At 36.4% G+C, this 72089-nt stretch overlaps 1 pseudogene; it reads right to left on the bottom strand.

The window, feature by feature from the left end:
• Positions 1–17074: 17074 nt before the first annotated feature.
• On the bottom strand, positions 17075–70791 carry LOC114048297 (annotated as a pseudogene).
• Positions 70792–72089: the final 1298 nt, after the last annotated feature.

Genomic DNA, 72089 nt, shown 5'->3' with positions numbered 1-72089 from the left:
AGCAGAAGTGGCTGTTTTGCCACTTTCTTTCAAATAACTACTAATTGGAAAGCCCTTACCAGTAGTCAGAAGTTGCAAAGTATCATACAAAGGTCATAGAATCACAAAATTTTGGAGCAAAATGACAGCTACTTCTATACTTTAATGTATAGATGAGGAAACGGAGACACAAAGAAGTAAGATGACTTGCTCTAGATCACACAGTAGCAGAGCTGTAAAGAACCAAATTCTTATACAACCTCAATGTAGATTTTCGTGGTGGTTTGTTTGACCTCACAACATTGTCCCTCTAAGACAGAAGTTCTTAATCTGGGGTCCATTGACCCATATACATCATGGTCAAACCACAGAATCTTAGGAGCCACAGTTTTTCTACAGTAAAGTTTTAGATCTTAGCCTGAAAAATTAAGAGTTCTTGAACATGAGGCTTCAGCTCATGAGCTTTAAATACACAAAACACATATTTAATATTGATAACTATTTCAATGTAATTGTTTTTAGTCCTTTATATTTTATTTTATGCATTTAAAAAAAACATTATTCTAAGAAGGCTTCATTGACTGCCCAAGATTTTCACGCACAAATTAGGAACTCTGCCTTTAAGACAAACTGACTCAGTTTTTAGAAGATTTCCATTAAGGGAACTCTAGAAGGAATAGCACTATAGACAACTTTCCCCATCCTACCCCTTACTTGTATTTTTGTAATTATTGTAATTTTTTTTCTTTTTAAAGTTTAATTTAAAATTTTCAATGAACAAAATTCTATTCTCTTTCCTCCCCCCCCCCCCACTGTTCCCATTGGGAAAAAAAGAAAAAACAAAATCTTTGGACCAAATATATGTAGTCAAGCAAAAACATTTGTTTTTTCTGCATTGGCCATGACCCAAAAAATCTATGTCTCAATCTGAACCTCTCTGTCAGGAGGTGGGTGGCATTGTAAATATGTTTGAACTATCAGCAAGTGAACTACTAGTAGTTATAGCCTCACCTTCAAGGACATTGAATTTTTCAGGTTAAGATCTAAAACTCCATCACAGAAAATTTGTGGCTTATAAGTTTAGTTGGTTGGCCACTTTTTTTAGGATGTCTACAGGAGAACTCTATACAATTCTGATATTACTTACTATTACTTACTATATGACTAGAGTCACATAGCATTAAACACATCTTGGTTTGATTTACTAAAAGTCAGTATAGGCCTATTAAATGATTAGATTTTATATATACACACACAAACATTTATAGAAATATGTGTGTGTATATATTGTATATACACATTATATATGTACACACATATACATATACACCTAATACATATATACATACATATACAAAAATATTAATCATATGTACATATACATATATACATACACACATATACCAACGCATTCCTGCTCATGCCTAGAAATCTATTAAGTGGTCTGTTAGAGTTCATCATTCATATATCTTCTTTGTTCTGCTAGGTTTATTGACATGACATAAGCTACAGAGTGGTTATGCAATTCAGTCCCTAATTCAGAGTAGCCCTCTCCAATGCAACTTCTAGATTTGTCAAATTTCAAATCCATAAAAGAGGCAGGGATAGGAATTGAACCATCCTGAACTGATGAACTCACATAGATTGCATAATCCTAAGGTACATTTCAGTGAGGCAAAAAACACAGGTTAAATGTACTCTTATCCTACAAATTAAGAGTCCTCTGTTATTGTGGGTCCTGGGGTTATTACTTCAAAATGAAAATTAATTCTACATTTTATCTGAGTTTTGTGCTTTTTTTTTCTTTTTACACAATAGCTGAGTTTTGTTCAAATCAAATCACTTTCCCTAATATTGCATTTTAAAGGGGTTTGGGGACACATGAGCAATCAATCAACAAACATTTATTATGCACTAACCATGTGCATAATAAATGTCCAGGTGCTGGACATAGAAGAGCAAAAAACTGAATAATTTTAACCCACGAAAGTGCTTACATTAGGAGAGAATACAAGGGCATATATAAAATAAATGAATAAATACAGATATCTATAAAGTAGTTAAATATAAGGTGGATTGGGAGGGGGACACAAGTCATTGGGGAGATGGGGAAAGTCCTCATGAAAAAAATTGGTGCTTAAGCTGATTCTTAAAAGAAGAGATGGATTCTACAAAAGGAAGGTGAGTAGAGTTTGAATTCTATACATGTGGGCTAGTCAGTGTTAAGGAATGGAGATAGTAGATGGAGTTGAGGAACAGAGAGAAGGTCATTCTGGCTAAGAGTGTGTGATAATGAATCTTTTTGTTAAGCCAATAATCTACTAAAGTAGTAAATCTGGTTTTCATAGACTAAGTTTGTGTAAAATGGAATATACATAGACAAAGTTTGTGTGTATGTGTGTGTCGGGGGGGGAGGTTGTTTTTGGTTTTGATTTCATGTTTCTCTCTCACAAAGGAGAGCTTGATTTGGTTATTATTAACAGCAATCTAAACCAAATAAAATACTTGGTGAATCTCTTACATTGATAAATTCACAACCATGTACTTGTGTTTGCTAATGTAAATCAATAAAAAGACATGACTCTCAATTGGAAACACATTTAATGGTAAACTATGTGTATGGAACCTGGGTTTGATAGGTCTGTATTATTTTTTCACTTCCTCTCCAACTCTATATTCTTTATAAGAATTCTCACACAATAAGGTGTTCCAGCCTGCCAATTTTATTAAAGCCTGCTGTGTGGGAATTTCCTCTCTCTACTTTACCAGCTACCAAGACAACTCCGTTCAATGTGATTTTTTCACACATTTTCTTTTCCTGTGTTCTGCATCTCACTGAAATTTCATTTCTCTGACTCATTGCAAAGTGTTTCTCATCTGAAATCATAGTCAATCTCAAATGGAATGGAAAAGAAGAAATCACAGAAGGAAAAAGATAAACCAAAATCCCTCTTCCTCTAAAATCACACCAACATTAAGCAAAGTTGCATGAGAACTATCTAGCCATCCAAGACCAAGGGAGTACCAACATCTACAGAATAGAAGACTAGTCTTGGAACCTAGTATTATCAAATACCATAAACCCTTCCTCCTTAATGGAACAAAACAGTTAGATAACAAAATCCAAACTATGGCAGTAGTTTCTTAGAACAACAGCAAAAATTGAAATCTAGGGTGTTACATCCTGTATTTTTCTAACTGCATTTGGATTGGATCTATGATTTTATCAATGTAGGGAAATCTGAGTAAAGAAATTTTTCCTACTAAGCCAGGTCAGTATCTTTCCTGCAATTTACATAGTCTAGGAGAGTTGTCTTGTGGCACAAATTAATTAAGGATCTGCCTAGGGTCAAGCAGCTAGTACCTACCAGAGGCAGGACTTAAATTCAGGTTTTTCTGACTCTGAGGACAGCTCAGATCCATTACATTATGCCTTTCATAGCATACATAAAGAACTTAAAACTGAATAAAACATTATTTCCTATTTTAGAAGGTGGAAGACAAAAAAGGTTTAGTAAACCTTTAATGAGTTCTTAAGTGAGAGGACCTGATAAATTTTATACCCTGTGTGACTTCAAGCAAATTATTTGCTGTAAAGTTCCTTCTAGTTCTAAATCCCAGGACCTAGGAGCAGAGAGACAAACAAACAAACAAACAAACAAACAAAAAAAGCAAAGACAAGGACAAACAATGTGATAAAAAATCAATCAATTCAGGTGAGCAAGGCAGGCTGAGTTATCAGTTATCCTGGAGCCTAAGGCTCTGTTTTTTTATGTCAAGGGAACTCACTCCTCTCTCCACTCATGTGGGAAAGTCTTCTTTAATAACTCCTTGGGCTTCCTTAGTCTGTGCCCTACAGAAGATAATACTTTATATTTCAATTATCACTGCTGACTTTTAGAAACATCAGTTAAGGTTCTTTTAACTTTGTTATTTTATTCTTCTTGTTTATCCTTCATTTTTGAAAAGCACTAATGACATTATTGGGTGATGTCTTGACTCACCTGTGAATTGAATTCAAATGAGGCAGAGTTGGGCAAAGCTGTCAGTGTCACTGTCTCTTCCAAAGTCATCAAAGTCCAGTGGCAAGACAAAAATCAAGATCACTGGTGATGGCCTGGGATACAGTAGATGACCTTGGCAACTTCTATGTCTGACCTAGATCTAAGTGCTCCATAGCACCTGCTTCAACTGCTTTCATAGCCATTGGAACAAATTGTTCTCATCCACCCATTCCACTGGGAAAGAGGGGAGGGAGTCTTCATGTGCTTGGGATAGGCATCTTCCTAATTCACTGACAGGTAGAAGGCCTGTTGGTTACCCTCAACCTGGTTTAGCCTGTCTGTTGAGACAGTTTTACTGGGATGCAGCCACAATACATGCTATAGCTTCTTAGAGCCACAGGTGAGAGTTGAATGCCAGGTGGACACCAAACATGGATGAAAAGCCCTGAAAAGGGCTTAGCAAGCCCTCACACCAGAGGTGCTAGTCTTCTCTGAATACCCCGTACACTCTTAACTTTGTTATCTAGACAAACCCTGAAGGGATGGGGATAGCAATTTTTCAACCCCCAAGCCCTCTGTCTTCCAGGGGAAGGGAAAACTGTCTGCCCTACTTCACTTCTGAGGCACTCCCAGCTCATATTTATCAGGGGTATCTTTTCAGAGTTGGCTCACTAATATCAATGTAAGGAACTGGAAACGAAGAGAATGTCCAACTTTTGGGGAATAGCTGAAAAATTATAGCATATGAATGTCATGAAATACTGTTGTGCTATAAGAAATTAAAAGTTTCAGAGAAACCTGGAAGACTTGTATTAACTGATGCAGGGTGAAGTGAGCTGAACCAGGAGAAAAATTTACAGCATAATACCAATAATTGTGAAAAGAAACAATTTTGAAAGACAAGAACTTGGATCAATACGATGATCACCTATGACTCCAGAGGACTCATGATGGAGAATGACTGCCCATCTCTTGACAGAGATGTGATGTACTAATATGGAGAACGAGAAATACATTTTTGGATATGGCCAATGTGTGAGTTTGTTTTGTTTCACCATGCTTACAAGATATAAAGGTTTTAGAGTAGCTAGATGGTGAAGTGGATAGAGCACTGGCCCTGGAGGTAGGAGGACCTGAATTCAAATCCAGTCTCAGACACATGATACTCACTAGCTGTGTGACTCTGAGCAAGTCACTTAACCCTGATTGCCTCACAAAAAACAAAAAAAGTAAAGGTTTTGTATTTCTTAAAATTCCCCATGCCCTGAAATGGGAGGAGGTAGGAGGGACCCAAAAAATGCTTGATAATTAAAAGTGTATATATATATATATATATACACACACATATACATTATATATATATAATATATATACACACACATACATACACATACACACACTTACTTCATATATATACTTTATATATAAATTATATATATAAAGTATATATACATACATATATATACACATATACATAGTACACATACACACACAATCTAATAAATTCTAGCCTCTATTTAAATGTGTAGATCTGAACCAACCCCCAGACAGTTTTTACTGACAAACTCATAAAATCTCAATAATTTAGATTTCTGTCCCTTCTAAGTTACATATAGTAATCAATTAAGGTCAGAATTACTGGTTAGTACAAAAATCTAAACTAAAAGTAACAGATATGGAATACACAAGTCTGTACACACCTGGCTAATTTTACCAGTAGTCAAAAGGGGATATATAACTTTCCCTGAGAGGTGGAAGAGATTACTGGTTCCCAAGAGAACGACTTCTCCAGCGAGGGCCAGATAATCAGGTGACATTAACCTGGGTAAATGTCTCTTTCGTTGTCCAGGTGGGAGAAGAGCTTTGCTCTCCTCATTCGCACACATTAGTAGCAAAAGATCAACCTTATCTTTATGGCCTACAATCTGGTCACCTCTTTTTTCTCCCAGTCATGGCTCTGCTTCATGCTAGCCTGACCCTCCTGAAACTCCTCATGAAGGTCATTCCTGCTCCCTGCTTCTCTTTCTTATCATCCCTCTTCTAAGGTCAGGGTCAAAGGTGGAACTTGAGAGTGTGGGTAACTGCCCATCCTTCAGCTCAGTTCCCATCCCCTGAGGATCTCCATTTTTTTTTTTTTGTCAATCTGACCAAAGCCAGAGTTAAACAGGAACTTAAAAAAAGTCATTTATTGTCAATAGTATTTCTTCCACTTTATGAGATAGAGAAGTTCTTAGACTAATTTTTTGTGCTCAACATTTGCAAAAGACTTATGTTAATAATTTGTTCCTAACAACACCCCTTTCAGGCAAATTTTGGTATCATCTGCATTTTATAGATGAGGAAAATGTGGATCAAAAACATTGTGATTTGCCCAGAATAACATAGCTAACAAGTATCTGAGGCAGGATTCAAACTCAGGTCTTCCTGAATCCAAGTGCAGGACTATCCACTATACCACCTTGCTGCCTCTCTTGGTACACCCTCATTCTAATATTACCAGTAACCCCCAACATAGATTCATGTAAGTAAATTACTGCAGGCCCTAAGAGTGAAAACTGAAAATGAAAACTAGAAGCAGAGAAACTTGTTCTTGCATTGTTATTGAAATTTGCATGATTGTTCTTTGTTTAAGGTGCCTACTTTGTTTTGGGAGCTGTACATAATACATGGCTAGACAAAATTCCTGCCATTAAAGAACTTGGCACTTTAATAGGAAGAGAAAACATTCATTAGATATTTACAAGACATGATCCAAATAAAAATAATGTATTTGTGTGGTTACATACGGCCAAGTGACAGGTAAAATAAAAACATGTTGCTTCCTTGTTCCTTGTCTTCTCTAGGGGAGGGATGTGTAGGCTGTGAGGAAAATGATTAAAGGAATGGAAAATCTGAAGCGATCCTATGGCCGTGGTGAGAATAAACCATGTCCTTTCTTTTCAGTCGAACTAAGCATGATAACTTGCCAGTCTGTCTAGTATATATAGCTCTGCAATGCACATGAAAAAGTATCAGGGAAATAGGATGGGAATTGACTGGCTAAGACCTCATGAAGGGAACAACCAAAGGTATTGGAGTTCATTTTAATGGATTAAATTAAACTGCAAAAAAAAACTGCCAAGAAAATTATCAATTGCTTCACATCAGAAGACAGGGCACCTAGGTGGCACAGTGAATAAAATGCTGGGCCTGAAATCAGGAAGACTTGAGTTCAAATTTGACCTCAGACACTTACTGGCTGTGTGACGCTGGTCAAGTCATTTAACCTTGTGTGCCTCAGTTTCCTCATCTGTAAAATGAGCTAGAAAAGAAAATGGCAAACCACCTCAGTATCTTTGCCAAGAAAATCCCAAATGGGGCACAAAGAGTTGGATACAACTGAAACGTCTAAAGAACAATAATCCACATCAGAGAAAATGGCTAAGTCACAAAACATATCCAAAGCTTGTACTGTGAGATCTTAAGAAGACTGTTAGAATAAAATAAATGTCTCTGATTGAGTGAAAAGAAGTTACAAGCTGATTTTGGAATGAGAGATCACAAGAGACCTGATCTCCTAATAGATTTCCCTCTTTGCCTATAACCTGTGGCCATAGCAACAAGAAGAGTAGGATTGGAGCACAGGAAAGGTTTTGAAATGTAGATAGTGCTTTCATTTTCTTTGCTTTTGCTTTTTCCAAGTCTGCCTCAACCATTTAGAACCACTACCCTTCTATCTTCCTTCCCCCAACTCTTGCCTTTGTGTGCCCTGCCTCCATTTGCTTTGTGAGTAGAGAGAATAATAATGATATTTTTTGAATGATGATGAGGGTACTGACCATCTGATAGCTGAAGGTTTGAACTATAAACAATGGGACTGATTCTTTTAGCAAACATCAGAACTTTTGCATCCAACTGAATATATGCCTCTTTAAAGTTGTCATCTTGGAAAGTTATGCACAAATTCTAGTACACTCAAAACGTATTTGGAACTCTTTCTCCTTTGGGAATTGGCTTCAAAGGTGGTGCTTGAGCTGAGTTTTGAAGAAATATAGGTATTCAATGAAGCACAGGAGGAGGGAGTACATTACAGGCATATCAGATATCCAGTACAAAGGTACAGAGACAGGAGATGTATAAGGACCAGAGGAAAAAAAGGTCAAATTACAGGGGGTGGGAGAGGGAGTCACATACAAAGAAGTTGGAAAAGCAGGTTGGGTAGGGCTTTAAAAGCTCAACAGAGTTGGGAAGGTGGCATTATGTTAGATCCTAAAGGAGATTACATCCCACACAAAAATTCCACTCAATCTATGAAGTTGCACCAAATGAGTAATGATAAAGTAACCTCAAGAGAAATAGGCATAAGGTCTTCTATCCAGTACATGATGGCACAAAAGATTGCCGGAATCTTGCTGAAACTCTGAATGTAGATAAGACAGGGTAGGCAGAAGGCAAAGGGCATGGGACCCTGAGTGGGACCCCAGGCCAAATCAATGTGAAGAAAACTCATTACTCAAGTTGTTCACCTAATAGGAGAAAGGGAGAGGAAGGGAATAAGCACTTATTAAATATGTACTATGTGCCAGGCACTTTGCTAATATTTTACAAATATTTTTACAAATATTATCTCATTTGATACATCAAGGAATAGTACCAGACCACTCTCCAGGTTGCAACAGCACCCAGGAAGTGCACTCCAAGCCACCACAGGAGAAAGTGCCGAAGCAGCATTTGGGAAGCAAAACACCTAAGTTCTCACAGGAAGATTGCTATCAGCATAAACAACAACCTCTGGGTGGAGATTGTCAGGTTCATAACAAGGGACAGAGCCAATTCTGGGTTTGGAATAGTATAAGAAGAAAGGAAGAGGGGAACAAAGCCAAAATGTAAGTTGAGCTATCAGGAGACTGAGCCAAAGCACAAGAATTCCTATAGAAGGTGGAATCCAGTCTTAGCTACTACATGCATGACCAAGCGAGGCCTTCCCAGAGTCTAAAAGTAGGGACGGAAGAGTCAAAAGTTTGACCTAATACAAAGCACCAATCCAGAAACTAAGGCTGAAGAGAAGATTAACTAGAATATAATGCTGAAAACAATGAACTGAGGGGAGTCCAAGATGTATAAAGCCAGTAAAAGAGAGTACTACAAGTTCAAGTCATTTCTGAGAGAAAAGAACATATTGGCCAAAACGACTGCAAGAGTCCCAGGAAGAAATGATTTAAGGATATAAAATGTAACACAAATGACAGCTAGTAAGGATGGAGGACAAGGAAACTTAATATCTTAGAACAGAAGGGGTGATAAGCCTTGCCAAGAATTTAACTCCCTGAAAGAACGGATCAAACAGAAAGCAATGACCCCACAAGACCAAACAAATAAACAAAAACATTACAACAAAATCAAAATAGAAGCACATGTTTGGCATATATGATTAAAAACAATTGATCTGGAAAATAAGTCAATGAGAAATAATCTAAGAATTATTAGGCAATCAGAAAGTTATGACTAATAAAAGCTTGGATAACCATTTTTAAAGAAATCATAACTAGAGGGCAAAGGAAAAAATACAAAAAAAAAAAAGAATTCACCAGTCACCTCCTGGAAGAATGAAATGAAATGAAGATGATAGCCAAAATTCAGAGCTTCAAGGTAAAAGAAAAAATACTCTAAGCAGTCAAACAAAAATGTTCGAGTACCAAGGAGTACACAGTCATAACCACTCAAGACTTGACAGCTACAACAATGAGAAGACTTGGAAATAAGATTTTTCATATGGCAAAAGATCTCATAAAGTTTACTAAAGGCTTACAACCAAGAAAAACCTATTTAGAAAAATTGAGTTTAATCAATCCATTAGGAGAAAACTGCCATCCTTTCAGGGACTCAGGTTCATAACTGACCTATCATCCTGAACTTCTCCCTCCCTCTCTCCCTCCAACATATCCAGTCTGTTGCAAGTCCTATTATTTCTACCTTCATAAGATCTCATATATGCCTTCTTCCCTCCTCTGACCCTGCAGGCCCCTTCACCTCATACCTGGACTATTGTTCTGGTTGTTATCCTTGCCACAAGTCACTCCTTATTCGAGTCCATCCTCCACTAGCTGTCAAAGTGATCTTCTGGGACAGCTAGGTGGCACAGTGGATAGAGCACCAGCCCTGGAGTCAGGAGAACCTGAATTTGAATCTGGCCTCAGACACATAATATTTCCTAGCTGTGTGACTTTGCGCGAGTCACTAATTGCTTCCCCCTTCCCCCCTCCCAAAAGTGATCTTCCTAAAGCACAGGTCTGATTATATCATTCCCTTACTTGATAAACTCTAGTGCCTCCCTTTCACCTTCAGGATAAATATGAAATTCTCTTTTTGGCATTCAAAACCATTCATAACCTGCCTTCCCACTTTATAGCCTTTTTACACCTTATTCCCTCTACCCCACATACTCTGAAATCCACTGACACTGACCTCCTTGCTATTCCTGGAAAAGAATACTTCATTCCAGGACTCTGGGCATTTTTTTTGCCTTCCCCCCCATCTCTACCTCCTCTATTCCCTTATTTCCTTCAAGTTCCAGATAAAATGATACCTTCTACAGGCAGACTTTCCTTATTCCCTTTAATGCTAGGGCCTTCCCTCTCTTGATTGCTTTCAATTTATCAAGTATGTATCTTGTTTGTACAAAGTTATTAAATTTCATCAAACAAAATTAGAATAATAAGACAATATAGAAAAACCTAGAAATGTAGCTAAAGTAGTCCATGTGGAAAAAATTATATCTCTAAATGTCTTCACCAGTTGAAGACAAAAAAAAATAGAGAAGCAAATTTGGCATGAAATTGAAAAAAAAACTAGAAAAGTAACAAATCACAAAGTCCCCAACTAAATACCAAAGAAGAAATTATAAAAATTGAAGGAGAGATTAACAAAATCAATATAAAAATATTTACTTGATAAAACTAGGAGCTGTTTTTTTATTAACAAATTAAATATAACAAGTGTTATAAAAAGGAGAGGAAAAGAAAATTGTAACACAAATTTTCAAAAAAAATAATTTAAAATAATTTTGTTGTTCAATCATTTCAGTCATGTCCAACTCTTTGTGACTCCTTGCATGGTTTTCTTGGTAAAGATAGTATTGTGGCTTACCATTTCTTTCTCCAGCTCATTTTGCAGATGAGGAAATGAAGGCAAACAGGGTTCAGTGATTTCTGAGGCTAGATTTGAACTCAGGAAGATGAATCTTCCTAACCTCATGCCCAATACTCTATCTACTGTGCCACCTTTTCACAACAGAAGATGAAATAAAGGAAATTATCTAAAATTCACTTGGTTATATCTCAGCAAAACTGTTAACTTAAATGAATGCAAATATATTTACAAAAAATAATATATATATATATTTAACAGAATAAGAAATAGAGGAATAAGAAGTAGTCTGATATCAGAAAGAGAAGTGAACAAACTGAAAACTTCCTCTTAAAGTGAGGAAAAAAAAGAAAACAAGACCAGATAGATTTATAAGAAAGTACTGTCACACATACAAAGAATAGTTTATTCCAGTATGACATAATTGAAAAATTAGGAAAAGAAGGGATTCTTTCAAACTCTTTCTATGATACAAATAATTTCTTGCCAACTAAAACACATTGAAACAAAACTATTGACCAATTTTACAAATGAACATTGATATAAAAATATTGGCTAACATATTAGCAAGGAAGCTACAATGCCATATTAAAAATCATACTCTATGATCAGATTAAATTTATGCCAACAATGCAGGTTTGGTTCAATATGAGAATAAGTAAACATTACTACATTAATAAAATAACAAAAACCACATGATTATATTAATAAATGATTTCAAAACCTTTGGGAAAATACAGTACTGTTTTTTTCTGTTAAAAAATTAGAAAATATTGGAATAAATGGACTTTTCCCTAAAATGGTAAAAATACTATCTAGCTAGATCCAAGAGTCAATATCATAATGAAATAGAGAAAGGCTAGAGGCTTTCCAAATAAGGTCAGAGATAATTAAAGTATGTCTATTATCACCACAACTATTGAACATGATGCTAAAAGTGCTATCTAAAACAATGAGACCTCCCAAAAAAGAAAGAAATTGAGGGAATAAATATAAGCAAAAAGCAAACCAAACTTTTCCTTTTTGTAGTTGATAAGATGGACCAAGTAGAAGATTCAAAGAAACCAAAGAAAAATTGAAACTAACCTCCACAAAGTTGCTGGATATAAAATAAATCCATAGAAATAAATTAAGTTTTCTGTATATTATCAAAAACCTAAAAGGAAGAGATAGAAAGAAAAATTCCATTAAAATAACTACACAGTGTATAAAATATTAATGACTCTATTTACTACGAAACACATAGGAATTATAGGAATACATGTATGAAACATTCTTTACAGAAATAAAGATAGAACTAATGAATTGGAAAAATATTAATTGCTCATGAGCAGGGCATGCTGATATTAGAAAAATGACAATGCTACCTAACAATTTATTTATTCAGTCCCATACCAATCAAACTGTAAAAGCTTTACTTTATTGAGATAGAAAAAATAATAATGAAATTCATATTGAGAAACAAAAGGTCAAGAATCTGAAAGTAAATAGTGAAAAAATAGTACAAAAGCCGGAACCTTACTGGTATCAGATTTCAAAATATATTAAAAATCAGTAATCATCAAAATAGTTTGGTATTGGTTAAAAAATAGAGAAGTCAATCACTGGAACAAGTTAGATATATATAGCACACAGAAATAAATCAACATAAATAGTATATTTTTGAATAAACCCAAAGTCCCCAACTACTAGACTAACAACTCAGTATTCGACAAAAACTGCTGTAAAAACTAGAAAGCTGTCTGTGTGAAATTATCTGTAGAGCAACATCTCACATCATTTAATAAGGGAAGCCAAAACAGATATATGACTTAGATATAAAAGATCAAAAACAAATTAGCAGAACAAGGAAAAATATTTGCAACTATAGATGTGGGCAAGTTCATAACTATTTAAGAGATAAAATCACAGAAGAGAAAATGGACATGAAATTTAAAACTTTTTTCACATACAAAATCAATATAATTAAAATGAGAAGGGAAATAGTTCTCTAATTCTCCCAATTATGGTAAAACTCTTTGCAGCAAGTTTTTTTTCTGAAAAAAGTCCATATCCAAGATTTAAAAGTGTTTCAAATTTGTAGGAATAAGAGCCATTACCCAGCAAATACATGAACAACTCTCGAGTGAAGAAATACAAGCTGTCAACAACTATGAAAAACCTACTCCAGCCATTCTGGAAAACAATTTGGAACCATGTCCAAAACTACCACTAGGTCTATATCCCAGAGAGATCAAAGAAAAAGGAAAAGGACCATGTATACAAAAGTATTTATAATAGTTCTTTTAGTGGTGACAAAGAATTGGAAACTGAAGGGGGGAATGGCTGAACAAGTTGTGATATATGAATGTAATGGAATACTATTGTGATGTAAAAAATAATGAAGGAGATGATTTCAGAAAAACCTAGGAAGATTTATATGAACTCATGCAAGGTAGGACAACATATTCAGTAACAGCAATATTGTAATGATAATCGACTATGAAAGATTAGCAACTCTGGTTAATAAAATGATCCATGAATTTTCCAAAAGACTCATGATCAAAAATTCTATCCACCTCCAGATAGAGAACTGATGGACTCTAAGTGCAGACTAATTTTTTACCTCTTTATTTTTCTTGCTTCACTCCCACAACATGGCTAACATGAAATATTTTGCATGACTTCATATATTAAATGAGTATCGTATTTCCTGCTTTCTCAATGGGTGGGAGAGGAAGTGAAGGGAAGGAGGGAATTTGGAACTGAAAATAAAAACATTTTTTAAAAGAAAAGAAAACAATTTGAATAACAAAAGAATTTTGACCAATGTAATAATCAACCACAACTCCAGAGGACTAATGCTACCATGAAACCCACCTCTAAAAAAGTGGTGATGAATTCAATATATAGAATATATTTTCAGATTTGTCTGATGCGGAAATTTGTTTTGCTTGACTATATATTTGTTACAAGGACTTTTTCTTTTTTCCTAATTTGGTTGTGTGGTGGAAGGGAGTCACTGGAATGGAGAAAGGAAGGAAAGAAGGAAGAAAAGAAAAAGGTGGAAAGACAAAGAAGAAACCTAGAAAGGAAGAAAGAAAGAAGGAAAGGGAGAAAGAAAAAGTCATTGACATATTTTTAACACGGAGAAGAAAATAAAAGGAAAACCAGAAAGAGCAAGAGACAATCAGGATATATTTGAAATTTACATGTTGAATATTTTATATATTTCATAAGAAAAGTAATCTTTACATAACAGGAACCCCCAATTGCATGTACAATCTTCTTTTCTGCTCTACTATGTATGATCCATAAATGCTCCATCTCCTATCTCTTTTTTGGTGTTTGCAAAATTCAGAATTTTAAAAAGTTAAAATACTAAATAGTTTATGTTTGAACCTAGAATCAGTAGAGGAATACTGGGGTGTACTGAGTAAGATTATGACTTGGTCAGATCTGCTTTTAAGGACAAACATTTTGGCAGCTGTGTGGAGGATTTATTGGAGTGAGAAAGGAGTCAAGGAAGGGAGATCAATTAGGAGCCTGCTGCAATGATTCAGGCCAAAAGTCTTGAGGGACTAAGGTGGTAGTTAAGTATTTAGAAAAAAAAGATTGGCCAGATTCAAGGGATGTTACAGAGGTAAAAACAGCAAAATGTGTCCATTGATTATATGTGGAGTGAAGGAGAGGAAGAAGATATAATACAAGAATATAAGAATCATGCTAGATAATAATTTTGTAAAAATTCAATGAAAGAAAAAGATAAAAAAAGAAATGAAATATCAAACAACGGGAGAAAATGAGATGTGGCTATAAAGCAATAAGACTAATTTTATTAGATAACGTTAGCTGAGTATGAAGGCAATTTCTCATAGATTATAGATGGTTGTTCATAGCTCCCTAGAATTTATGAGTGGGAAAAGAGTTTAGATAACATCTAGTCCAATTTCCTAATTTCACAGGTGAGGAAATTGAGTTCCAAAGAAGATAAGTGACTTTTCCAAGGTTATAAAGGTGGGAAGAAGCAGTTTAAGGATATAAACCCAGGTCTTCTGACTCTAAATCCAATAATATTTCCAATCTGCTACAGCATCCACTTGACATTTGTTTTGAGCAAGGAGAGCACTTTGGAAATATATGTATGATTGCTTGAGATAACTCCTTTGAGGATGATACGGATTTTTATGTATAAATTCTGCTATGTGTTTTTTTTTTTTTTGCCAACAAACAAAAATACTTTATAGTCACACCTTGTAATACAGAGACGATAATATTTACAGTGACTGGGAAATGGTTACATATGAGTTATGCTGAAATGTTTAGTAATTATGATTTTTTACTATGGACAGATGGAATTCTATATTTATTTTAATTCAATTTTTGTTTTTCTAATGAACTGTGTGAATCACTTGCAGCCAAATTGAAACTTCTCATCCTAGAAGCTGCTTTTTGAGGACCATTTCCTGTAGGGTATGGGATGTGGTTGTCACAGCCTGTTAAGTAAGCCTTTTACAGCAAACCATTATCCAGGGTTATATTAGCCATCTCTCTCTATTAAGTAGTATTTCTGTACCTAAATAATATGAATTTAGTTAAGGATCACAATCATGATCCTGAGCTAGTACAACAGCCTATGCAAAAAAAGTCTTTATAGAATTCAAGGTCTGACTGATAATTGTTCTCACACTATGATCTCTAAATTTATCAACTTCATCAACTGCCATAACTGCCATTTCAACTCTATCTCAACCATATGGGGATTCGCATCACTGGGAATTTTTCAGTCTCCAAGATCCTGAGCTCTGAAATTGTATTTTCTGTTCACAATCTAATGCCTTCCCACCTGCCCCACCATGTCATTCATTCTAGACAGGTTTTTGGTCACTATGACTTCTAGTCACTTAATAGTTCCCTGTTTTCATAATTCATGACCTGTCTTGCTTTCATTTCCTTTTCCTTATAGATGTAGATCACAAAACAACAACAACAACAACAATAACAAATTACAGATGCAAGATCATAGCTTTTTAAACTGAAAGGGACTTTAAGAATCCAACACCTTCGTTCTACAGGAGAGGATCCTGTGGTTCAGAGAGGTTAATTCACTTGTACAAAGTGACACTCCACTCTAATCCCTTTCAACCAGACATTGTCCTACATCCTGGAGTCTCTTGTGTTGTGTCTTTGCCCCAATACAGGGAATCTTCATTTTGGGATAAGGTTTGTAGAATAAAATACAAACTCCTTATGCTAATGTTTAAGACTCTCCAGGATCTGACTCTCATCTATCTTTACAACCAGATTTCATGCTATTTACCTAACTGTACTCTACATTCAATCAACCAGTTAACAAGAATTAATTGTCTACAATGTGCCACTGAGGATAAAAACACAATGCAGAAAGACATTGATCTGAAGGATCTTACATTTTTTATGAGAGAAACAACATACACATATACATGAGTCTATAAATAACATACGTAAGTAAATACAAGAAAATTTAGGCAGTGTATGAACTAATAGCTGAGAAAATCAGGAAAGGCTTCATGGAGAAGGGAGTATTTGAGCTAAATCTTGAAGGAAAACAAGAATTTTATTGCATTGAGGTAAAGCAGGAGTGTATTCCAGGCATGAGGGACAGACAGTGTGGGAGATAGGATGTTTCATGTGCAAAAGAGCAAATAGGCCAGTATGGTGTGATTGTATCAGTATGTGGAAGAGAGTAATATTTAAGAAGATTCTAAGGATAGGAAAGAGACAGGTTGTGAAGGTATATAAATTTCAAAGTTTATATTTTATTTTGGGTGTAAGGGGAACCCACTTATTTCATTCTAATTATACTGTTCAATAATTGTGCTACAAATTTTACAAAAAGCATAAAAGCTTGATCCATTTTTCAATGCCAGGTGAAAGTCAAGTTACAAAAGATTAGACAAAATGCCGCAAAAGGAAACACAGGACCCCATCGGCACCCTAATTGCTCTTCAGACAATGTACTTAAAACTGTATATATTATCACGGGATAGTCTGTTGTCTTTGCAGTGGCCACAGAGTTCCTGGCAACCAGGCATCTCTAGGTCAATGTGTCTTTTTTTTCTGAGAACAGGAGCAAGGAGACTTTGAGCGTGTCTGGCACTGGATCCCTTCCACTCCAGAAGGGTTAAAACTCTTTTGGTACTTATGATAGTTGTGTGAAATAAACTTTATTACTCCCAGAAATACACCAGACATAAACATGCTCCCACCTGGTCTTGCAGTCTTTACAGTGAAAGTAGCCATATTTCTGTTCCCAAAACTGGAAAGTGGCCTTCTTGGGAAGAGTGGTTCCCTCCTTCTGATGTTCTGCTTCCACATCTTAGGTCTCCTATTTGGGGACAGCAGACTCCTGGAATTTCTTGTCGAACTGCTCTGGTTTTTCTTCAGCCACCCTGGTCCTTTCTGGTTCTGGCAAAGAGGGCTGCTGAGGTCTGGATTCCACCACCCCTGAGGGCACCTTCCCTCTCCCCTGGCCTTCTTGTTGGCTAAGGCAGATTAGGAGCCCTGGGAAATAGAAGAATCTCATGGGGAAGCCAGTGGTTGCTCTAGCAAGCATTAGATGAACTTGTGCACCAGTGGGCTCATCTGCATCCCTCTGTCTTTGGTATTTGCTTTGCGTAATTGCAGGCTCATGTTGCAGTTCACCTGATGGCCTTGAGTTGTGCCCTCTCGTAACTGTCCAAGTAGTCATGAGGGTTGGTGGGGTTGTTTTCAGTTGTGTATGACTCTTTGTGACCCCATTTGGAATTTTATTGACAAAGATACTGGAGAGGTTTGCCATTTCCTTCTCCAGCTCATTTTACAAATGAGGAAACTGAGGTAAACAGAGTTAAGTGACTTGCCTAAGGTCACATAGATAAGTAAGTGTCAGAGGCCAGATTTGAACTCAGAGAGATGTCTCCTTAACTCCAGACCCTTCACTCTTTCTACTGTGCCACTTAACTGCCCCATCTCTCACCTACTCAAATAAAATGATTAAATATTTCTTTCAAGATTTAACAACAGTGATACAATTTTGTTCAATGACCCTTTGATCATAACTATCAAGGGCAACATAAAATGGGCAGACAAAATACTCAACAAAAGTTTTTACCCCTATTATGAGAGAGAATAATTCTTTATGGACAGTGTGGTCCTAGAGTTACTCCTGTTTTCAAATGATACCATTCTAGTTGCATCAATTCCCAGGACACTGCAGAGCCTTTTGGAAGAAATCTATTACCACCCAAAAGAGTTTGGCCTGACCATCCATACAGAAATGATTGTGTGGATGAAAAATATCTATTGTCTGGAGTATGACATACGTTTGGATAGATAATCTATGGTCTCTCTATCACCATGTATATCTGGGACAGTCAATACAAATGAACAAAGAAATGGATAAACATAAACAGAAGGAAAACAGAAAAATTCTATTTATGAACCCAACTACTCTCAGAAATAAAAGCTCAACTTTTAAGTCCCATTTAGTAATAAAAATATTTTTATGAGACTACAAGATATGGAACAAAACAGTTGCTGAATAGTAAAAAATTGGCATCACACAAGGGAAAATAGAGAAATTGATGGTATGTATGAAAAGTTTACATACATAATAAATGAGGAACTTAGAAGAATAGAAATAAAGGATTCCTAAAAGAAATGTGTAATCAGAAAAGAAGATGGATAAGGGGTGATATCATAAGCAAATTAGGGAAGCATGGAATACTTTACTTGTCCGAACTATGAGTAAGGGAAGAATTTATGACCAAATAAGAGATAGCATGCATGATGAGGTGTAAAGTGGACAATTTTGATTATGTTACATTAAAAACAAGTTTTTGCACAAACAAAACCAATGCAGCCAATATTAGAAGGAAAGCAGGAAACTGAGAAAAATTTTATAGCAAGTTTCTCGATAAAGGCCTAATTTCTCAAAAATAAAGAGAAATTAGTCAAATTTTAGGAATATCAGTCATGATCCAAGAGGCAAATGGATATGAATAGGCAGTTTTCTGAAGAAGAAATCAGAGCTATCAAAAGTCATATGAAAAAGTGTTCCAAATCACTATTGATTATCAAAATGCAAATTAAAACAACAGAGGTACTAACTTACATCTATCAGTTTGACCAAGATGACAGAAAATGAAAATAACAAATCTTGGTGGAGATGTGGAAAAATTGGAACACTAATGCCATAAATTAGATCCCTAAGAAAAAAACACCGGTACCAAACAGATTTACAAGTAAATTCTATCAAACATTTAAAAAATCAACTAATTCCAGTTTTAATAAATTATTTGGAATATTAGCCAAGAAGGATCCTACCAAACTCTTTTTAATAAACAAATATGACACTGACACCTAAACTGTTCTTCATCTGAGACTTGCTGGGGTGCCCTGCCTACACCCCAATCCAAGCTTCAGGCTTCTGGCTTCTATCTTTACCTCATGGCTTTCTCCAGTGCTCTGGAGGCCATTTCCAGGCTAAACTCATCTATAATTTCCAGCTTCTAGCTTCTGTCCAACTCCCAAATACTATCTAGACTGCCCTGGGATTTACCTTCACCTGATTATGTCTGCTGTGAGGTAGGCTCCTTGGGCCTCACAGTATTCAGCATCATCATCTGTTACAAGAGTAAATATGAAAGATCCCTGAGCAGTCTCATCACCTCATTCCCTCAAAAGATTTTTTTCTGGTCATTGATAATCTGTGTAAACTCATTCCTCCATAGTTGACTTGGTTATACTCTTACCATTCCAGTGAATATGCACCCTTAGCTGTCACTGTGGTAGTCCCCCACTGCTCACTACTTTGGTCCCAATTCCCTCAACTCAATCCCTCTAATGTCCTACTCCAGATCCATCCACCCCTTCCACTGTGCTCTTTGGGCATGTCTGTTCTGTGACCAGGAGGATTGCTTTCATATTAAACCTTTTCCCTTTTTATTCCCTCTATCTTGTACTCACTGACAGTAGATTCTCTCCTGATGACAGGCATCCCTGGCCAACTTTTCCAGCAATAGATATACTTTCACTCATACCCCCAACTCACTGGTTGTGGTGGTTGAGTCAAAATACTCCTTGCTTCCATTGCCTACTCCAGACTGTCCCTCTAACACCGTTACTCAACAATATCTCCTTCTCTGAGATTCATTTAATGCATGTCTATCACTCAATCAAAATTCTGGAGGCTGTTATTGAATGTCCTCCAGGACTCCCTCCTTTCTCTCTCAATGAATTCAGTATCTAGCTAATGATCTTTCTGACCCATTTCCAATCCTCATACTGGAGCAATTCAATATAAACATTGATACTCCCTCAAACACTGTAACTTCTCAGTTCCTCAACTGACTCTTTTGCATAACCTATTCCTCCAACCAACCTCAACTACATGTAGAGATAGTGACACCTTTGATTCTGCAATCACTCACATGTTCTACTTTGTTCCCTGCAATTTCTTTACTTGATCTTTATCTGTTGCCCTCCCAGCTTTTTCTCTGTCCTCTGACCCCTAAACCTGTTCTTCATCCTCATTGTGACTTTCAATTCCTCCATTCCTCAGTTATTTCCCAAGTCATCACTCTTGCACTGGCTATACCTCCATTTTCCCCCATCTTGACCCCTTGATGAAACAGTTCAAATCTACATTATCCCCTCTGTTTGAGTCCCTTGCCCCCTTATAGTATCTCTCATCCCAACCCTCAAGGTTAGATTACTTTCATCATATACTGCTTTTGTTCCTTTTGCTGCTGAGTGAATCGGAGACCATCACGAAACTGTCTGACTGGATCCATTAAAATTTTATGTTATTCATGAGACTTCATATTCAATTCATGTTATTTACTTCAGCATACATATTGATACTCCTTCAAACACCCTAACTTCTCAGTTCTTGAATTTATTTATTTCCTGTGACCTATTCCTTCAATCCACCTCAACAACAACCAGAGATGGTGATGTGCTTGATTCTGCCGTCACTCACAACTGTTCATGAACTCTGAAATTCTTACATATCAAAGAATATTAACATATATGTTGAAGGCCCAGTTGAGACAGAGGTCCCTTATTACAGCAAAATGATCCTTTGATACTTCCCTAATTTATTCCCTACCCTATTTACTGCACTGGCTGTTTCAAACCTTCTCATTCCTCCTCAAACCTGCCATGGCTCCCCCACCCTTCATCCTCTCAGCTGAAAGTCATCTATTTTACTGAAAAAATGGAGGTCATTCACCAAGAATCATCCTCTCCTCCTCTTCATCTCACATGCCATTTGCTATCATTTCTTCTTTTACCCCTCTCTCACATGAGCAGGTAGCCCTTCTCCTTCATAAGTAAAACCCCTCTAAGTCCACATTTGATTCCATTACAGCCCATCTTCTCCAACAGATTGCTTCCTCTGTTGTCCCCTCTCTCACTAATCTTGAATCTCTCCCTAAATACAGGCTACTTCCCTGCTTCCTACTAAGATGCCCATGATTCTTCTATCCTTAAAATCCCTCACTTGTTATGTCTATCCCTACTTGTTATCATCATATCTCTCCTCCTTTTTATGACTAAATTACTTGAAGACGACATGTACAATTACTGCTTCTGGTTCCTTTTCTTTCATTCTCTTCTTAACTCTATAGTCTGGCTTCCAAACTCCTCATTCAACAGAATGAAATCCTATTATCCAAAGTTACTAACAATCTCTTAATGACTAAATCTAAAGTCCTTTTCTCAATCCTCATCCTTTCGACCTCTTCACAGCATTTGACACTCTTCTTTCTTTGTTTTTTGACATTACTCTCTTCCATTTCTCTTATCTTTTTGACTGCTCCTACCCAGTCTCCTTTTTGATATCTTCATCCAGTTTGTGGTAACTAATCATGGGTGTCCTTCAAAGCTGTATCTTGGACTCTCTATTTCTCTTAGTGATCTCATCAATTCCCACAGATTCAATTACCACATCTATGCAGATGGTTCTAAAAGCCACTTAACCTAACCTCTCTCCTGACCTTCATTTTCACATCTTTTAACTGCCTATTGGAGATCTAAAACTGGAATGCTATAGACATTGTAAACTCAACATGTTTAAAACTGAACTCATTATATTCCCTCTAAAATTCTCTTATTTTCCTTTTTCCCCTATTACTATCACGGATACCACATCTTCTAGCCATCAAGGCTCACAATCTAGGTGTTATCCTCAATTCCTCACTTTCTCTAACTATTCCCCATATTCAATCAGATATCTAGTCCTATCAATTCTACCTTCACAATATTTCACATAGATAGTCACTTCTCTCATCTGATACTACCATCACCCTGTTTCAGGCCTTCATTATGTCATACATAGACTATTGCAACAGCTTTCTAGTTGGTCTTCCTGCCTCAAATTTCTCCCTATTCCAATCCATTCTTCCCTCAACTGTTGAACTGATCTTAAAACTCAATTCAGACCATGTTACCTTCAGTATCACATATACATTTATTTTTATTTCACTTTTAAAGTCCTCACAACCTGGCCTGTCCTGCCTTCCCAGTCTTCTTATAACTTATTCCATCCCACATATTCTGTGATCTAATGATTAGCCTCCTTGCTGTTCCTTAAAGAAGACACTCCATCTCCTGCCACTAAATTTTCACTGGCTGTTCCCTATGCCTGCCTGGAATGTTCTTTTTCCTCATCTCACCCGTGGAGTTCCCTAGTCTTCAAGTCTCAGCTCAAAACCCACCTTCTGTAAGAAACCCTTCTTGATCCCTCTTAATGCTAATGTCTTTGTGCAATTGCCTCCAAGTTACCATTACCAAATTACTTTATATGCACATACATGACTTATTTGTACATGTATAACTTACACTTATATTGTTTACATGTTGTCTCTCCCATTTAAATGTGAGCTTCTTGAGGTCAGAGATTGGTTTTTTTTTTGTGCTTTTCTTTGTATCAGTGCTTGACACATAGTAAGTGCTCAATAAATGCTTGTTGACTAATTGAGCACATTTTTCACCCAAATTGAAACTTTTGTGTTATCTTTGACTCCTAATTTTCCCTCACCTTACATATTCAATTAATTACTTAATCTTGGCCTTACTGTCTTCACAACATTTTTTTTTGTATGTGTCACCTTCTTTTAACTCATATAGCTATCACCCTACTTCAGGTTTTTATCACCTCTCACCCGGGCTACTGCCATAGCCTATTAATTGATCTATTTGCCTCCAATTTCTCTTGTGTTGAATCTGGCCTCCAAGGAGAAGCAAAGGTAATTTTCCTAAAGTGTATATTTGATCATATCATGCCCCTACTCAATAATCTCCAATAGCACCCTATTTTCTCTAGAATCAAATATAACTTCATCTTCAGCTAATATGTTTTCATGTCTATTTTTATATAAGTTTTATAATGCATGTGATTATTAGTAGCATCTCTAAATAATTTATAAATATACCCATTGGTGGTGCATATTCAAAATGGTTTTAATGAAAGGAGTACAAAATCAAAAAAGTTTGTAAATTGTTACGCTAAGATAAATTAAATCCATATTGTTTCTCCCCAACATATTTTGCCCTAGAGAAAGCATCTTGATATTGAGTCATTGAGGGAGGAGTGAAGTACTCTCACAGGGTAGGAAAATGTCACAAATTGGGAGTGTAGGTTTATTAAAGATGAGTTTCATGTGCCTGGGGTAGCTAATAGGCAGAGGAGCTCTATCTTAGGGCAACTTCTTAATGAGGTACATAAGTAGAGGTATTATGGACACCCATTTCAGCCTAAATCCACACCCACCCCCGTTCTTTACAGTTTTAGAGATATTGCAGGAACTGCTAATCAATCTGCCCCTACTGATTTTAGAGCTATAATTTTATTTTAAAATATTTCAATGTCTTTGACTCTTTGTTTTTGAAATTCTAGCTTGTTATAATTCAGCAGATCTTGCTTCACAAATTTGGTAAGAAATTTTTTAAAAAAAGTTATAGAATTGGTGTGGGAGGGTTGGCATTTCATGTGCTGACAATTCTACTTATAAGAAATAGCTGGCTAACAGTAAGTCTAAAACAAGGGGTGAAGGGTCAATAAGCACTAAAATGTTTTCTTTCCATGGTTCCCAGACAGATTTTCACTTGTCCTAGATTATAGAACATTCTCTTTTCCCTCTTCTTTTCTAAATAGAAGTCATTATCTCTCACTAAAAATGTATATTCAATTCAATTTCTCCATCAGATGGATACTGACCTTGTTTTCTTCAAACCTTTTTCCTAAGTGATGTTTGAAACTTAATTCTGTGGAGCCACATCCCATGCTGCCTCCACCAAAGCCCATCTGTTAAAGAACACAGCTGGGAGGCAAAAACTACTTGTGATGCCGTGCGCTCAAGTAGCCCTTATCTCAAAACAAATCTCTTAAAATATTCTGCCCAGCAGCATTTTTGTAAGCTGTTCTGGCTGACATGGCAAAAAGACAGCAAACCAGAAACTTTATACATCTCTGAAGGGAAGCAATCTCCACCTTATACACCCAAAGAGAATGAAAGATATTAATTAGATAAATCCTCTAGTGTGTAATGCCTCAGACATCTGCCCTCCCTTTGTTTTCTCTATGGCAAATTCATTTTCCATGCTCACTATAATGAAGAAATCACAGGAAGTAAAATTGTTCAAATTAAACACACACTCACACAAACACACATGCATATGCGTACATATGTATGTGTGTATATATGTATGTATATGTATGCACATGTACCCAGACCTACTTTATAGCACCATCATTCTGTTACATAATTAAATGGGGGTATTATAAAATTAGCTCCAATTTGCATGATATATTTTACTATCGTAACATAGTCATTATATTTGTATAATTTAATAATAATTTAGGCTACATTTTTTTGTTTTAATGTACCATATAAATAATGCTGAATTTATAGGTTACGCAGTTCCAAAGAACAATAAAGGAACATCACATGATAGGATAATTCCAACTTTCTTGAATTAAAGGTCACCTCATTTACATTTACTTATTTTTCTCTACTTAAAAAAATGAAAATGTTTTGAAAGTAGTAATGATCAGGAAAGAAGGAAACTGCAACATATCGTATGTTGATGCCATCCTAAGCAGTTAGGTTTTTTTAATAATTTATTTTCTTCAATTATATGACATCTACAGTACCTAAACCTAACAACTTCTCCAGTCAAATCTAGGGACTAAAAATTACTGCATTTGATTTGCTCTAGGGACAGAGCAAAATGTATAAAAAGCTATTTCACCGTGTTGGTTAGGCTTGTAGATCTTGACTCTAATAGTTCACACATTATTATCACTTGACCTTATAGAATAATTTCTACCTCGCTGTAGGTAGAATTCTCAATATAAGCACCAATCTTCTTGAGGCTATGTGTTATGTACAGGGCCAATTCAAACTGTTGACAGAATTGACTTGTCAGTTTAGTCTAAATGGCTATATAATCTGAATCAATGCTTTGCTGACCATAGCTGTGACACTGAAGTATGTTTTCTCAACTATGAGTTAACTGAATAATGATCTTCTCTTCAAATATAAGATAATTGTGACAATACGGAAGATGGTGACTTGCTTACCTGGGGATTCAAGGTGATGAAGAACTTCCTAAGAATAAGACTTACTAAAACAGCTAGATTAGATATCAAAGGAAACTACTGAGTGATTGTCTTTGGACAACTTTACACAAATTAGATTCGGTTTACAGATTCCGGGGAAGGTTCAATATGATAATTCTTAAAGATGAGGTAGTGTGAGAAAGGGGAGCAAAACACAGTAGAAACTATACGACTAGCAAATCATTAGGACATAGCACAGTGGTAGCTCAGTGGGAGACATCACAATGAGATAGCCAGAAGATGCCCTAGAATGCATAGGTTCCCAAAGTGGGTGATACTGCCCCCTGGGGGGGTGTTGGAATTATCCAGGGTGGTAGTAGTAGTTTAAAATGAAGCATATTAAAAAAAAATTAAAGGATTAAAGAAAGTTGATTTCCAGGAGGGTGCTGTGTAATTTTTTTTTTGAAAAGAGGATGGTAGGCCAAATAAGTTTGGGAACTTCTGTGCCTAGAGCATCCGAGGAATGAGTTGCCCATCATAGGTGTACCCTTAGCCACATATATTCTCTACATGTGTGCTGATCTATGTGTTCCCTATGTTTATCCATTTCTTGTATTGATGTGCATATTTGTGAGAGAGTATGCCCCAGGTTTGGGGGTGGGGAGAATGTTTTATTTCTACTTTTCAATGAATCAACAACAAGCATTTATTATACATCTATTATATACTAGACATTGTGCCAGGTGGTGCAGGGGATACAAGTGTAAAGAATGAGACAATATCTGCTTTCAAGGAACTTATATTCCAATGGGGGATACAACAAGTACATATAAATATATACAACATAAACATATGATATCGATTTTTAGTTTATCATAGTTTATTTAGTTTATTGATTTATTATGTATTATATATAATTATAATATTATATATTTATAATAAATTAATAAACACAAGTGTAAAAAAGTAGTTAGATGTGGATACAAGTAGTTGTGGGGATAAGGAAAGAATTGATATAGAAGGTGTAGATTCATGTTGAGCTAAATCTTAAAGAAGATGTTCTGACAGTTTACTGATGCAAGATAAATCAGAGGGACTCTGAGGCAGAGGTGAAGAAGGGCACCCTTTTGGGAATGCGGGATGAAGAATGCAAAGGCAGAGAGGCAAGAGAATGAGGGTCCCATGTGAAGGAAAGAGGGAAGGCCAGTTTGACTATCACATAATGAGACAGGAGTAATGTGCAATGAGTCTGGGAAGACTAGGTTGGGAAAAAGTTGTGTAGGAATTCAAAAGCTAAACAAAAGAATTTATATTTTATCCTAGAGATGATAGGAAGCCATTGGATTTGACTGAGTAGGGGAGTGGCATGGTCACTTAAGTTTCCTTAAGTGGTACGCAGTTATGGAAAATTACTTTGGAAACTGTGTGTAGGATGAACTAGAAAAGTGAGTCATGGAAACCAATTAGGAGGAAGCTGTTGTAATGAGAAGTGATGAGAGTATGAAGTAAGATGGTAACTATGTGAATGGAAAGAAGGGATAGCAGAGGTATTGTGAAGATTTGGCAAGTGATTGGCTATGTGGAGTTAGGGTGGATGAGGAATCCAGGATCATGTGGAGGTCATAATAATGCTATTTAATTAAATGCCTTTCATTAGTTGAGTCCTTTGACTAATAAGAAAAAATACACACTGATGATGATCTCATATGCAATAGTTTTGAGTAGATGCAGATATAGAAGTTCCTTGAACCTGAGCCAATCTTGTCTGGGAGACTCACTGAGAAAATTGGAAGAGGAAATTCCCAGATTCTACATCAAGATACATACACGTGTACGTATATGTGTTTTGTTCTCCATCCCACAATGTATTGCAAAATTTATACCTGAGGGTTTATGCCTAAGTTATTCATGTTTGAATCTTCTAAGAGTTTAGCATAGAACAAGGAGAAGGCACTCAATTTGTTGAATTAAACTGAAATGACACTAAGTTTGGGGTTTTGTTTGTTTTATTTTGAATTACTGGATAATTATAGGTAGTACTTTCAGAGTCCCAATTCCAGTTGACCTAGTAAACATCATTCCTAAAATGGTATGGGTAGTATTGTTTCATCAGCCACTTGAATCATGGAACTCTTCCAAGGAGTTACTGATAAAAGATTAGATGGCATGGTGAGAGAAAGAAGTTCTGTAGAAATCTATTTTAGTGATAATTTACTTTTTTTGCTTTTTTTTTTTGGTGGCAAATGGATCTTTTTCTTATTTTTTTGTTTTAAGAGGAAAAAATTTGCTTGTATTACCAGAAGTTCCCAAAAGACTTTGGTGATGCTTCTTGCCAACTCTCCTGATGCTGTCAAAGGAAGAGGTTCAATCTATGTTGTGTATAAATTGAGTTAGCAAAAACCTGAATTTTTAATTTTTTATTACAGAGGGATAAATTTCATTTCATCATGAATTTTTCCTCAACTAAATGTTCTGTAATTTTTTAAAAGATATCACTTACCCACTTCTAACTTTGTGACCAAATACAACCATGTAAGTTTTTGCCTTTCTATCCCCTAGTTTCACTGACCTTGTAGTGAAATATCTTTTAATCTTCTGTATATTTTTACCTCTTGCTATATATGTTTAATAGATATATAACAAGTTGTCTACTTGTGCCTTGCCCAGGGTCACACAACTAGTAAATGTCATGTGTCTGAGACTGGTTTTGAACTCATGTCCTCCTGACTTCAAGGCCAGAGCTCTATCCACTGCACCACCTAGCTGCCCCAATAATTTACTACATGGATAGTTTTGTTATTGATTTTATGTTTCTCTTTCACTTAGATTGTTGAAAGGGACCTGAAATTTTTTAAGGGCCTAGCAAGAATAAATTGTAAATAAATGATAATACGTATACACTTTAACCCAACTGTATAATAAGATATAGTAGTAAAAAATGAGTGAAAATTTCTAAGCATCTGATAAACAATATAACCTTTTAAATGTCTTGCACCTTGGATGATCTGCTCCAATCTGTTTAGGGTCATTGAATCACTGAATGTAGAGCTGGAAGGAATCTTAGAGATAATTTGTTTTAAACCCTTTATTTTACAGATAAAGAAAACTTATCCCCAGATAGGTTACAACTTAACCAAGGTAATATGATTCATTTATAGCAGTCAGAATTAGAACCCAGGTTGCTCATCAATGAAGATGTCACCAAAAGACATTCTTGATTAACTCTCTAAGTCACTTTCAATGCACTATCATGCCTATGGGAAAAAAGTGCTATTTACTTGGTGAAAAATGGTAACGTACATTCAAATGTAATGAAAAATTATGACTCACAAACTCCTTCAGTCAAGCCTAGAATACCAGGCAAATAAATCACTGTCCTGAAGTTTCTCTAACAAACCAGTCAGGCAGAGATTCATAATCTTGCATTTGTTTCTTAATGTATCCTTGATGAGCATTGACAATTATCTTATTTTCTTAATAGCTTCATCTCATGAGCTAAAGTATTTACAAGAACCATGATGCCAATCCTTCTGTCTTTCATCAAGCTCAATGTTGCTTCCCTTCCTCTGGCAAAAGTGTGTAATGGAAGAATGCCTGGACTGCAGGTAGAGGCTTTTTGCAATAGCTGATAAATCTGAGGAAGCCAGCTTTTGACCTTTGGGAGGAAATGTAATGTGGCCATCGGCACTGGCTTTGCTGCCAAATATTTTATTATTAAAAAAAAACAAACCCTTTTCTTTAGAAATTTCTGTGGCTTCAAATTATCTAGGGGATTCAAATGGAATAGATTTTAAAAACTCTCTAAACTCAAATGCAAGCTGAAAAAAATATACCAAACACTTTTCAAGTAATCAATCACTCTTCTTTCATCTAGATGTGGTCAATTCTTTTTAATATGTGCTGAATGGTAATTACTCAAGTGAGTACTCAATTACACATAGTCATTAGAGAAATGACCTCAAAGAGTGGATTGGGATTTGAGTCCCAATTCTGAAACATACTAGCTGTGTGATCCTAGGCAAGTCACTTAATTTCTCAAAACTCTCAGTAACTCTAAGACAGAAATGTTGCTGACCTGCTTGCTATAGAGGGAATTTCCTGACCTGAGTATTTATTCTATCAATGAAATCTCAGGTCTAGTCTCCATATCGCTTTCTTCACAATATCCCTATTAGGTAGACAGATGTTTACAAGGATTATTATCCCCTTCATACAAAGAAGGAAATTGACACTTACAGGTTATCCAAATTTCAGAATTACTTAATAAAGTATTAAGATTGGAGTTGGGAACTGAGCTCAAATCATCAGGGTCTAAGTTTAGTGTTCTGTCCACTATCCTTTGACACCCCAGTGTTGGAATGGAATTGCTTGTCCTTGTTATTGTTTGTCCTTCATTCTTTTTTTTTTCTAGTTTTTTGGTTGCATGCCCAATTCATTGATCTCCTCTTTCTCTATTTTATTCATGTAAGCATTTAGAAATATAAAACTTGCCCTAAGAACTGCTTTCACTGCATCCCACAAGTTTTGGTATGTTGTCTCATTATTATTATTCTCTTGAATGAAGTTATTGATTGTTTCTATGATTTGGTGTTTGATCCATTCAGTCTTTAGGATTAGATTATTTAGTTTCCAATTAATTTTTAGTCTATTTTTCCATGGCCCTTTATGACATATAATTTTTATTGCATCATGATCTGAAAAGGATGAATTTAATATTTCTGCCTTTCTGCATTGGATTGTGAGGTGTTTATGCCCTAGTACATGGTCAATTTTTGTGTATGTGACATGTACTATGAGAAAAAAGTATATTCCTTTCTATCCCCATTCAATTTCCTCCAGAGGTCTACCATATCTAACTTTTCTAAAATTCTATTCATCTCCTTAACTTCCTTCTTGTTTACTTTGTGGTTAGATTTATCTAGTTCAAAGAGGGGGAGGTTGAGGTCTCCCACTAGTATAGTTTTGCTGTCTATTTCTTCCTGTAACTCCCTGAGCTTCTCCTCTAAGAATTTGGATGCTATACCATTTGGTGCATATATGTTTAGTAATGATATTACTTCATCGTCTGTGGTGCCTTTTAGCAGGATATGGGATCTATTTTTGCTTTTGTTTTGTCTGAGATCAGGATTGCTATCCCTGCTTTTTTTTTTTTACTTCAGCTGAGGCATACTACATTCTACTCCAGCCTTTTACCTTTACTCTGTGTGTGTCCCTCTGTTTCAAATATGTTTCCTGGAAACAATATATTGTAGCATTATGGTTTTTAATCCATTTTGCTATCTGCTTCCATTTTATGAGAGAGTTCATCCCATTCACATTCACAGTTATGATTACTATCTGTCTTTCTCTTCATCCTATTTCCCCCCTGTTTATGCTTTTCTTTCTCCTTTCTCCCTTTCCCTCCTCACTAGTATTTTGCTTTTGACCACTGCCTCCCTCAGTCCCACCTCCCTCAGTCCCCCCTCCCTTCTATTAGCCCCCTCCATTTTCTTTCCCTTTACCCTTACTACTTCTTCCCTCCCTTCTATTTCCTCTCCCTTTTCTTTCCCCTTTTCTTTCCTACTGCCTATAGGGCAAGTTAGATTTCTTTACCTAACTGATTATGTTATTCCCTCCTTGAACCAAATCGATGAGAGTAAGGTTCAAAGGCTCATCTCTCTACCTTCTTTCCTTCTACTGTAATAAGTTTTTGTGCCTTTTCCTATAACATAATTTACCCTTGTCTGCCTACTCCTTTCTTTTTCTCCCAGTACAATCTCTTAATTAGATCAGATTAATCCACTTACTTAGATCCATTTAACCCACTTAATTTGATTTTTTTTATCATTACATCAAAGTCAACTTATATCCATCCCCTCTATGTATACCCCTTTAAAATGGTGTAATAACAATATAATTCTCAAGAGTTACAAGTGTTATCTTCCATTGTAAGGTTGTAAACAGTTTGCCTTTTCTTAATAATATGCTGTTGTTGTTTTTCTGTCCTATTTACCTTTTTATGTCTCTCTTGAGTCTTGTATTTGAAGATCAAATTTTCTGTGGAGTTCTGGTCTTTTTATCAGGAAGGCTTGGAAGTCCCCTATTTCATTGAATATCCATCTCCTCCCCTGAAAGATTATGCTCATTTTTGCTGGGTAGTTGATCCTTGGTTGTAACTTAAGCTCCTTTGCCTTATGGAATATCATGTTCCATGCCCTACGATCTTTTAATGTAGAAGCTGCAAGGTGTTGCGTAATCCTGATTGTGGTTCCATGATATTTAAATTATTTCTCTCTGGCTGCTTGCAGTATTTTCTCTTTGATCTGGTAATTTTGGAATTTGGCTACTATATTCCTTGGCGTTTTCAATTTGGTATCTCTTTCAGGAGGTGATTGGTGGATTCTTTCTATGGCTACCAGAGGGTAAAACTACTGAGGGAACTAACCTCAGGGTAGGTTTCCTTGATGATTTCCTGAAAGATGCTGTCTAGGCTCTTTTTTTCATTGTGATTTTCAGGTAGACCAGTAATTTTAAATTGTCTCTCCTGGATCGATTTTCTAGGTCAGTTGTTTTACCAATGAAGTATTTTACATTTTCATCTATTTTTTCATTCCTCTGTTTCTGTTTGACTGATTCTTGATCTTTCATAGAGTCAGTAGCTTCCATTTGCTCAATTCTAATTTTTAACAAATTGTTTTCTTCTATTAGGTTTTGTACCTCATTCTCCATTTGGCCCATTTTACATTACTCCTCAATGAGTTTTTGGGCCTTTTTTCTATTTGGCCAATTCTGCTTTTTAAGGAGGTGTTTTCTTCAGTCTACTTTTTTTTTTCCAGTTGGCCAATTTTTTTTTTTAAGGACTTGTTTTCTACAGTTAATTTTTGCACTCCCTTTTCAAAGCTATTGACTGTCTCTTGCATACCTTTCATTTCTTTTCCCAATTTTTCTTCTACCTCTCTTATTTGACTTTTAAAATCCTTCTTGAACTTTTGGGATTCATACCAGTTCATATTCCCTTTGGAGGTTTCAGATGTGGGTTTGTTGACAATGTTGTCCTCTTCAGAATTTCTGCCTTGATCTTCACTGTCCCCATAATAAGAATCTGTGGTATGTTTCTTTTTGCTCATTGTGATTGCTTATTTCCTGGCCTTTAAAAAATGAACTCTCCTGCTGAGGAGCAGGAGGCACTGACCCAAGCTTCTTATGCTGGGAGCTCAGGGCCTGGTCATTGGCTTTGTGTGTTGGGGCCTCAGATGCTGGCAGTTGGAGGCTGTAGGGTTCTGGTAGCTTATCTGGTGTTGGACTGGAATCAGCAACACTAGAGCCCTAGGGGTGGGGTGGGTAGTATGGTGCCTGGAGGTTGACTGCTCACCTGGATCTTTCACTTTCTTCAGCTCCTTGCAGATGGGTGTTTCACTGCTGCAGGATGTTTCTCCCCTTGGGGCTTTCCCCCTTGGAGCTGTGCTTCCCAGAGTTTTGCTTAGGCAGTAGGAGACTTGGCTGCTGGAGAACACCATGGCACATGGTGGTTTTCCAAGCTGGTTTCCACTGGTTCCCCTCCCTGGACTGAGGTGCTACAGGGTCCTGGTGTCGGTGCTTGCCTGCTCCACCACCTGTGGTTCAGGATCTCCCCCTGGTATGCTGAGGTGGGCCTTTCTGCTAACTTGTTGGTATGTCTCCCATTCTGTACTGCTCCCCTTCCCCCAGGGTAAGAGGGACCTTTCCCATTAATCCTTCAAGCTTCCTGGGCTATAGGAGTGCTCCACCCTGTCTTTTTGTTGGTTCAGTTGTTCCAGCTGAAATAAATATCTCAGGGTGATATTTTCTGGGCTTTCAGAGGTTAATAAGGGATGGTGAGAGTGATTTACTTCTTACTCTGCCATCTTTACTGCCAGAAGCAGAACCTGTTTGTCCTTCGTTCTCAAAGAAGACCATGACATCAGAGAGGTAATGCCCTGACGTGCAAGTGAATTGGATTTAAGTGAGGGACAGCTGTGCAAAGTCACCAGCCTCACTCTCCCCTCTGGAGCTATCTGGGTCTGGTGGCCAGATATAGATCAGGATGACTGGAGATGGCTTGTTCTATGTGTATCACGAAAGGTGACTACAGAGTATAGTTGCCAGTTGTTCTTTACTGAGGACAAAACAAGAGTATTTAAAGAAGTCAAAAAGGCTTTAGGTTTTATACATAAAGAATTTTTTGTCAGTAATTGTTTTTAAGTACCGTTATTAAAAGAGATAATGAAATATTTCTCTGGGGTTGTTAAAAAAAGAATAGATTTTTAGCTCTCTAAATTGGTTAAGATATTATCTTGACTAAAGGCATTGAGAACAGGCTAAGATCCTTTTAAGGATCTGTCCAGTCTAATAGTCAGTAACTAACACTTACGGTAACTAAATATATGAAAGAAAGGAAGGGCTCATAGGACAAGACTGCACCTTAGTTATAAGAAATCAACGAAGAAATTGGACCATAATATTCTTGAAAGCAAAGAATAGTTGGCAACTCAAAACAACATAACTTCCATGAATGGAAGATTAGATTCTAGAGTCCACTAAAAATGGAAAGGAAGGAGATGAATTTTAGAAAGGGAAGCCACAAACCTCAATGTCGTCCTTGATTCCTCATTCTCATTCACTCCATATATCCAATCCATTGACAAATATTGTTGTTTTAACTTTCACAATATCTCTCATATTGTTTATTTCTTCCACTCAAATAACTACCTCCCTAGTTTGGGCCCTCGTTGCTTCTAACCTGGACTATTATAATAGCTTTCTATCTTCCTGCCTCAGATTTTTCTAATTTATTCTTTTCTCAGTGTCTAAAGTGATTTCTTGAAAGTATAGGTATGAGCAAGTCACCCTCTCCCACAAATGAATTTTACTCCAGTGGCTCCCTATTCCCACCATGAACAAATATAAAATCTTCTGTTTGGCATTTTCTTCACAACCATTCCTCTTCCTATCTATCCAATCTTTGTATACTTTACTGTCCTCCACAAATCTATAATCTAGTCACTCTACTTTACATAGTACTCTATTCCTATCTTGTTTTACACATGCTTTCCCTTTTTACCTTTGCATCACTTGCCCTGGCTTCCTTCAAGATTAAACTCAAATCCTACATTTTTCAGGAGGCCTTTTCTGCTTCTTTATAAAACTAGGAGCCAAATGTCAAATTATATAAAAAATTTTCAAAGGGAGAATTTAAAACTATCAACAACTATTCATATCACTAATAAAAAGAAAAATCCAAATGAATAAAATTGAGCCTTTATCTCAAACCCATCAAAATGGCAATGAGGGAAATAATATTAGAAAGACTGTAGGAACACAGGCACACTAGTGCAATATTGATAAAGTTGTGCATTGCTACAACCATTCTGGAAAACAATAGGAAAGTGAGTGAGAACAGTAAATTGCTCATATCCTTGATTCAGCCCAAAGAGATCAAAGACAGAAAGGTCTCATGTATACAGAAAGATTCATAGCAGTAGTTTTTGTGTTAGCAAAAAGAAAAGGAAACAAAGAAACATTCCCCTAATTGGGAATGGCTAAACAAATCATGGCACATGAATGTTGTGCAATGTAATTTTTCCCATGGAAAGTGATGAATATTAGAAATTTTGAGGAATATAGGAAGATTTGTAAGAATTGATATATGGCAAAGGAAGCAGAATTGAAAGAACAGTATACCCAATTATTTGAGTAAAATGAAGGAAAATAATAGTAATAGGCACCTTCACACAAATTAAATGCAATGACCAGTCTATGTTCCAGAGGATGTCTGATAAAACACATTTAGTTGGGTAATGGAAATCATAATCTAATTGAAGGTGAAATATTGCTTATATTGTCAGTTGGTTTTACTTAACTATTTTTCTTTGTTACAATGGAAAATGAGGTATTGGAGGGGAGAATGATTATATGATTATAGTGTAAACAACAAAATAAATCCATGAAACTTCTCTTAAAAAAAATTTTAAACTCATAGATACAATTCTATGTTTTAGTTATCAAAGGACTTTAATTCTTGAATTTATCTGGCTAGAGTAAGACCTGAGCCCAAGGCTTTTCTCTGACATATAAGCCATGTTAGCCTGAGGAACCACTTAACTAGGCAATTTTATTTTTTCAAAAAACATTATTTTTTAAATTAATAAGCAAATATTTTCTCTCACTTCCATGTCTCTCCATGCCCACACAGAACAATAAAAAAAGAAAACCCTCACGGCAAATACGAATAGTCAAGCTAAACAAATTTCTATATGTCCATGTCAAATACCATGGACCTCTTTCTGTATTTTAATTCAATCACCTAACTTGAAGGAGGGGATGTAGTTCTTTCTTAATGGAACTACAAATTATAGTACATGAATATAATGGAATATTATTGCACCATAAGAAATGATAAAAAGGACAATTTCAGAAAAAACTGGGAAGCCTTCTATGAACTGATGCAGTGTGATGTGAGCATAAGTAAACAAATTATACAATGACAACATTAAAGAGAAAAACAACTTTGAAATGCTTTAGAACTCTGATCAATGCAATGACAAAGCATGATTTCAGAGGCCTGAAGATGCTAAGTTGTGAGAAGATCCTGACATCCAATGGTAGAGAGAGTTTCCTCACTTGGAAGTTCTCCCTACCAATGAAATAACCCTTCCAGCCTTTATCCCATTTCTATCCCTCAGTCAGGCCTAACTTTAGCTTTCTAAATCTTGTTTTAGAAAAAACACCCTGATTTATTTACATGCCAAAGGGCACAATTTCATCAATCGGAAGCTCCTTCTACCACTGCAGGTAGGTAACACCAATAACCTTATGGAGATGTCCTATAGAGTTGCCCTAAACCTATTGAAAATCACACAAATGGAAAAGCAGAATCTGAACCCAGATCTTTCAGATGCCAAGCTCAGCATGTTGCTGTCCACTATGCACTATGCCATTTTGCCCTTACTGTGCAATTTCCTCAATGAGCTCTAAAAGGGGGCATACACACACACACACACACACACACACACACACACATTCACACACATATATGTATGTTTACACATGCATATATACTCATGCATATGTATGTAAATATGTATAAACATATAACATATACACTTATGTCTATATGTGTGTGTTATATATGATATATAAATATACCTTTCACCTTCTCATTGAGGATAATTACTAGCCTTTAGATGATGTCAAGTAAGGTAGAATTTCTACTGTGGTGTCTTTGGAAATGGTTCTGTGTTTTGAGGACCATTGCCTTAGGCTGGAGAATTCCTAGGGTGTCCTGCCACATCTAGGTTGAAACATTGATTTGATCTTCTAACACCCTATCTGCTCTGCAAGGCCCAGTAGGTTTCATTCACCCAGATGTGACCCTATTATCATTAGTGTGACTATTTCTGGTCCTACATATAGGCCTTCATGCAATTGCTGGGGGGAACAAAGGAGGGAGATATCTACAGAGGTGATTAGAATGAAAGCCATGAGCATTAACTGTGGGCTTTGTATTGCTATGTAGGACATACTAAGAGATCCAAGGAGGCCACGTGTAAAAATAGCAAAATGAAATTAGTACACTGCAAGTCTGCCCTGAGGAGCAGGCATGACCTGACTTGATGATTCTTTACATACAAAATGGATTTTATTTTTAGGGCACTCTATCTGGTATAACAATGACTTGGCTGATAGGGAAGTAGTGGGTATAGTTAGTCTTAGTGGCTGGCACTTATGCCTGAGAAGAACAAAATAGCTTATTTAAACTGTCAAGCCTTAATTGTTTCATTAGATGGTGGTACTTTTTGACAAAAAGAGCTAGCTGACTGTTGAAAGCAAGAATGATGCACAGTAATTCTGGCAGGGCACTGGGGTGCTGCACTGGTTACCTCTCCTTTGTTTCTTCCTAGTTCATCACTGTTACAAGAAGTTTCATTTTCTATTATAATGACTACTATTAAAATCAGTTAAAAGCCTTTTCATGAGCTCTGTGATACGTTTCACATATTTTTAGATATGAATGAACCATACACGAACATTCTTGCATTTGTATTCAGCTATTGTGTCTCCAGCATCCAGTTTAATGTCAATTATGGTAATGACTGATATTTATATGGGTCCTTGAACCCAGCAGGATCCTAAAGTGATTTACACGTTTTATACATTATACATGAATTGCGTTGCTCACCAGTGACTTGCAACCACCTCTGGGCTGTAACCTCTTGGCTATTAATATCACATTGCAACAAGATATCACTTCTGGATGGAAAATGTGGAATACACCGTCTAATTGAAATGACTAGGGTAACTTTTAGGTTGACAGGATACAAGTACTCAGATTAATATTTGAATGGGACATGGTTGTGAAGTTACAGGCTAGGGATTTCAGTGGTAAATAAAGCACTTTCCATGTCTTAATTTTATAAAGAATTTGTGCTCCTCCCAATAATGCTGCACATCTGTGGGATATCAGGAGAGTGAGAGTGGGGTGGGGACCCAGGGAGGAGTGATCTTGATTTATTTCTAGCTGCCTGGTGGAATAAAGACCCACAGTATGTTTTCCATTTACACACATTTAAGAATTTGGAGGTAGTATAGTAGGAGGGGGTGATTCTATCTCATCCAGACACATCCTAAAAGCTTTTTATTATTTGAAACACAGAAATCAGATTCCAGAGATAGCTTTTTTTCCTCAGGTACATGGATCCAAATGTGATTAATGTCGTTTTCAAAAGCCTTAGCCTAACACTTCCCACATAGGCAGAGCTCAGGGAAGGATCCTCCCAGGTTCCTTTGCCCTTTTATTTTTGAGAGGGAGGATGGCTGTGGTCTGACTGCGTCTGCTATGTGGACTGCATGGCTCTCTGCATTTGAAGCTGGTGCTCGGCTGATTTATTTTCATTTCAGGTTTTTAAATTAGCTTTGTTTAAAATGGACTATCTTTCTCTAAGGGCAGATTTGCTTTTAGCCAAGTCTCACATTACGTGGTGTATATAAATTTTGGTTGAGTTGTTTCCAGACTGAAAGGTCCTAAAATGTTGAAGTCCATATTTAAAATCACCTGGGCATTTTGTCACTTTCAAAAGACAAAGTCTGTGCCTTACTTTGTGAATCCTTAGACAATTAAGTGATTACTATAGTGGAAAGAATACTTTAAATCACAATGGTAGTTTTTATTTTTATATATCACTCTCACTGTTCTGCATTCTAGGGCCAATAAGTATAGTGGATAAGAGAAGGGGCCTGAAAGTCAGAAAGATCTGTGTTCAAGTCCCATTTCTGATATATATACATATATGTATTGTCTGAGTGATCCTGGGCAAATCATTACTTAACTTTTTAACATTCATAAACAAGTCTCAGAGACTGAATGCAAGGGTTCATGTTCATTGTTGAAGTTTTCTCATTGGAAATTCTCTGTACCAAAGAAATCACTGATATGATTACAAAGTAAAAAGGTGTGTGATCATCTTGTGAAGGAGCTGATCATAAAGGTTTGGGGAATATGTCAAAGAATGGAGAGACTCTTTGAGCCTCCATTTATAGGTGGTTTCAAATGTAAGAATGGATAGGAGGAAGATTTACAGTTGATACACCTCCATACAGACCTAGAAAATGCACTAAATTGAGTTATGATCAGGAAATCCATGATAAAAATCACAGGGAGTAATTTTTCTTGTCCAGGATGGTTTAGGGAAACAGAGATCTGCAGACAATGGGAACAGGGGTATGGAGCATTCTAGTTTAGGGAAAGGCTGTGCATCAGGGCAATAAGAGGTTCCAAATCCAGTAAAAAGGGGCCTGATTTTGTGAAGGGTGAAGGAATAGTAACTGACTGACAAATCTATTTTTATTTACACAGTACCAGGTCATAGAACCAAGGCTGAAGGAGAACTGAACTTAGGGTGGCATTCCAGGGCAAGGAGCAGTGGTGAGTCTAGGTGATATATCAAACAGTTTTGTCACTTTGAGCTAGCAGAATTTTCTCCTGGCTGATAATGGTTGGGAGCTGAAGCCAGTTGCACTCTACTGGAACTCTTATTGGGGCAAATCCACAGGTGTACTGTATAGACCCAAATTTAGGTCAGAACTGGTGGAACTCAGACTGGAGTGGGGTGGAAATTAATCTTTTCCCTGAATTAGACCATATTGGTAATACATAAATCTCCTAGATTCCTAGCTCTAGTTGTCTTTGAGATATTGAAATAACTCAACATTCAGTACTCTAAGAAAGTAGCACCAGGTTCAGACCAGACATTTTCTTTAGAAGTACACTGCCTGGCCCTAGTCTGAGGTCAGAAAGTGGGCTGAAAGAATGTGTAAGTGAAAAAAGAACCTCATCATAAAAATCTATTATGGCGACAGTGATGCTCAAGATACAGACCCAGAAGGAGAGAATCATTTGAAAGCATCTGCAATAGGCAAAACTTCAAAGGAAAATAGATTGGGCACAAATTCAACTAGAATTCTGGAACAGAGGAAGTAAGAGGTTTTTTTTAAAATAGTTAAAATGATTTTATAAATGAAATCAGAATGGTAAAGAAAAACAATAGAAAAGGAAGGATTCTGAAAGAAAATAGAAAGAGAATAAAAAATATGGCAAAAGAAATACCAACCTTTTACTAGCAACAAATTCCTGGAAAATTAGAATAGATTGAGTAGAAGTAAATGATTCTATGAGATAAGAATAAGTAATAAAACAAAATCAAAAGAAAAAAAAGAAAATGTAAGGTATCCCACAGCAAAAATGACTGATCTGAAAACTAAATTGAAGAAAGATAATTTAGAAATCACTGGACTACCAGTGATAACAGAAAGTCATGCCCAAAACAAGAGCCTCATATTTCAAGAAATCATAAAAGAAAACTGCCTGGATCCCTTAGGACCAGAGGGGAATATAGAAATCAAAAGAATCTACCCATCATCTCTTGGAATAAATTTTCAAATGAAAACTGCCAGGGATATCATGGCCAAAATCCAAAGTTTCCAAGTCAAAGAAAAAGAAATACTGCAAGCAATTGGAAAAAAAAGAATATAAGTACCAAGGAACACACCTGATCACAGGATCATGTCAGGATCCCACACAATTTAGTAGCTACCATCATAAAGGAGTGGGAAGCTTGGAATATGATATTCTAGAAGACAAAAGATATAGGCTTACCAACAATAACAACTTACCTGGCAAAACCAAGTATAATAATAAATAAGGGGAAAAATGGATCTTTAGTGGAATAGAGAACTTCCAAGCATTCTCGATGAAAAATTAAAGGTGAATAGAAAATTTGATATTCAAACACAAGGCTCAAGAAAAGCATTAAAAGGTAAACATGAGTGACAAATCAGGAGAGACTAACCAAGGTTAAATTGTTTACATTCCCATATGGGAAGAAAATGTATGCAACCCCTCAGAACTTTATCATCACTAAGGGTTTTAGAGGCTTTTGGATAGGGTGAGGCAGGTAGGTGGCATAGTGGACAGAGCACTGGGCTGATTTAGAATCAGGAAGATTCGTGTTCACGAGTTCAAATCTAGCCTCAGATACTTACTAGCTGTGTGACCTTGGGCAAGTCACTTAACATGTAGATGGTACAGTGGATGGAGTGCTAGACCTGGAGTCAGGAAGACCTGAGTTCAAATTCTGCCTCAGACACTTATTAGCTATTTTACCCTGGGCATGGCACTTAATTCTGTTTGCCTCAATTTCCTGATCTATGAAATTAATGGAGAAGGAAATGGCAAACTACTTCAGTGTCTATGCCAAGAAAATCCTGAACAAGAAGTCATGAAGAGTTGGACATGACTAAACACTTAAACAGGGTAATGGTTCTGTTATTTTTTGATGATCTTGAAAGAAGAAAAGAAAGTGAGAGGGAAAAATTAATACTATAGCATAGAAAAAGAGAAAGGATGGGAAAAATCATCTTATGTAACTGGGGTACACAAGGAAGGAGGGATGGGGGAAGCGGTCCATACTTGAACCTTATTCTTATCTGATTTTATCAAAGGAGGGAAAAATACAATTGCTTTGTGTATCCACAGTGTTTAGCACAATGCCTGGCACATAGTATATTTGTAATAAATGCTTACTGACTGACTGACTGACACACAGATATTTCAACCGGGAAACAGGGAGAAAAGGAGAATAGGAAAGGGTAGGGGTAAGAGGGAGGGTGAAGCAAGGGATGAATTAATTCTAAGCAAAACAAACTAGCTAAGGATACATAAAAATATTTATAGCCATTCTTTTTGTAGTGGCAAAGAATTGGAAACTGAGTGGAGACCCACCAATCAGGGAATCAATGATTAAATTCGAGTACACAAATGTGATAGAATACTATTGTGCTGTAACAAATGCTGAAAGGATGGCTTCAGAGAGATGTGGGAAGACTTGTAGGCAGAGTGAAGTGAGCAAAATTGGAAGAATGGTTTATACAATGATAATATTATAAACACAACCAACTCTAAATGACTTGGGAACTCTGATCAATGGAATGAGCAGACATGATTCCAGAGGACTCACAGTGTTATACTCCTCATGACAGAGAGGCTATGGACTCAGAAAGCATATTGAGACTTTTTTTTTTTGACATGACCAACATGGGAATTTGTTTTGCTTGACTGTACTTGTTTGTAATAGGAGTTTTGTTTTTCTTTATCAATTGTTAGTGGGTGGGTATGAGTGATAGAAGATGATTTTTTTTTATTAAAAAATAAAATTTAATTTAAAAAAATAAAAAGGAAATGTAAAAACAGTTTGTGTGGTTTGATTTTGTGTCTAACTAGGTGAGGAAGTGCCACAATATTTCCTTGAAATAATGTGAGAAATGAGCAAGAGATAAAGCCAGAGATCTAGATTCTGTAAGCCTGGTTTTAGAAAAGCAAAACACAGAGCACAGGCTTTGACCAAATCAGATGGAAGCAGTGCTAGTTATCAAGATGTTGTAAAACAGTTGTCAAACAGAGTCCTCTTTCTTTTACCAGTGTGGACAGGACCTACAGGCTTGTGTCTGATGTTTTCAGCATGTGCTGACATGTATGTTTTCATACACCTATCAGTCACAGCCATGTTTGTCTTGGTTTGTTGCCACCCAGAAAGATACACAGAGATATAAACTCTTGGGAAACTGAATACAGAGTCCTTCACGGCTAAGACAGCTAGGTTAAGGGCCACTATGGAGACCAAACATCCTTGTGTAATAGAAGTAAACAGTTTCCTTTCACAAATGTACGTGGTCAATCATCTGAATAAATGTATTTCAGATTGTCTTTGTTTTTTTCCAGGTAATCAAAGAACCTTAGAATTGATTTGCTTTCCTATACTTAAATATATTTTATTGCTGCATCTCTCCTGCCATATGAGATCTGGGGAACGTAGAGGAGGTTTTATTTAGTTTTTGTAAAATGTTCTGAGTTCCCCAAGAGGATAGTTTCTAGGAATTGAATAAGTAAATAAATTCAAGATGTTTCTTCCCCCAGAAGCTCACCTATGCCAAAAGTCTCAGGCCATCTTGCCAACTAATAGTACTAAAAACCTTAAAGCTATAATGTGTGGCATGGCCATGGATATTATAGCAAATCATGTCACCCCAGGGTTGAATAAAATATATGGCAATGTTCTTTTTCAGAATCTAATCAAGTGCACACTAGTGCTGGAAAGTATAGTCTGGAGCTTAATAGCATCCCTCTACTTAACTTCTTTACCTCAGTTTCTCCATCCATAAAATCAGGATATTAATAATTGCAATTTTACTGCTATAATATGAGAATTAATGGAGTTAATGTCAGTTAAGTGCCTTGGCCAAAAGGTCCTCTAAGTTCAAAGTATCATCTCTAAATCATTGATAATAACTTGCATTATTAGAAAACTGCTCTTATAATCTTGAATTCAAGATAGAGTTTGAGATCTGCTTCCAGGATCCTGTTTGTTAAGCTTAGACAGGGTGCTTCATGAAAGCATGAAAGTCATGATGGGAATAAAAAAGAGATCGTAGTCATTTGGTTGCTATTCTACTTTTTGTGAAATTTTTTTAATGTCCTTTTTGCAGTCCTGATAGAAGAAGAATGGATAACTCCTCCTCTAGCAAATACTGAATGTTGTTTTTCATGGTTCCTCAAGGCCCATTTTTTGTGCCCCGAGTGCAGAACAGTGCTAAAATGAAAGGTCAAGTTTAGAAGGAGACTTCCTACCACCCCCAGCTCAATTCCATTATGACAAATAAGATTATAGGCACTCCTGTCCCAGTGTGGGTTATTTGGAAATAGGTGCTAATTCTCAATTTCCTTCTCCCATCTCCTTAACATTTGTTTATTGGCCAAATATGTAGATGTCCCCAAAAGCCCTGTTCTATACTCCCTCAATCTCTAAGGCATTGATTTCTCCTCCAATTGTCTCTTTTTTCTAGTCCTTTCCCAGATAACATTAAAGAAAATCCAATTAAAATTTCCAGAATGGGAAAGTGCAACTTAGCTACCTTTTTGGGGAAAGGGAAGTTGGGTACAAATTCACAATTTTAAATTCTAAGGAAATTACAAAATAGCTCCATGATGACTTTTAAAATACAAATATGTAAATATAGATATCTATAAAGCACTGGATTTGTTTCATGCTTAAATTTAGTTGTAGAATATAAGTAACATATGAATGTTTCAGGCATATGGTCAATCAGCCCATGGTAGAATGCCTGGCATTATAGAAACAATAAATTCTAACATATCTGGAAGCATGATGTCGATGCACCCTATAGGTAATAGAAAGGAGATATAATTTGAAAGATGATGGGAATGGTTAGCTCATTTGCAACAGTTCCTTGGAGTTACAGAATTATTGGTATAAAAATTAATATTATCTCAATAAGACAAAAATTTTGAAACATTAAGGGAGGAGAGGTGGAATTTGTGGAGGAATTGGATAGTATTTGTCTTCAACTTTTGTGCCAATAACTATCAAATTTGTATCTCTGAGACCTATATTCTCATCTCCAATTGCTTATTGGATATACCCACTTGGATTTTTCCCTACAATGTCAAATTCATCTTAGACAAAATCAATGAATTTTTCCTTCAAAGCTAACTGCCTTTCTCAATAACTGCTCTCTCTAATAGGTGGTAGTACCACTTTTATACAACCAAAGGTTGAATCTTAAAGTTTGAGTTTTTTCCTTGTATTTTTCCTCTTTCTTTTTCATCATTCACTCACTCAGTCCACTCACTCACTTTGCAGTGTTCAAGTAGTCTATGAAGTGTTGTGTCAATTATATTATCTGTATTTGACAAATAACTTAAGGGTTATTATATATCACCCAGAAGAATATGACCCCCCAAATCACAAAAACCTGAAAAACATAATTCAGGAAACAATACAGGAAAACTACTCAAAACTTGTCAATAGAGAAAACAAAGGACCAAACACAGAATCTACAGATCTCCAGGAAAATATCCTACATTTCAACTTTTTTTTTTGCTTTTTTTTGGTGAGGCAATCAGAGTTAAGTGACTTGCCCAGGGTCACACAGCTAGTAAGTTTCAAGTGTCTGAGGCCAGATTTGAACTCAGGTCCTCCTGACTCCAAGGCCAGACCTCTATCTACTGGGCCACCTAGCTGCCCCTACATTTCAACTTCTAAGACACAAAGTGTTTATAGTTAACTATTCTAATGCAACAAATTTTGTAACTGGCTAGGAGAATGATCTTTGAATACAAAGGAAACAAAATTCAAATAAGACAAGCCTATTCTACAACCTTTAGAAACTACAAAAGGGAATGCAGTATCAAAAAATAAAGGAACTGACAATGCAACTCAAAATGCCATACCCTGAAAACTTGAATCTAATCATCAATGAAAAAAGATGGATATTCAATAAGATAGATAAAGTATAAAGAGGGATATTTAAGAATTCCTGCAAACAAAACAAAACAATGCCAGATGTGAGTAAAATATTTGACTTGAATAATCTGTTATAGTTTTACAAATGGCAATGACATTAAAGAAAATGCATTGCCATCTATTTTGTCCCTGCATCAAAAAGGCCATGGCAACTTTCCATCAGGCTTGCATCTGTCTTCCCCTATTAGAATTCAAGCTCCTTGAATGCAGGAACTATCTTGATTCTTTATTTTTATTACAAGTACTTAGCATAGTGCGTTATACTTGTTAAATTATTAAGAGGTGCCTTTTTATTTATTCATTTATTTTTTCATCATTTAGACTCTGGGAAATGAAAACTAATTTTTCACTGTATTTATTTCAAAAAATATTCGTGTCTTTTATATTGTCAATGTCAGTCAGTCAGTCAACAATCATTTATTAAATGTTTATTATGTGATAGGTACTGTGCTCAGTGATAGGGATACAAAGAAAGACAAAACCAATTTCTGCCTTAAAGCAACTTACATTCTAATGGGTGGGGGAGAACAACTTATAAATAAGTAGGTACACACAAATTATATACAGAGTGTATGGAAGGTAACATTATGAAGGAAGGCTTTAGAGGTTGGAGGGACCGGGAAAGTCATCTTGCTGATGGTGGCCTTTGAGGTGATTCTTGGAGGAAGTCAGGAATACTGAACAGCAGAGGTGAAGAGAGATGGGGGATGGTGCCAAAGTAGTTATTCAGAAAACGGAGTATCACATGCACCAAATACCAAGTAGAACAGTGTGGCTAGATCATAAAACACAAAGAGTAAAGTGCAGAAAGATTGCGGTTGGTTTGTGAATAGTTTTAAATGCCAAGTAGAGGACTTTAAATTTGAACTTGAAGATAATAGGCAGTCACTGAAATTTATCGAGTTTGTGTGTGTCTATATATGTGTGTGTGTAACAGGAGAGAGGGAAACATATACCAGTTGTGTCTTGAAGGTAGAACCAATCAGTTATCAAGTATTAGCTGATTACTATATGCTAGACACTATACTATGGACTGGGGCTGCAAGTACAGATAATAAAGCAAAGTTAATAGATTCAAATGTATGTGTGTAAATATATACATACATGTATATATGTGTGTGCATAAACACATGCATGTACATATGTGCATATATACATAAAATGGGAGATAACTTGGGGGGGAAGGCACAGCAATTGTTAGAATCTGGAGGAATCAGAAAATGGTGCTTGAATGGCATCTCAAAGGAAGAAATGGATATTTTGAGGCAGAGTTGAAAACAGGGGAATGGCCAATGTAAAGGTTCAGAGATTGGTGATGGAGTGTAATGTGCAAGGAATAGAGAGAATGACAGTTCACCTATATCAGAGTAAAAGAAGTAATTGCCAATGAAATTAAAAAAATAGGTTGAGACTAGGTTGTGAAAAAACTTTAAAAGCTAAATAGAGGAGTTTATAAAACCGTAAACTACCCTGAAGGTGATGGGGAGCCACTGCAGTTAATTAAGTAGGGGTGTCAGTTGCCAGATCTAAAATTTCTTTAGGGGCAGTGTATATGATGGTCTGGTGTCCATCAATGAACTTGAGGCAAGGAGACCAATTAAAGGGAAGTTTCAATAATCTAGGTGAGAAGTGATGAGAATCTGAACGAGGGCGGAAACTTCAAGGGATCAGCTGCTAGAGATGTGTGAATATAAATGGCAAGATTTGGCATCTCATGATATATGTGGGGTGAGTGAACATGAGGAGTTGAGTATTACCTGGAGGTTTCCAACCTGAGTTATAGGAGTATGGTGGTACCACAAGGAGAAATATGGAAGTTTGGAAGAGGCAAGATTTTTGGAGAAAAGACAGAATTCTGTTTTGTATAAGTTGAAATGCCTAAGATGTCATATTTGGAGTCCTGCATCATGTTAGGTTATGTGATTATTTGATGGAATCAGACTTCTCAAGTATAGAAACCATTTAAGCTTTAGTATTTAAGCCTTAAAAATTCTAAGCTACCCCATTTTCCAGAAGAAGAAACTGATCCAGACAAGTGAAGTGACTTGCCAAAGTCATATAGCCAGGAAATCACTGTTCCGGGACTGGAATGTTTCTGACTTACAGTCTAGTACTCTTTCTACCATACCACATCACATCATACCATACCACACTGTATGATACTACATTACCATTGATGGATGAAGATCCTTATTTGGTTTAATTCAGTAAAATTTTCAAAAACATTGAAAAAAAAGTTCAATTCCAACTGAAAGGAGAAATATTAGCAATCTTCTAAGCCACAATAAATGTGTGGTGGGTGGTAGCTGGGTTTGTCTTTCTCTAAGAAGCCTCTGGAACAGCTTCTGTTCTATCATGTGCTGCGTAGGGTCAATTTAGTCTTTCTTTGAAGATGAGCTGCACCTCTGAGTTAGCTGTGACTCACCCTTCTGCTTATGATTACATGATATTTATTTGTTAGGTTAAAAATCTTTACAACCTTTTAGACTCAACTCTTTTTAAGAGCCTGAAATATTGAAACTTATTAAAGAAGTGAGTATGTGTCACTACAAGTTCAAGAATGAGTATGGTATTCCATCATCCATACAGATCTCCATGCACTCTGACTGCTAGGAATATTAATCACTTTGACTTTTAAGTTGGGAGTTCTTTTAAAGAAAAGCTTCCCACTCCTCAATAATAACAGAACAGTTTAACATTATGTTTAGCAACTTGTCAGCTACTCCATCTCTGTCAGGTGCATCTCTCATTGGTGATTACCTCTCAATCATGTCTAGCCTGCATATTGCAGAGAGGTGAGGCTGAGATGAAAAAGTATGATAGCAGCATTTTGGAAAGCCACATAAAGGCAGAAACAACAATGTGTAATTTACTAAAGCTCTTTCCAAATACTTAGTGGATACAAATTAAGCATAATCTAAAACAAGGTGAATGTTTTTCTTCTTTTTTTATTGTTGTTTAAAACATATATCCAGTCAGGTTCTATATCTCTAAGACAGATGTCCGACCTATTGAAAGCAAGACATTCAACCATTTGTTTTATTTCTTCAATATAGAATAACTAAAGTTCCAGTTAAAATGACCATGTGAAAGAGGTAGAGGAGCACAGCTCTTCCATTTTACTCCAGCATGGTCCAAAAAGATCTAAATTGATCATACAACGACTCAAACACTCGGAGTCTTTTGTAAGCTCCTTCATCAACAAGAAGCTTCAGAAACTGGAAAGGGGCATCTTGCCAAAGAGTCCAGCAGAAGTACAGGGAAACAGGCCAGAAGCTCTGAGTACAGAAGCCCTTTAGCTTCTTCCTTGACCAGGAAAACTCAAGAAGGGCAATAGCTTCCTGACCAGAAGGGTCTCTAGGGGGTATATAAGGGGCAGGGCCCTGGCCAGGAAAATTGGATATTGGGGATTGGGTCAAGAATATACCTTAATGGAGCAGCTAGGTGGTGGAGTGGATAGAGCACCAGCCCTGGAGTCAGGAGGACCTAAGTTCAAATCCAGCCTCAGACACTTGATACTTACTAGCTGTGTGACCCTGGGCAAGTCACTTAACCCCATTGCCTAGTAAGAAAAACAAAACAAAACAAAACAACAACAACAACAACAACAAAAACCACCTTAGCAGCACCCTTAGTGCTGGGAATGCAAAGAAAGACAAAAGAGTCTCTTCCTTCAAGAGCTCATATGGTTACATTAGAGAGAAAGAACGAACAGTAAGAGGGATCAAGAAACGCTTCTTGCAGAAGACAACATTTTAGCTGAGACTTGAGGGAAGCCAGGAGGTGAAGATGAGGAGGAAGAGCACCCCAGTCATAAAGGACAGCCAATGAAAATTCACTGAATCAGAAGAGATGGAATGTCTTGGACTAGAAACAGAAAGGAGGCCAACACCTTTGGAGTATAGAGTATGAGAGGAGCAAAGGTTAGGAAGATTGGGAAGGTAGGAAAAGGCCAGGTTATGAAAGGCTTTAAAAGTCAAGTGGAAGATTTAAAATATACACATATATGTATACATACATACATATATACATACATAACACACATATGTACGTAGTGGGCAACTGCTAAAGCTTTAAGAAAATCACTTTTGCTGATTGGAGGATGGATTGGAGTGGGGAGAGAATTGAGTTAAAGAGATTAAGGTACAAAGGATTAAAAATTAAAAAGAAATACTTTAATCTTACAGAATTGACATGTCAAAGAACAAATTATAGAAATAATTTCATCAAAGAAAATGACAGCAATGAGAAAACATACCAAAAATTTCAGGATAAAGTTAATACAGTCCTAAAAAGAAAATGTATAATTCTAGACAATTTTATCAACAAAAGAGAGAAAGAACAGATCAATTAATTGGTCATGTAACTTTAAAAACATTAGAAAATCGACAAATCAAAAAAATGGAACTAAAATAATATAAATTCTGAAAGCCCAAGAAGGGATTAACAAAATTGAAAGCATAAAATGTTAATTGGTTAAATGGAACTGAAGCTCTAATCAATGGAGGAAATATACTGCAATAAGGTCTTAAACATTAGAGAGAGACAATGTTTGAATTGATAAATACAACACGGATCTGGCTTTTTGAAAAAATTCAGAAAAGAGATAAACTATTAGCCATTCTGATTCTGAGAAATAGTGGAACTAAATTACCAGTATAAAAATGAAGGAGAATTAGTAAAAAAAAAAAAAAGTCCACCAAAATACTAAAAATTTGAATACTTAAGTGGATGCATAAATATTTATGAGAACGTAAAACATCTAGCTTAACAGAATAAGAAATAGAGAATTTAATCAAACCAGTCTCAGAAAAAGAAAATAAACAAGCCACAAATGAATTCTCAAAGGAAAAAAAGCTCTGGAGATATGGATTTAAAAGTGAATTCCATTACACATTTAAAAACAATTAATAATATTACATAAATTAATTACAAAAAGTAGTTGCAAAAAATGGCCTGTCAAACTTCTTTTATGATTCACACACAGTCTTGATACCTAAACCAAGCAGAGATAAAGAAGAGAAAAAAAATCCTATAGATCACTATCCCTAATGAATATCAAAGAGAAAACAGTAAAATATTAAAAAGATGATCTACTATGAATAAGTTGGACTTACATCAAGAATGTGGTATTGGTTCAATATTAGGAAAACTATAAATATAATGACTATGTTAAGAACAAAAAATGATTATATTGCTATGTGTAGAAAAAATTTTTAACAAAATATATAAATATACCCTACTTCCTGTTATGTTCAATTCAGTGACAGTGGCTTCTTTGCTGTTACATGAACAAGAAATTTTGTCTCTTGGTTCTGGACATTTTCTCTGGCTGTCTCCCATGCCTGGGATATTACCCTTCCTTATCTCATCTATTCACTTTCCTGGCTTTCTTCAAGTCCTAACTGAAATCTGACCTTCTACTGGAAACCTCTCTCAACCCCCTTTTCTAGTACTTTCTCTCTATTATTTTTGATGTATCTTGGTATATAACTGTTATATATAATGATTGGACACATTTGTTTACTTGTTTTTTCTCTTGTTAGAAGGAAAGGACTCTTATCCCCTCCATGCATAGATGTGACCTGTTTAGTTTCAATACAACATATGGAGGGCAGGTGAACTTACTACTGGCCAGAAGTGACTGACAGTCTATGTGCCAGAACTGAGCATTCATACAATAGATCTCTTTCACAGAAAAATAGATTGATAGATAGGTGATAGATGATTATAATGATAATAGATAATCTATTTATTAAGTGCTTATTTCATAACAAGCATATGTCATGAACACATATCATCTATTTCTTCTGTGCTTATTCTTTCATGATCTTAGGCAAATGATTATCCTGAGAAGGAAGAACCCAAGCGACTAGGAGATCCTATCACAAATGCTAGAGGGTACACTGGCAAAGTAGTGTACAACAACAGAAGAGGCTCCTGTAGAGGGAATTGAAAAGATCAAACCTTAGGACAGTAGCAGTTTCAAAGATCATGACTTCTTACTATGGAGAGAAATGCTGTCTATGGACTCTAGAAACCCACTAATCTTTGGAGCACAGCAGAGAGCTTCATGTAATATTCCATTTGAGATAAATATAGGATACATAAAATATTAGAGATTTTGCCAAAAGACAGTGTTCTACAAACCTAATTCAGATCCCAAGTCAGTGAAACAGTCTGCCATTTCCTTGGCATGTTTTTTTTTTTCCCATGTCAGCTAATTTCTGGGGATTGGTGCTTTCATCCCACAAATATTACCAGTTTCCCTAAGTTGGAACCTTCTATCTCCTAGGTAGTCATTCCCTTCTCTCTCTTCTTCTCTATTCCCTCCTATAGATTTTGCTGCTTATGTTGCTGATCTCTAGACCTTGTTCACATCCACCACCAGCCTCTGCTAGTGAAATCAGTGTAACACTAATAAAACCTACTGTAATGACTCTTGGAATCCTGCTTTCCTGTTAGAATCCATCCAAACCACTTAGATGAGCAGTAGGCTGAGCCTAGACCACCTGTAGCTCCCTTTACCTTATAGGACCTTGAGCCAGGCTGGGGCTAGGATTTTTGGCAGCTACAACTTTTTGGGCAGGATTTTTTGCCTTCACCCAAGAGATCAAAGGCTCTAAGTTAAAAATCTCTGTACTCTATTGATAGGGGACTTTTCCCTTCTCTCTAGCTGGGGTGGGGAAACTGTGACCTCGAGGCCACATGTGGCCCTCTAGGTCCTCAAGTGTGGCCCTTTGCCTGAATCCAAACTTCATGGTGAAATTTGGTGAAAGAAATGCAAGGTATCGAAACTACATTAAAATGTTCCAAATCACTAATAATTAGATAAATGCAAGTTAAAATGATTAGGAGGTTCCACCTCATACTTATCAGAGTTGCAAAGATGACAAAAAAAAGACAGTGTTGGAGAGGACATGGATAATGTGTTATTAATGGAGGTGTGAAATGGTACAGCTACACTAGAAAACAATTTGAAATTTTGCCACTAGATTTTGTTACTAAAATTTGTCCCAGTAATACTACTGTTAAGCCTATCAAAGAGATCAAAGAAGAAAAGGACCCATATGTACAAAAATATTTTTAACAGGTCTTTGAAAACCAGTGGAGGAACCATCAATTGAGAAATGGCTTAACAGATTATATTATATTAGAACAAATGGGAAAAAGGACAGTTTTTGAGAAATCTGTGTTGTATGAATTGATACAGTGTAAAGTAAGCAGATACAGCATCACAATTTATACAACTGCAACATTTTATACAGAGGAAAAAAATCTGAAATATTTAACTCTATTCAATGTAGTGAACAATCAGGACATTTGAGAACAGAAGAAAAGAAAAAAGCTTACCATTTCTTGACATACATGTGATGCCTTAGAAGTGAAAAATGAGACAGGCATTTTTCACATGGCTAATGTGTTTATTTATTTTGCTTGGTTATATGTTTTAGTTACAAAGGAGGTTTTTTTTGAGGAGGAAAAGAGGTAGAAGGGGATTAATTATAGCGAGACATAGAAAAAAGTGCTAAGGGCATCAATGAAGCATTTAAAAAACTGCACACCACAGAAGAGAAGGTTCAAAGGAAAATATGGACAAGCAGAATACCTCTGGACCTCATGTGAGCTGAATGTACTTTAAAAAAAAGCCACACATAATGAAAATTTATGATTTCATACACAATTTATTTTTTCTATTCCTTATATATGGAAATATTTATATTCATGTTTGTTAAGTTTAAAATAAGAAAAAAATTAAAATGATTAAAAATTTGAATCAATTGATTTAATTGAGAAAAAAATCTGAATTGACATTGTTTTTGGCATTGTCACGGCATGACTTTGTCTTGGAAATCTTGTGCTAGTGAAGATGCATACCCAGAGATCCGGTCCAGCTGGCTTTTGCTCATCCTGTCCTGTCTTTGTTCACTTTCCTAATCTTTTGCTGGAGTTTCATGCAGATGTTCCCCAGCCTTTGTAAATATCAAAGCATTAACCAGCAAATATTAATACATTAAACCTTCTCTTTCTACACAGTGGCTATGCTCTGAGAAGAAAGTTGGGGGGCATATGGTGGATGATCACTGATTGTTAATTGATAGAGTTATAAGTTTTGCCAACCCCTCTGTGACTTTTCCAAAGGCACAATGTGGAGAATGGACACATGGATCATGAGTGTAGTGCTATTTTCCTATTGTGTTGTCAAAATATTCATGTAAAATTTAAATTTGACAAAATAAAACTACACATACTTTTCCTTTCATGCATGATTCATTTCTAAGAGATCCTCTGGTGGGTACTATTCTGTATCGGGTTTGTTGGGAGAGGGAGCAGTATGCAAAAGAACAAAACTATTTCATACAAAACTGCTCTAGTAGTGATTCATCCTTTTGAAAGCTCATAGACGCTTGGAAAACTTTATACATGAGCAGATTAAAAAGATAAGGACAAAGTAGTTGGCATTGCTTTTCACATTTTATAACACTTTACTCTTCATGGAAAGCTTTCAGACCTATCAGGTTGGTAGAACAAGTTTTATCATCTCAGTTGTACAGATGAAGACAGTGGAACCTGGAGAGATGAAGAGACTTTTCCAAGGTCATACAGCTAGAAAATGGCTAATCTCTGAGCTTCTAACTATAGGCCCTCTGATATTTCCACTATATCATATTCACTTGAAGGATACCTCTAGCAAAGTGTCAGATAAAATCCAGGTAGTCTGTCTATCCATGTAAAACAGTGGAAACAATCTCAATTGTTTGACAAAGTGACAATCTCAGTCTCTTTCATTTTGGCCCCATGTATATGACCTGAACTCTGAATTCATTGTAGGATGTTAGATCTAGAGTTATAAGGGATCTTACAGGTGATCTAGTCCAATTCACTCATTATACAGATAAGGAAATTGAGGCCAAGGGAGATTGAATGATTTATCCAAGTTCACATGGGTAGTAAGCACCAGAAGTGAGATTTGAAACAAAGTCTTCTGACTTCAGAGTCATTGAATGCTCTTTCTGTCTCCTAATTTGATGATAGGGATTTATGGTGGCTGTAATTAAAATGCACTGAATTCACTTGGAGTGGCATAAAGGGTTGTTCCCCTTATCAAAAGGAAGATTTGACAGAGTGAGTTTTGGAGGCATACTATTTTGCCTTATGATATAGAAGTTTGGTTGATTCTCTAGCAACGCAAAGGCAGTATGGGTAGGGAGGCCCATCTTTTCTCCCTCACTGTCAGGAATCTCAAAAGAATTCTGTGAAGTTCAAAGCTAGCATTGACTGAAGTTGGGGAAGACAGTTCAGGTATTGTTTCTTATGAGGAAATCCAGAGCTAAAATTCCTATCAATAGTTTGCTACCCTGAGTTGCTACTCTTTAAGGTCACTTAAGGCCTCCAAAGCTATAAAGGTGCCCTGATTTAAGTTTGCTGGGGGCATGACTTCAAGACTGATTCTTGGTTGCAGTGCGAAACCTCATTTAATAGATGACTGACAAGCACTTCTCTGAAGTTAATGAAAGGCTGAAGTGAGCTTATATACAAATACTCTATTCTTTGTCAGGAATCAGTCTCAGTTTTGATTTCCTTACTCATTGCCTTACTATACTATTATACCTCCACTTATGACTCTTAAGGTTGGCAATGTACTCAAGGTGTGACAGACAATGGTGCTCTCTGATCAGACCCAGACAGCTGTGGTTGACTTGGGATTAAGGGTGTGCCAACATTGGCCTGCTGTCAAAAGGGTGTGCTGCTAAATGTTATGCATAATTTTAGTTTCTTTTATTCAGTGAATGATCCACTAATTATCTACTCATCCCTTGGAACATAGGTGAGTGTAGCAAATATAAGAAATGGAAACTTTAGAGAATGAAAAGTAACTGAAAAAGTTAATCATACCAATTTGGTATTCTAGGTTGTGATTCTATGAAGAGGCTGAGTTTGAAGTCTGGCACTAGTCTTGTGGGTGTTGGTCACTGTTTTTAGTAATTTAGTAATTACTTTTAAGATTGGTTCCTTCTTTTCATATTTTTCATTGCCATTCCCCAAATAAACGGTGGTTTATGGATCTATGCGTCATACTCTTTTTTTGAATTCATGTGTTGGTCCCTTAGCAAGAGTAGAATCTTGGTAACTTTAGGGAAGAGGAGCATCTACAGTCTTTAGGTCAGGTCTTCATTAATGAGGTTATTGTCTTACATATTAGGAGCTGTTCAGATCTTAAAATCAAGAGTAATAAAATTTTTCTCAATCACTTTTTACAGTTCAGGAAGAGGCCACTACTTCCATGTCTGATGCTTTTTTGAACATTGGGAATGTTTTTGCAAAGAATTGTAGTTAATGCTTTAATTTTATTGCTTACAAAAGGAATACAAACATTTTGAGTCCTCTGAAAACACCAAATGGCAATCTCTTGAATCAGTTAATTTCGTCTTCTTTTCTCTGCAAACTTTTGACTGACTTATTCCTCTACCTTTCCTGTTCTTCCCTTCTGAGGAAAGACTTAAGGCAAAATCATAGTAACTATTATCTTTGGTGTCCTTCCAGAGCCATTTTTGGAAAAAACCTCTAGATTACTATTGCTCTCAGGGCACCCAAATTTTCTATGGAAGTTTCTTTCATGAGCAAACTTTATGTAGTCTGGACCTCTCATGCTTCTAGTAACTCAAATGTTTGAAGAGTCAGGTGACACTTTAACAAATTGATCTGTGCTAGTAAAGGTGTTATTTCTTCTTTTGTAAAGAGGGCGTTGTTTGGGTGCTTACTGTGAAGTGTCTGCAATGTGAAAGCAAGATGTATCAATCAATCAATACAATGACAGGTAGAAAGAGGGAGAAACCATGTGACTGAAGTTTAAACTTGCAATATTTCAAGGAGTGGTGATTTCATCAGGGTAAGAACTTCTACCACCAGGATAGCTTTAAACTCTTCCATGCTTTAGTAAATAATTTTTTTGAGTAGAAAAATAATAATCGTTAAGGACCTGGTGATGAGTCTCTTCAAAACGAGTTTAAGACTCATCTTCAAATGACAGACATGTATTCCACCACTGGCTGCATATTCAAAGCTTTTCCTCTTTTGTAAGATATGACAGCTTATATTCCACTGGTATAGTCTTTGAGAACCAATAGTCAACTGTGTGTCACAATTAAACATTAAAGTAGGAGGTTAGTGAAGGTAGAAACTATAAATTAGTTAATTAACTTCTGAGTAAACATGACCTGACTAATCAATTTGTGATTCTGAATATTTACTACTGTTTCTCAGTAATTCTGAGAAAAGATGTGTTTCTTTTCCAAAATGTCTTCCCACTCATAAAAATTACCTTTATTTCTAAAGATGGAAGTAAAAAAAAAATAAACAATCTGTAATGCATAAATATTACCTATGGATTATACCAAATCTTACCTATGGATTATACAAAGCATCTTCTGCTACAATCATTGTTTCTATCACCCAAGGTGACCATTTTGATGAACTAAGGTTATATCATGAGTTTCTCTTAACCAATAATATTTCTTCATTATATTTGGCATTTTCTTCTTTTTATTCATATCTGTTGCATTGGTTTATGTATTTTATGATAGGGCAAGACTCGGTTCCTTCTTACATTCTTGCATGGAGTTGGTGGGCCATACTCTGCTCTAGGGTGGTTATTGCTGCTATATCTCTAGTTTCGGGGACTAGGAAGAAGCCCCTCTGCTGATATCCTGAGCTTCTGGGTATATTTTCTAGTGTTTCAGTATTGGTCCTTCTGTGTTTTATCCTTGCAGAAACACCTTCTGCTGTGGACCCTACAAGACCCATCTGGTTGTTTGCTTTTGGGCACAGTTCCAACTATGTGTCAGGCAATGTGTGAAGTGCTGAGAATACAAAAAAGGGCAAAAAAAACTGCCTATATTCAAGGAGCTTTCAGTTTAATGGGGAAGAAAACATGTAAACAACTATGTAAAAATAAGATATGTACAAGATAAATTGGGGTAGCCTCAGAGGGAAGGCACTACATTGAAAAAGGATTTGGGAAAATGTTTTTTGTAGAAGGTAGGATTTTAGATGATACTTGAAGGAAGCCAGGGAGACTAGGAGGCAGAAATGAAGAGGGGATTGCATTCCCGGACTAGGGAACAGCCACTAAAAATGCTCAGAATTAAAGAAGTGCAGTATCATATGCGAGGTTTAACAAAGAATCTAGTGTCATTGGATCATATATTTTGTGGAGGGAAGTAAAGTATAAAAACTCTAGAAAAGGGGATGGGCTAAGAATGGATTTGAAAGCCAAATGGAAGACTTTATATTTGATCCTCATAGCAATAGGAAGCCACTATAGTTCATTGAATGGGGGGAGGGAGTGACATGGTCAGACTTGATTTAAGAAGATCAATTTGCCTGCTGAGGAAAAGATAGATTGGAGTGGGGAATGATTTGAGGCAGGCAATGGCCCAGGCTTGAGGGATGATAAACTGGTGGCCCTAGTAGGAGCATGAGATTTGGGCCTCTGGTAGGATTCTTTGGTGCTGCAGCTGCCTGAGTGCTATGCTGGCCCTGTCTCCTGCTATGAGCCCATAAAATATGCTGGGGCTCTGGATTCAGACTTCTTGGAAGGCTTCAAATGAGCCTGATCTGCCATGTTTCCCTGTTCAGGGAATTATAGGGTCTATTTCTGACATCAATGGTGCTGAGGATACAAGCCAGGGCTGAGATCCTGCTGGTTTTAGACCTTTAGCTTATCGAACTGCTTTCCTCTTCCCCAGTCTTGTCTTCTTGGGGAGTCCTGAACTAGAGGTAGATTATCCTCATTTCTCTTTAGTTTTCTTTACTGTTCTTCTTTTGGATGTATTTTAAAAACTTTGCTGGAGTATTTATGGAACAGATGGACTCTTCTAGGGTCTTTCACATCATGACCTTAACAGCCAGTCTTTTCAGCACCTTTCTTCAATGCTCTAATAAATAGTTTCCCAACACTCTAGCTTATCCCTGTGCTTTCTAAATGTAGGACCCAGAATATTTCTGTTGTGATCCAACCAGGCAAAGTATAGTAAACATTGTTGTTTCTTTTATTTTTCACATTACTGTGAAAAGAAGGTCAGTTCTTTCATGGGAAGAGAGTTAGGATCCAAATTGGGATTTAAGCAGAGTAAAACAAAAAGGCTGGGAAAATTGGCTTCTTTGGAATGACAAAATTACAGCAGTTAAGATGGGTTGGAAAAGTGATAGCTTTTTGCAGGAACCAACAATCAAGCTCACCGTTCAGTACTGAATTGGGAAGCAAGACAATGGACAATAATGGATGAGTTGACATTGTATCTGATTCCACCCATTTCTCCAAGTTACAGACTGCAAATTCATCTATAAATGTTTTGGTACCCCTGGGTACAGTTTTTTGGGATTGAGACTTAAACTAAATGAGGGGAGGTAGGTGTTCTTGTACTATTACCTTAGTTATTTTGGATTTCAATTTTTTGTCTGCCATTTTTGTTCAATGCTTCCCAGTTTAAGATTATTCTCTTTGGTAGAGAAAACAGAAGCAAAAAAAAAAAGTTAAGTACCTCTACCTTCCCTTTAGTGTCTTTTATCTTTCCATCTACCTTTCCTTTATTTTCCTCTTGTTCCTATTGTAACTAATAACATCTGTCTTCTCTTCTAATCTTTGAGCACCCATTTAGGAAAAGATCCACTGGTGTAATATTCAGAGAATTAAACAATGGAAAAACTCTTACTGACTTTCCGCCACCATATAACTGTTATTTTCAGTGAGTATTATTTCTATGTACAACCATAAAGAACATGCTTCTTTAGAAGAAGTCTAAGGTTTCACTTTAAAGATGAAGAGACATCAAAAGAACTATCAGGCTTAATCTCATTGCCATAAAATAGAAATGCAAGTTTCTGTTGATTTTATACCATTAGCCCCAAGCAATGAGCCCATATCTTTGTTCCTCTTCTTTCTCTGAACAAACCTAAAAAAAACCCACTTTTTGTCATCCTTAGCATTTTCCTGTTGACTTCCTAACCTTAACTTCACAGATCTGTAGTAGTTTTTAATAAGTGAGAATATAGCAAATGCACAAACCATAAGAAAAATGCAAAAACATTCCAAAACTTAAATTTAGTCTTTTTGCCTGTACCTAAAAATACATTATTTAACCATATTTTTAATTAAAAAAGTTCTGAACTTAATAAACACAAAATAAAATGACAATTTCTGTATACATTGTGGAACAGAAAAAGAGAATTGCTCATGGAACTGCAAATCCTTATTATGTGAAGCTTGCTTTTATTTTAAAATATATAATAAATTCAATGTATAACTTTCTTGCTTGTTTTTATGGTCTCCATTCTATTCTCCTCTGTTCATTTAAGGAAAAAAAAAGCTTCAATTACTTCCTTTCCTTTCCTTTCCCTTTCCCTCCCTCCTTCCTTCCTTCCTTCCTTTCCTATGACTAAAACAGCTCTTCCTCCTCACATTGAAATGGAAAAAAGGGGAAAACAAAACTCTCCCTTGAAAGAAATATGTATGGTCAAGCAAAACAAATTCCCTAATGGGCCATGTCAAAGAATGTATGTTCTCATTTGGCATCTTAATTCCATTACCAAGACGGGTCGGGAGGTGAGTGTCATGCTTTACCATCAGGTGTCTGAAATTATAGATGTTCATTAAATTATAGTTTCAAAATTATTTTGCTTTATGATGTTATTGTATAGATCGTTTGCCTGCTTCTTTTCACTCTACTCTGCATCAGTTCCTACATTAGCCCAGGTTTTTCTGAAACCATTTATTTGGCATTTCACATGATGGGATAATGTTCCTTTATATTTACATACCAGAATTTCTTGTTATGCCCCAGTTGATCAGTAATTAAGTTCCAGTTCTTTTATATAACAACAACAACAAAAAAAAAAAGCTGCCATAAATATTTTTGTACATATACATCCTTTTTTTTCTTTCTTTGATCTCTTTGGGCCTTTTGACCTGGTAGCAGTATTGCTGGGTCAAAGTTGAATGACTTTTTGGGGTATAGTTCTGAATTTTCTTTTTAAGAATAGCTCAATCAATTCACAACTCCACTCACAATGCATTAGTCTGTGTGTTCTCCTATAGCACTTCCAACAATTACCCTTTTTTTTTTGGTCATCTTTGACAATCTGATGCTATGAGGTGAAACCTCAGAGTTGCTTGAATTTGCATTGCTCTGTGATCCTCTCTATACTTTGTTTAGTGATGAACTCTTTACCTATCCATAGTTGCAAAAAGTATTTTCTTATTTGCTCCTTTAACTTGTTAATACTGTGGCCTCATATCTAAGTTGTGAATCCATTTGGAGTTTAATTTGGAATATGGTGTGAGTTCTTGGTTTATATTTAATTTCTGCCATAGTAATTAACAAGTTTCTTAGACTTTTATTGAATAGTGAATCTTTACCCCAGTATCTAGGGCCTTTGGGTTTATCAAACACTTGGCTACTATGTTCATTTTCTTCTATATATTTAGTGTACATAATCTATTCCACTGATCAACCTCTCTATTTTTTGACAAGTACCAAATTGTTTTTGATGATAACTGACTGGTTTGAGATATAATATTGCTAAGTCTCTTTCCTTCCAATCTTTTCTTCATAATTTCTCTTCAAATTCTTGAGTTTTTTCCTACAGATGATCTTTTAGGTCTATAAAGTATTTTTTCTGTAGTTTGATATATATGACATTAAATAAGTAACTTAATTTAGGTACTATTATTATTTTATTACATTTGTATGGCCCTCCCATGAAGAATAAATATTTCTCCAATAAGTTATCGCTGTCTTTATTTATGTAAAGAATGTTTTATATGTGTATTCTTATAGTTCTTTCATATCTCTGATTAGACAGACTTCAAATATTTCACACACTCTGTAGTTATTTTGAATAGAATTTCTCTATGTTTTACTATTGGGTTTTGTTTATAATACAAAGAAGCTGATGACCCTGCAACTTTGTTGATGTGATTGTTAGAATTAATTTTCTATTTGACTCTTGGATTCTGTAGGTAGACTGTCACTTTAGACAGCTAGCTGATGCAGTGGAGAGAGCACAGGATTTGAGGTCAGGACTCGAGTTCAAATCCTACTTCAGACACTTAGCTGAGTTACCCTAAGTGAATACTCAACCTGTTTCAATCCCACTTTCCTTATCTGTAAAATAGGGATAATAATAGCACTTACCTTACAGGGTTGCATTATCCTCAAAAACCTTCCCTTGATCCTTCCAGTTCTGTTAATTATCATCCCATATCTCTCTTGTCTTGGGGCCAAAATACTTAAAGGCTGCCTGCAATAGGTGTTCCACTTGTCCTCTTACTCTCTTCTTGACTCTCTATAGTCTGGCTTCTGACCTTATCATGTGACCTAAATAGATCTCTTCAAAGTTAATAGCAATCTTTTATTTGCCAATCTATTAGCATTTTCTCAGTTTTCATCCTTCTTGACTCCTTTAACCTTTGACATTGGTGATCACCCTCTTCTCTCTGATACTATCTTCTTTCTAGGTTTTTTGGGACACCGCTCTCTTTTGGTTCTCCCCTACCTATCTGGCTGCTCCCTCTCAGTCTCCTTTGCTAGGATCTTCATCTAAATCACAACTGATAACAGTGGGTGTCCCAGAGGACTCTATCTTGGGTCCTGTTCTCTTCTCACTCTATACTATTTTATTTGGTGATCTCATCAGCTCCCATGAATTTAATGATCATCTCTCTGCTGATGATTCTCAAATCCACAATGCTGACCTGTGCTGCTGACCTCACATCTCCAATTGCTTTCAGACACCTCAGACTGAAAGTCCAGTAGAAATCTGAAACTCAACATGTCCAAAACTGAGCTCATTATTATCTTTCTACCTAACATTCCTCTCCTTTCTAACATCCCTATAGCTGTTGAGGACAACCCCATCTTCCCAGTTCCCCAGATTTTCAGCCTGCGAGTCATCCTCAACTCTTCATCATCTCTAACATCTCATATCCTATCTGTTACCAAGACCTATTGATTTCACCTTTGTAACATATCTCAGATATGCTGATACTGCAGACCTTCATCTTCTCATGTGTGGACTACTGCAATAGCCTGTGATTAGTGTGTCTGTCATTAAGTCTCTCCCTGCTCTAGTCCATCTTCTAAAGAGGCCAAAGTAATTTTTCTAAAGCACAGGTCCCCCTACCCAATAAACTTCTGAGGATGGAGAACTTTCCAGGGATTGGGGACAGCCAGAGAAAATGCCCAAGACATAGAGTGTTTTGTTTTTGAAACAGCAAGTTAGCAAATTCCACTGGATTAAAGATTAAGTGGAGGGGATTAAAGTGGAAGAAGACTAGAAAGGTGGAGGGGGCTAGGTTATGAAGGGCTTTGAATGGCAAATAGAATTTCATGTTTGATCCTGGAGGAAATAGGGAACAAGTGGAATTTACTGGGTAGAGGTATAACATGGTCAGACTTACGCTTTTGGAAAATCACTTTGGTGGCAGAATGGATGATGGAATGATCACTCTTCACCAGAGTGAAGAGAAACTTGAGGCAAGGAGACCCACTACGAGGCTGTTTCAATAATCCAGGTGTAAGATGATAAAGGCCTGCACCATAGGGCTGGCACTGTCAGAGGAGAGATGTGGGTGTGTTGCAAAGGTGAAATAGACACAATTCAATCTGTTGCCAAGGTTGGCATATTGAATATAGCAGGATAAGCAATCATTTGAAAAAGGAATGAGACTTGTTCTTGAATTCAGAGCAACAAATTAGGAGTAATGGGTGGAAATTGCAAAGAGTAAGAAACACTTTCTTAACAATTAGAAATGTCCAGAAATGAAGTTATACCCGACTGCTTTCTGTCCTCTGAACTTTCCCATTTCCTTCCCCTCCCCATTCTCTATAGTTTTGCTTACACTGATTCCTATACTTGGCATATCCTTCCTCTCCCTTTCCACTTCTTAAAATCCTCCTTTAAAGCTGACCTCATAGTAGACCTACTTAGAAATTCATTCCTTTTGGAATCTCTTTGTACCCTCTGAAATGAAAACACCTTTGGGACAGGTAATCCTTAAGCAGTAATTTATACCTCAGATTGATGTGTTTTTAGGACCTTTCCAACATAGAGTTGGTTTTGGTGGGGCTGAACTGTGAAGAAAGAACAAGAATACTTGCAGGACATGAAAGAGGGTAAAGGAGTCTGGAAACAAATTTTACCTGCAGTAGTTTTATTTCTAGTCATTCCCAACTAGGTGATAAACTGTTTATCTTTTTCAAAGAATTATCCATTTCAAAACTAGAAAGCTCATTTAGCCTGTTGTTAGCCATTTATTAAGCAAGAACTTAACTGGCCTCTCCAGTTGCTAGTGCCTGTCTTGCCTTCTCCAGGTTACTTTGTATATGCTTGTACACGTGTTTAGCACAAGCCTGCAGCTTGCCACTCAGGCCATTAGTGAGTACGCGTAGGATCCAATAGATCAACTGCAACTTCACTTTTTTCTCCCTGAGTTGGCTTACTCACCCTCAATCTGCATTCCTGTTGGTAGATCTTGGGGGGTTCCCAATGGGAGTGGAGGTGGGGCAGAAAAGACTGTTTGATGTTTATCTTTGTTTCTCCAGGGCCTAGCACAGTGATTGGCACAGAGTCCTTTAATAAAGTCTTGTTGACTGATTGGTTACAGTGCTATTTTCCCCAACTGTTCCAGGCTCCATTTGTGTCCTCCATAGAGCCCTAGAGAAAACTGTCAAGTAGCTAAAATTTGCTTCTTCAACCTTCTAGTGATTTTTCTTTTACTGTCTTTTCTCCCAACTCCCCTTATCTCAGCTAGCTGTCAATTAATTCCTGATATCCTATAAGTGTTGGCTGAAAATAGATTAAACTGTTACCCCTCCCAAGAGCATTCACATTTTAATAAAGGATTCTTCAAAGACCTAAAAACCTTTGAGCCCCAACAGAATGAATCTTTAATGATGGAATTCTGGCACAAATAAATAATCTGAGAAAATATCTTTAGTCCAGTGCCCCTCAAATTATAGCAGCAAGGGAGTGTAGGCCTAAACATATACCTGTTGTTTAGTAACTGCCTGAAAATCACCAGGCCCACTGGTTGGGTTGGTCATGTGGCTTCAGTGTCACAAATGGAAGAACAGTTCAGTAGAGTGACTTAGTTTTAAAACTATTAGCTACTTGGATAAGTTAGATTAATTAGTAGTCACCCCGAAGCCCACTTTAATTCCAAATAATTTTCCTCTTTGTTGCAGAGTCTGACAAATTTCTCTTATACCTATTCCTCACACATTTCCCCCTCACTCTCCTGGTACCCTCAAAAATACATACTGTTGTGATCATATAGGTAATCACATTGGAGCCCAGCTGGGTTTTCCCAGCATGGATGCAATCAACTGCTCCAGACTTTCTGAATTTTTTCCTCTGGATTCCTCTTTTTACTTTTCTCTATGGCAACATCCCTCAGATTCTCATACCCTTTGTTTATATAGAATATACATTTGACTTGATTTTGCACAACCGAGAAGTCTGGTGCTTGAATATTACCCTTCCTTTGAATTTCATTTTCTATGACATTTTCACTCAAATTGTTAAGTGGTTTCAGAAAAATCAAAATAGGATTCTGAATTTTAAACAATAACCATGGGTTTTGTGATGTTGGAAAAAAAGAGGTGATCCCAATACCTATACATCTTCACACAACAGATACAAATGTTGCAACTGGGGATACCCTCCAGCCTGCTCAGTGGACCCCCAGCTAAGGTTACCCCAAGTTCAAGCTAATCTTAAATCTGTATCCACTCAAAACTGTAACTCATGAATGCTCACCAATGTGTTCATTTTTATTAGTCAGCTCAAGTTCCCAAATAGGTAATTGGAGAAACATATGAAGGAAAAAAAGATGAACGAGGCATGCAGTGAGACATCTTACATGGACCATGTGATGTCAAGAGATTTAGCAGAAGGATCTCAGTACTTTGGATGGAACTCTTCTGGCAGGTTAATGGGAAGATATGGACAAGAGTCATGTAAGATGGCAGCCAAAGATAGGCTGTGAGCTTCTTTATTGTCTGATGAAGATGTGGAAGTACCTATATTAATGAGACAACAGAAACATCAAAGTAGCAGCATCAGAATTTTTAAAAGTTTAAATACAGTTAGGTGTTGACATTTTAAATTACTGTTCAGAATGAAGCTTTTATCTCTTATTGTTTTTGCTTGATTGACAGTAATTCCTATTTGGGAATCTCCTAGCCTATACTGGAATCCTAGGGTATAGGGTAGTGGTGTTAAACTCAAACAGAAATGGGAGCTACTAAACTATATGTAAGGATCCCTTATATAAGTCACACTGACTTAAAACCATATATTTACATTGTCTATGTTTCGTTGTTTTTTTTAATCTATTTTGTTAAATATTTCCCAATTACTTTTAATTCTAGTTCTGGTCATACTTAGGAGTGTTTCAGGGTGCATAAGGCTTGTAGACCTGTGATTGACACCTCTGGTACAGGGTATAATGTAGTTTTTAGAAGTCCTTCATGATTTTTACTTTTAGAGCTTTCAAGATAATCTGTTTCCTATGGCTTCTTATGAATGACTTTGTGAATACTTTTTCCTTTTCCCTTTCTGTATGTGTTGTGATGTTCTAAAAATAAAAATACATTGAATTCTATAAATCTTTCATAAAAGCCATTTAATTTCTGAAAATCTTTATGAATTCCACAGTTAAGAGTTATTTTTAGGGCATCTTTTATATATATATATATATATATATTATATATATGTCTATTACAGTCTTGTAGTAGTTTTGCTCTTTAAGGTTGTGTGTTTTTTCAGGCATTTGAACACATTTTGCAAAGATGAAAACAAATGGTTTATAGTTGATGTGAATTATCATTATCCAGTCAAACTTAATTTTCTTCCAATAGATGAATAGGCCTTTAGTCACAAGGTTTTTGTTGTTCAGTTATTTTTGATGACTTCATTTGGTGCACAAATAAGGGTTAAATGACTAGACCAGGGTCATAAAGCCAGTGGATTTGAGCTCAGGGCTTCTTGACTCTAAGCCCAGTGCTTTATCCATTGAGCCACCTAACTGCCTCATAGAAGGATTAACAAATATAAATGTATATGGTTTTCTTAATCTTTCCCAAGACACATTGAATATTCTCTATTAAGTGCCTACTATGTGCCAGGCTCAGTGCTAAGAGCTAGAGATACAAAGAAATGAAAAATAAAAAAAAACCAATCCCAGTTCTCAAGGATCTCACAGTCTAATGGGAGAAGCAACATGCAAACAACTAGGAGCAAATAACCTATGCACAGGATAAATTGGGTGTAGCCTCTGAGGGAAGGCATTAAGATTAAGGAGGGCTGGAAAAAAAAAAGATTAAGGAGGGCTGGGAAGGGCTTTTTGCAGAAGATAAGCCTTAAACTGAGACTGGAAGGAAGTCAGGGAAGCCAGGAGGTACTGATTGGAAAGGAGTTCCAGTTAGTCAGTGAAAATACACACAGAGTAAGAAGATGAAATATTTTGTTTGAGAAACAGCAAGGAAACTAAAGTCATCGGATCATAGAGAGAATGTGTGTAGGAGTATAAAGTGTAGGAGCCTGGAAAGGTAGGAAGGAGTCAGATTGCGAAAGTCTTTAAAAACCAGGCAGAGTCTTTATATTTGATACTAGAAGTAACAAGGAACCACAGGAATTTATTGAGAAGGGAGGTGATGTGGTCAGAACTGACTCTGGGGAGATCTTTTTTGACAACTGAGTAGAGGTGGAATGGAGGGAGAGCAGTTAGAAGCCTATTGCAGTAGCTCAGGCCTGAGGTGATAAGGATCTGAACCAGGGTTGTGGCAGTGTCAGAGGAGGGAAGAGAACAGATAAAAAAATGTTTTGAAGATAGAAACAACTGCTTGAATAAGAGGGTTGAGAGTCAAGGATGATTCATAGGTTGTGAGCCTGGAGTGCTGGGAGGATGGTGGTACCTTGAATGCAATATGAAAGTTAGGAAGAGGGGAGGCTTGAGGGGAAAAAGCTAATGAGTTCATGTTGAGTTTAAGATACAAGCTATCCATTTCAAGACATCTAATAGGCAGTTGGAGATATGTATAGTACGCTTGCAAATCATTTAAGAAAGGGGGTTTAATCTTTTTTATGTCATGTGCTCCTTTCATAGTCTAGAGAAGATGATGGACTCCTCAGAATAAACTCATAAAATACAATGCAAAGGGTTACAAAAGAAACCAATTATACCTAAATATATCTATACATTGATGATGATGATAATAATAATAATCAGGTTAAAAACCCTGACTAAAAGGGGATGAGTAAATTGGATGCAAAAACACTATTTAAAAATTCATCTCTTCTAGCTTAGAAACAGAGTCTCTTTTAACTTATGGCTGAATCAAGCTTTTTAATATCTTGGTTTTAAGGTGGGTTTCATTTTTCTCCTTGGTCTTTTGGCACAGCCTCATTCCTTTGTACAAATACACTCACATTTTTTAGTATTCAGCCTCCATCACTTCTTTTGAAAGCTTCCTGTTGTTGAATGTTGAGTGCTCAGAGAGCTGAAAGGTATTTAAATGTTATAATGGATCCTTATAATTAGATTTACTCTTTTTAATCAAGGATGCAAAAGACTGTTTCTCATTCCCTGCGAAACTTTAGGATGAAGCTCAGATGTAAAAATAAATGAATCTGCTTGTGCCCATTTGAAAATCTGTATCTCTCTTGGCTTATTCTTGTTTGATAATGTACTCCTCATTGCATGATTACTTAGTTGTGTTGGTAAGAGAACATTTGAATAACAAAAATGCCAGTCTGGTGGCACTGCAGCTACATATCGTGGGAGACACTTATCTCTGGATGGGAACCGAAAATAAAGCAATTGTGGACAAAAGCGATGCCATGGGAAAGGAAGCAAAAATGGAAAATGACTCATATTTGTACCAAGAAGACTGGGGTTGCTGCTACCTCTTAATCTTCTGTTATGTGCTATTCCTGTCATTTATGCCGTCATAGACAAAATATTAAAATGCAAGCTCCTGTTTCTTTGGAAACTGGTTGAGACTCAATGGTGTTTTTTTTTTTCCCTTTAAAACATTCATTTTAAAACAAAATGAATTTGACAGTTTCAGGACCCAGTCTCCCTCTCTAGATGAAAAATAATTTTGTTTTGATTTATGCATTTAATATTTCACACTGGAAATGTAAAACTGCGGCAGTTACTTTATAGTGACTGAGATCAGGAAGTATGGGGGTAATTCATTATATTTATTATTTTTCTTTATAAAACTATAAATCAGTATTATTGAAAATTAAACGTGGGGTTGACTTGTGAACTCTTTTGAGGTATAACAGTGCTTTACATATGGTTTTCTAAGCTCTGATAAAAACCTGAATTATTCATAAGCCTTGGATTTTCCTTCAACTTAATCAAATTAATAAAACAATTTCATTTCTAAAACCTATTAATACTCTGCAGGAAGAGAGCAACAGGGGTGAATTTATCTTGTTTCTTTTTTGATTTTTGTTATACTTTGGGGAGTCAGACCAAAAAAGAAGCAAAAGTTTGTTATTGTTGCCCTACTTGTAGATACTAGAATTGTTGAGATTCCTTGTGTTCTTTCCCTATGATTGTGTTTCCTGGGATCCTTATCATGTGGTGTCAGTTGGATTGACCTTAAAGAATATATTATAGCTAATGGATTTCATATATTTTTAATTCATGCTCCACCTCCTTCTAAAAAGATTTGACACAGCTTAACAAAACTGAATGAAGTAGGTCTGTTAGAAACAAAAACAGAGCACTGGCCATCTGAAAAGGAGCAGAGGGCAACGATAGTGGTAAACAAATGCTTAATAATCTGGTACTGAATGAGAGTTAAGCCAGGCCCCTGTGGACCCTATCATATATTAGTTACCTTTTCTATTACCTTTCTTCCCCGATGGTTGTGAGAGAATCGACAGGAACCTTACTATTTTCCCCATCTTGTAGCTTGCTAACTTCTATCTCTTCCTCCTTTAATTTCTGTGATTCATATGGCTTCCTAGCCAAAAAAACCTTTTTCTCTACTCCCACATCCCCATCACCTCCTCTCAGTCTACTGAGTTCCTATGCTACTCTTCCCTCAAGTCCTCCATTCTATTGAATTCAGCCTTTTCCACTAATGCTTCTTCTATCTTTTTTTTGGGTTCATGGTAACCTGATTATCCCCTAGAAAACCAATGTGATAAGAATAACATATACTAAGGAATCTGATATGAAATATAATTTTCCCCCTAAAAAGATAGTGAAATTGCCTATAAGTCTTAAATGGTCCAGGAAACTAAAGACATAGTGACCTAAAAACAAACGTGCATGAGATGTCAGGAGCTCCTCCTTCAGGTTTGACATATGTTTCCAAATAGAATGTACAAACAAGATCAACAAAGAACCAGGGGAACTTCACTCAACTGAATCAATGGTGTATCTTTGCTGAGTATCCTTTCCATGTTGTATCCTTACTTTTATTAACTGTTAGTTCATCTATAAGTAACTCATTTTGTTCAAATTACTGAACCTGAACTATCAGAGTAGCCTGAGTCAGGCCTGACCTGCAGTAACCCTACATTCCTGTTTACCCTCTTAGTCCTTTGTGTACCTTCTCTGAATCCATCTTCACCCCGATATACATGCACACTGGACCAGAAGAAGGAATTGGCTTGTTTGTCTGCTCCTCGCTGCTACTTCTGGACCCTCCTTCTCTCTGGTACCATTGTCTTCTCTTTTTACCTTCAATGAATCCCTCTTAGTCATCAATTCCAGAATCTTGTTGCTATATAGAGCAGTCTCTCACTCTTCCTTTTTTCTCAAGTAGTTCAGTACCTGACCCTTTAATCTGCAAAAGGACTTTTCCAAAACCTTTAATGGGTATAAAGTAGGCCACTGAAAATCTTTAATTAGATTTGCCCCTCATTTTTACACTTTAGTCTCACCATCATACATAACTATTCTATTTCCATTGTCTAGAAATCTGAAATCCTCTGTGATGTCAACTTCTCCTTTAAACTCTTTCTGTGCCTCACTTATCTTTAACTTTCAATTTTGTTCTAACCATGACTTCTGTTCACTCTTCTTTTTCCTGTTTTCCCAGGCCATCATTCCTGCTCCTGACGTCACTTTCCTCCAGTGGACATTCCCACTGTCCACCTTTTCTGTTCCTACTAGCATGCTGCTGAGTGCCACAGGAGAAAGTTGTACAGTCATGCAGAGTCCATTACAAATGTATGTGATCTAGCTTCAACTGGGCACTCACTAATGAAAGGAATCTTTTTATTCTCCTTTGGGGGAGTTTCTCTTATACTTCCCACAGTGGCTGCTCCGATTTTCTCTTTTCTCCTCAAGCCTCCTTAACCATACCTCCACTTCCTCTTAGCGAAGGACATTACCTTCAACATTACTGAGAAATTGGGATCATATATTGTGAGTACAACCTTTTTCCTTTCCTGTACTTTAAAATCCTATTTTTACCATTATCTCCTTTTTGTTTTCAGGTTCTAATGAAGAAGTAGTCCCTTTTTCTTTGCTGGGGTCAACCCTTCCACTTGTGCCCTAGATATTCTATTCCCTCCATTTTCCTTCAGAAGCTTACCCCTTAAATCTTCACCCATTCTCTTTCATATTCAATCTCTCACCTACCCACTCCTTCCTTGCTACCTTTGGCAGATCTCTCTTATCCTTTAATAGCCATGACATTACTTCAAGCTTTCATCTTATATAATGCTTCTCTTTTTTAGTCAAACTCCTAAAAAAATGTTTATAATTACTATCTTCATTTTTCCTCTCATTCTCTTCTTAGTTTTGTGTAATCTGGTTTATGATCCCATTATTCAACTGATGCTGTTATAAGATTAATAATGATCTCTTAACAGCTAAATCCAATGACCCTTTTTTTCCCCTCCTCATCCTTATCTTTTGTGATCTCTCTGCAGCTTTTTATCCAGTTGACTCCTTCCTCTCCTGGATACTTTTTCCTCTTTTGATTTTTATGACACTGTTGTTTCCTATTCTTCTTCCTACTGTCTGATCATTCTAAATCTTTTATTTTTTTTTCATCGTTTATATACCTCTAAGTATTAATGACTTTCAAAGTTTTGTCTAGGACCCTTTTCCCAGTTTGTAGTCTTTTTCTTTGTGTTCTCATTAGTTACCAGAGCCTTTTGATCAGGTTCTGTCAGTCAATAGCTATGTGACCGTGGGCAAGTCTCTCAACTTCTCTAGGCCTCAGTTCACTTATCTGTAAAATGAGAGATTTGAATTAGATAACTTCTAAGGTCCATTCTACCTCTAATAATGATGATTCTATGAGACTTCTAGTTACTGATACTCCCTCAAATTATCTTGTTTTTACTTGCCTGCAGCATGTAGTACCCTCTCAATAGAACATAAGCTAGCTGAGGACTGGGCTGTTTTTCATTTTGTTTTTTTATATTCCTGGTGTCTTGAACACAGGGAGAGGCATAGGGACTGGGCCTGTGATTTGATTCATGCAGGGAACATCTGGC

Source organism: Vombatus ursinus, unplaced genomic scaffold (assembly GCF_900497805.2).
Source record: "Vombatus ursinus unplaced genomic scaffold, bare-nosed wombat genome assembly UNPS02014792.1, whole genome shotgun sequence".
Taxonomy (NCBI): Eukaryota; Metazoa; Chordata; class Mammalia; order Diprotodontia; family Vombatidae; genus Vombatus; species Vombatus ursinus.
Note: the sequence above shows the minus strand (reverse complement) of the source record. Positions and strands in the feature narration are given on the sequence as shown.